At 38.7% G+C, this 72,089-nt stretch overlaps 4 protein-coding genes across 7 annotated transcripts; 1 reads left to right on the top strand and 3 right to left on the bottom strand.

Annotated features, from left to right (window-relative positions):
- Positions 1-9,167: 9,167 nt before the first annotated feature.
- Positions 9,168-11,516, bottom strand: LOC145087590 (zinc finger (C3HC4-type RING finger) family protein / BRCT domain-containing protein). 3 transcript variants are annotated; one of them, XM_079025573.1, is made up of 7 exons: positions 11,406-11,516; positions 11,139-11,276; positions 10,894-11,027; positions 10,488-10,659; positions 9,775-10,320; positions 9,507-9,686; positions 9,168-9,414 (listed from the first exon to the last, which is right to left on the bottom strand). In XM_079025573.1, exons 2-7 carry the CDS (start codon positions 11,259-11,261, stop codon positions 9,238-9,240), a joined length of 1,332 nt encoding a protein of 443 aa, XP_078881699.1. In that variant the 5' UTR covers positions 11,262-11,276; positions 11,406-11,516; the 3' UTR covers positions 9,168-9,237. The 3 variants fall into 3 exon arrangements, with proteins under 3 accessions (XP_078881699.1, XP_078881700.1, XP_078881698.1); XM_079025574.1 differs by having other exon boundaries at positions 11,139-11,288; XM_079025572.1 differs by having other exon boundaries at positions 11,139-11,325.
- A 5,498-nt stretch (positions 11,517-17,014) lies between these two features.
- Positions 17,015-19,006, bottom strand: LOC145087591 (sarcolemmal membrane-associated protein). Of its 2 annotated transcripts, XM_079025576.1 has the most exons (3): positions 18,783-19,006; positions 17,636-18,370; positions 17,015-17,561 (listed from the first exon to the last, which is right to left on the bottom strand). In XM_079025576.1, exons 2-3 carry the CDS (start codon positions 18,342-18,344, stop codon positions 17,122-17,124), a joined length of 1,149 nt encoding a protein of 382 aa, XP_078881702.1. In that variant the 5' UTR covers positions 18,345-18,370; positions 18,783-19,006; the 3' UTR covers positions 17,015-17,121. The 2 variants fall into 2 exon arrangements, with proteins under 2 accessions (XP_078881702.1, XP_078881701.1); XM_079025575.1 differs by having other exon boundaries at positions 17,636-19,006.
- A 13,004-nt stretch (positions 19,007-32,010) lies between these two features.
- Positions 32,011-33,054, top strand: LOC145090624 (uncharacterized protein At2g29880-like). The gene is made up of 2 exons (XM_079028761.1): positions 32,011-32,352; positions 32,440-33,054. Exons 1-2 carry the CDS (start codon positions 32,011-32,013, stop codon positions 33,052-33,054), a joined length of 957 nt encoding a protein of 318 aa, XP_078884887.1.
- Positions 33,055-70,345: 37,291 nt separating this feature from the next.
- Positions 70,346-70,861, bottom strand: LOC145089835 (uncharacterized). Its single transcript, XM_079028227.1, has one exon. The coding sequence runs from the start codon at positions 70,859-70,861 to the stop codon at positions 70,346-70,348; it is 516 nt and encodes a 171-aa protein (XP_078884353.1).
- Between the last annotated feature and the right edge of the window lie 1,228 nt (positions 70,862-72,089).

Consider the following 72,089-nt stretch of genomic DNA (forward strand, 5'->3'; position numbering starts at 1 on the left):
AAAAATGCATATATCAAGGCGGCTCCAATGGGTATCCAGCGGGTAACAGTTCCGTAAATATAAGAACCGGAACCGGTTCCAATCGGTTCCATATTTTGCGAACCGAAACCGGAACCACTTAGGCGGTTCCAGTTTTGGAACCGACGGTTCTTAGACGGTTTTGGTTCCAAAGGCGGGTAACCGGTTTTGCTGCTCACCCCTAGCACATAACTAACATATATTGGCATATACAGACATCAAATATATATATATATATATATATATATATATATATATATATATATATATATATATATATATATATATATCTTACTGATCATCAATCATAGAAATCCTTCATAACTAGAGCACCGACCCAGCAAGCCACTAACATACCAATCCCTAAGGATCATAAAAACATAACATACTGTCTATCCTGATTCCGATCTATCAGATCATAATCTCATACATATCATATCATAACCATAACAACTAAAGGGTCGGCCTTGGTGCCTTAGACCCTTTTGATACAGTGAGGATAACTCACCTTGCAGACGTCGACTCGGTAGATGAACTCCAACTCTCGAATCACTGCCAAAAACTCCACCACCTATTACAACAATACAATCATACCCATCAGTTCTCAACCTTTCAAGGTACTCCATAAACAAACTAGTCAACCCTTGGTCAAAGTCAAAGTCCTTAGTCATGGTCAACAGTCCATATTGACCCTTACTCGACGAGTACCCTCGGCTACTCGCCGAGTTTCTTGAAGTACTTGCCCACTCGCCGAGTCACCGGAGTGACTCGTCGAGTTCCTTTGGTTTACGATTGAACTCTAAGGCCACTCGTCGAGTTTCCTTCTTGCCACTTGTGACATCCCCATTTTCACGGCCAGAAAAGACCGATTTGTTTATGCTTTGTTTTTAAAATCAGAGTAATCGTTTAAAGAAAACGGTTGCGGAATTTGTTCCCAAAACAAGATATGATAATAACTTATCAAAACATTTCTCAAAGAGAATGTATTTTCATTTAATAATAAAACCTCAGGATGTCATGTTCCGATACAGACATATAAGCATAAACAGAACATACATTCATTTACTCTAGTGATTTACATCTCCTTTAATCTCTCAGTGCAAAGCAGCTTCGTATCGATACCTGTGATACAATTAAACTGAGTGGGTCAGGCTTGGGAGCCTGGTGAGCATATAGGGTTTTCAACCCACAATAATATAATTATTATATTCAATCATCAAACAATCAACCCAATTACCATCCTCATTATCTTCGTTTATCTCTTAAGTACCTTCCCTAAGGGATTATCCTAAGGGTCATCTCCTACATCGTATTTACCTCTCATCTCCTTACATCACATTTCCTTATATGTTTATTCCTAAGGATCATCGCATGAATACGTAGTCACAACATCGCCTGGACTAGTAATTCATAGTAAGGGTTAGACTATCGTCGCATGAATACGCAGCCACAACATCGTCTGGACTCGTAATTCATCACCTAGGGGTTAGAGTATCATCGCATGAATACGTAGACACAACATCGCCTGGACTCGTAATTCATCACCTACAGGTTATGAGCATGCTGGTGTTTCCACGGGGTCATCTAGAATAGTCCATGGTCGCCATCTATACTCTGGTAGATGACTACATCGCCAAATTTCCTCATCGTCGGTCAAGGTTATGGTATCTCCTCTCATATCACATCACCTATTTATCATCATCTATCTATCATCACCTATCTCTCATCACCTAATTATCATCACCTAATTATCATCACCTATTTCTCATCACCTAATTATCATCACCTATTTCTCATCACCTAATTATCATCACACATCATCTAATTCATCTACCCATGTTCTACCCAACATATTTGTAGATATAAAATACATATATAGATTAACTCATTTAACACCTATGTAAAACATCCATTCCACACTCATCTCAAATAAACAACAATATATAAACACATAACATGTATTTCATAGCAAATACTTCATATATTTATGTTAGAAGAAAATAACCACACACTCACACATATAAACAACAATATATATACACATAGCATGTATTTTATAAAATACTTCATATCTATGTGTAAGATGAAAGTAACTACACACTCACCCAAACATATACTTAATACATTCAAACAATATTTGTATTATACTCGTGTTTATGAAAGGGAGTATACACCCACACATATAAACAACTTTATATTATACACATAGCACGTATTTCATAGCAAATACTTAATATTTATGTGTTAGAAGAAAGTGACTACACACTCACTTGATTAGAAGATAATCGGACAGCACTACGGCTTGTAGAAGTAGTATTCTTCGGCAGATCTGGAATATCTTCACAAAAACCGGACTCCTCGCGGGCAGAGCTTCGGCTCGGGAATTGCACTTCTCGGGATCTTCGGGGTCTCGGGACTTGCTTCGGGGCTCGGGAATGATACCGGCGCTTTGGGATAATTCTTGCACGAAAAACGATGCAAAAACGCGAGAGAAAGGGAAGAAATGAGCAAAAGAATCGGCTGCCATCGACGTCCTTTTATAGGGGCTGGAAGGTCGAATTACGCTGGGCGTAACGACGATAAGATCGCTGACTCCCCCCCCCCCCCCCCCCCTTCGGATAATATCGGAATATATATATATAATATCCAAAATATTTAATAAACTTCAAAAATTCATATCTTCCTCATACGAACTCCGTTTTCGACGTTCTTTATATCCACGCGTAGGTGAGACTACGATCTACAACTTTCATTTGGACTCCGTTGGCTAATTTTGACTTTATTTTTATTATTTATTTTTAGTAGGCCGGGACAGGAAAATTCCGTTATAAATTCATAACTTCTTCATCCGACGTCTGTTTTCGCCTATCTTTTTATAGTTTTACTCCTATTAAAGAGACCTTCGATTATCATTTAGATTGTTTCGGCTAAAAACCGCTCGGTCTCAAATCGAGTATTCGGGCTGCATACCGCTAAGTCGAAACTTCAAAAAATCATAACTTCCTCATACGAAGTCAAATTTGGGCGTTCTTTTTATGCACGCTCACGGTTTAACGTATTCTATGACTTTCATTTAGATTGCTAAGGCTAAATATCGCTCTAACTTAAATTCACTTTTTACGTCGCGCTGTGTCGTGTCGGTTCTGTCGCGAAACTTCGACAGGTCATAACTTCTTCGTTATAACTCGGATTTCGGCGTTCTTTATATGTACGGAATCCTTGTAACATATACTACAACTTAGTTTAGATTATTCATTCTAAATAATCTTTCATCAAAAATTCATTTTTGACGCCTATCGTCTCTAAATTGACTAGCCCTGATCTACGGGCGTTACACTACTCGACGGTTACACATGCATACATAAATTGGGGAAACCTCAACCGACTCGCCAAGTTGTTCATACAACTCGTCGAGTTCTATGGCAATCTTCATCGGACTCGTCAAGTTGTTCATCCAACTCGTCAGGTCCAGACCTATCTTCATATGACTCGTCGAGTCGACCTTGCGACTCATCGAGTTCCTTCAGTCCTTAAGCCATACAGGCTCTTTTAAGCCATGCAATGGCTCCAAATTACAGATCCAAGCTCTTAAGGCATGCTTTTCACGTAAAGTTGCAAACTTTACGTGCATGCATAGCTAAAAAGGCTCTAAATGTCAAATCCAAGCTCACAGTGGGGTTTCATACTCAAGGAAAGCTTCATACATGGTCAAACTCGAAGCTTTATGACTCTAGGACCCAAGAAGGGTCCTGATCTGAAGTTACAACTTCAGATCTAGCTCATATCCCACAATATCATCACAATCAAACCATAAAAACCCTAGATCTCAACCAAATGAGGTCTAGAAAGAAAAATGAGGTAAAGGTGGCGACTTGATACCTCCAAATGATGCTAACTGAGGTAGATTATTGATTCCCACACCTTCCTTGCTCCTAGTCTCTTGCCCTCCAAGCTCTTCCTTTCCAAAAACATTCTTTCTAAAGCTCAAGACACATAAGAATGAAGCACCACACGAATTAGGGTTTCTATGAGCTCTCAAGGACTACAAAGAGGCCAAAGGAAGCTTAAGCCTCTTTAAATAGGGTGCAAACCTCAAGGATTTAGGGTTTCATCTGCCAGCTCCTACTCGTCGAGTCCTTTCATGGACTAGGCGAGTAGGTCACTAAACATGTGATCCCACCCTGCTGCTACTCGACGAGTAGTGCAACCAACTCGTCAAGCAGGACTTAAAACCAAAGAAATTCTTATTTACATCAATACCTAAAAATCAGGGCGTTATATATAGTTGAGTGACTCCGACATAACTAGCATCATGAGTGAGTCGGTTAAGGCGTGGGACATATGAACATGAGGTGTCTAGGGTTTGAACATTATCTTTAATAGTATTTTGTTATTGTGAGACGAAAGATCTTGTGTAAAGTGAATCTTTCTTCTTTTGCCTTAGTGTATGATATGGAACAAGTAGTAGCTTCTTTTTGTTTATTTGTGCCTCACAAATGGTGTTAGATGCGATTATCTTGACGGATTGGTGGTATTTATGGAATATTTTATTAAGTGTGTTTTTGATAGTTGTTGACCGAAAAAGGATAGGCTTATGGGTGATATTATTGCGAGTTCTTTTTGTTGGGTTGTACATAGAAACAAAATTTTCATACAGACTAGAACTTATCGCTTCAAAACCCAAATTTAAACACTTTGATATAACGTTTTCTTTATCATAGCTTTTTGTTAATGCCTTTTTATTTTATATATTTAGTCGTTCAAAAAAGGTGATACAAAACCAAAGCATGTTGTTTAAATCTAGTACTTATGTGAAGACATTAATCAAATTTATAAGACATAAGATCCCATGTTTACTATCTACCATGGAGAGCTCAAATATTGATCAGGGAATTTATAAATAAGAGAGCACTTCCTCATCATGTAAACAAAATAAGTAGGTCAACATAATGAGTTGCATACTAACTTTCTTGTACTAATTATGGATTCAAATCATTATCACATTCACTAAAACAACAAACAAACAATATAACACTCACACATATGCCAAAAACATGAATGTTGATATGACCTTATTTAACTATATATTTTAAGCTATTTTCTTAATATATTTGATTAAAATGTTATATGATATATGATACTTAATATGCTTTAAAATGTTCAACTACAGTTACAATCAGAGTTAAGATGCAAAAGGAAGAGAACGGAGCTAAAAGGTACAAAAAAAACGAAGAAATCCGGAAAAGAACTGATAGACGCACCGCGCCCTTAAGAAAATTCCAAAACTTCTCGAATAATGCCCGTCTCGATATATGTGTTCATGTGCAACAAGGAAGCCCGACACCGCGAAGTGGTGAGACCTTTACCACGCCGTGGCATCATAATTTTATAAATTTATAGGTTTTGCAACCCTAATTCGAATGCCAACTTATACTAACTTGGGAAGCAAGTTATTAGATGATTACAACCGTTTTTTAGAGATGAAGAACACCATTGAAGTGTGTATTTGAAGATCAAGAGAGAATTCATCGATTTTATCGTTTCGGTTTGTGTTATATCATGCATCCCAATTTCGAATTCGTTAAGTTTTGTATTTTAGTTATGATGCAAGGCTAAATATCTTACTACTTTCACTAGATGTAGATGAATCCTAGTTAATATGTTTTGATTTTGTTAGTAGGATTATGTGAGTTGGATTTAAACTTGTGTTCGATGGATTTAAACTTGTGTTCGATTGACTGTTTATCTTTCATGTTAAAGTTATGGTTTTTATTACCTACATGTGAGTTATGTGTAGTTTAAATGATCAATCTAGTTACATTAGTTTGATTCTTAACTCTTTATGATCATTAAATTGTTAAGAGTAGATATTTATTTAATCCTAAAGTTAGGTAATATAAATTATTAATTTTGATTGTGTTATAGAATAATAGATATCCACACTATGCTTGATTTATTTATGATAATTGATAAGAAATCGTTAGATCATAACGTTCATAGTTGAATTTATTTAAATGATTTTGTGTCCACTAATTGCTTGATCATTGGGATTAGATGTTCATTAATCATTGATACTAGGAATTCCGACCAAGATAATTAGTCATAAAATTCGGTAACAAACTCATTGATCCATTACATACTAACGAGTCAAACATAAAAAACTAAGGGATTCGTATTCTAGTGGAAATATTTCAAATCTGAACTAGTTTTTTGTTTTTGTTTGCTTAATTTGAGTGTTTAAAACAAGTTTATAATTTAAACAAAAACCTCCCTCTTTACTTTTATGTCTTTAGTTTAACTATTATCTTATTTGTTTGAATGAAAATCATAACCGTTCCTTACGAGTTCGACAACCATTCTTACCTTAAACTATATTACTTTACGACTAAGTACATTGTCTATTTGTGATTTTAAAAGTAATTGAGATTCGATAAGACTTTACAAATTTAAAACTACTAATGTATAAATAACATATCAAATGTTGATTTTGTGAATGATGGATTAGGATGGCAGGGAGGGAGGGAAGGGGTTTTCACTTTTTGGTTTACAAGTGAACAGGAAGGAGATAGGAAAGGTGTGGTGGGATATGGTAAGTTTTGGTGGGCCCATGTATTTAATTTTCTTTTATAATTAATTTAGATAACTAATATCAATAAATATAATCCAACAAAGTATGATTTAAAGCGTATTTGGCACAGAGCGTTTAGAGTTTCTAGCTTCTAGTGTTTGACAAAACGCTCCGTTTTGAACAAAAGGTCTCGTTTGGCACTACAAGCTTCTAGCGTTTAGTTTAAACGAAACGCTCGAAATTCAAGTGATATTTCACGTAGCGTTTAACAAAACTCTACCAGCTAAAAATTATCCACTACAAGCTACCTGCTACCAGCTATTTTTGCCGAACACGCCCTTAATCACTTTACGCTGGCCTTGGACCAAAATCATTAAAAAGCCCAAAATTATAGACAAAATTTTGACCAAAAAATGTTTTGGATTGAGAAAGCATTTTTTGACAACCACATTGTCCAATTTTCTCGGGAGTTATCTAATGGACAAATCAAATTAACCATACAAAACTATAACTTCATTGAAATGTGGTTACCGGTTTGAAAATCACAGTTTAATATTAAACATATCGGTGATTTTAATGTCTCTTAAACATTTAAGCAGTTAGAATTTATACGAATGTTAAAAGGACTTAGACTGTGATAAAATACAAGTTAGGCGACATATATTGTATATTTGTATATGGATAACTTGGTTACGAAGAATTTCGGACCATGGGTGTCGTGAGATTTGATGAACAACTTAGGGGTAAATTAAATCAGTTTGGTCAACTTGGGGTTGACTTTGTTCAACTTATAGATGTGGCTACATTTGGTCGCATCAAAGGCTACATATAATGTATAGGATAGTTCTATTACAAGTGTAATTTGGTATTATATTTACGTTTTACACACATTAATTTCTTTCTGTAATTTTTTAAGTAGCCATATATAGTTTTAGAGATAGATCTAATAATGCTCAAAGTCTATATATCCATATATATTTTATAATTGATGACATTAAATCATTATAGTTTAAAATAAATATTTATCTTTTACAATATTAATTTGATTTTTTTACTAATAGACTAGGCACCGATAGACACCAACTAAAATTTACGAAATCAACCAAAAATGATGGTTCTTGGAATGTAGGAATCACACGTAGTTCTTTGGATTTTAGAACCGGTGATAAAATAGATGAGAAACAACTACAATAAATTTACATGTTTTAAATCATTTGAATTAATTATTAGTTAAACAATGGGAAACAAGAAAAAGACAAACAAAATGGGAAAAGACAAAATATATATATATATATATATATATATATATATATATATATATATATATATATATATATATATATATATATATATATATATATATATATATATATAACAAATAGAAATAGAGGACAAACTTTAAAAACTTAAGGTTAGAAGTGTCTTTTAATTTTAAAAGCTTTTTTTTATATATTGTGCAAAAAGAAGACAAAATATATGTTTTTATTCCGAAAAACAAACAAGTTTTGATAAGAGAAATAAATTATGCTTCCATTTTTTTTATCCATCATCTTTCCATTTTTTTTATCCATCATCTTATCATTTTTAAATGTTGACAAATATAATAAAATGTTATTAATTTGATTAAATATTACAGATGTCATAATCGTAAATGCATAGCAAGATAATAGAAAAAATAGGCCCAAAAAATATATATAACAATATTTGATTTCCTTTTAATATAAATGTTTCCGCCCACAGAAAAAGATTTTTTTTAAGAAAATAAACACCGCCTAAGTGGGCAACCTGGAAGATCTTTAGACGTAACTTCCCCTTGCCCACCGGTGAGTGAATGTGAGTCGGTGTATCATATGCACAAAGCGGAAAGACTGTAGCCTTTCTTACCATATTAATTAATAACATAACGAGAAAATAAGCGGATGGGTTTATAACAACTTGTCTCTCTCATATAAACAAAGCAAAATATATAAATAAGTAGAGGACAACTTGGTTTTAATTTATTCCAAATATTATTTAGCCAAATCTGTAATTTTGGACTTGAGATCGTACTAAAATAATATCAGAACAATAGTGCCTTAAGATGCGACGTTAGCTTAAGCATTTTGATTTTTGTGTATATAAATAAATAAATAGAGGACTTATTGCATATTACACTTTTAAATTTTCTGAATATAAAAATGTGGATAAAGATTGTATAGTTATAAAAAATAACCTATAATATCTGACATGTGAATCTCATGCCCAAATGTTGTATAATAAAGTATTAAAAACATGTGAATATAGCATAATTTTATCGTCTCAAAAAAGCAAAAGGTTAAATTGACGATTACTCCTTTGGATTCGAATTTTCTGAGTTTAAAACACGTCATTGAAAATTAATTACTACTATATATATCATAATAATAGGTGGATTCGGTTTTATATATAGCATATTAAATATACTTCAAATGATTGATTACATATATAGCTATCTTTTAAATATGTAGAAAACTTCAAAGTTACCCCATTACAGCTTCGTTTTTTTAAAAACAAGTATCCCCACCACCTTTCTTTAACAAGAGAAAGACTTAAACGAATCGTATAAAAACAGAGAACCCACTTTGCTTTCTTTATGTTTTGACTTTCAATTTAAAAGTAACAATTCCTAAAATTTAACGGAAATATCGCATACGAAGATCCTTACACTGAATGCATACCCATGGAAATTGTGGAGGATCCAAGCAATAAGAATGAACACAACGTATCTGACAACTATTACATCTCACTAGAAGCTCCTCAGGTTCAACACAACCACACTGGTAGCAAACTGGTGTTGATGGTATTGATCCCTGTTCAACAAAAATTAAAAACAAAAAACCAAATTCAATAATGAACAAGACTTTATAAATAATATGACCTGAATTTTATGATGAAGATTTACCAAGGTATGAAATGTGGATGCTTCTGCATGCTGAAGAATGTATACATCCATGGAGGCATTCTCATTAGGAACTGTTTGAGAGTATATTTTCTGATCAGAAGATAAAGCATCTTCCATCTTCTTTATGCTGTAAAAACTGGCCTTACACAAAGGACATGTGGAAACCTTTTTCATAGAAGCCTGTAAGCAATAAGTTTGGAGTGAGTGAATAACTGAATATAAACATAATTTATGTAAAATATGGTAAAAAGGATAAAATTATAGATACCATATGATCTGCCCAATTCTGAATGCATGAAAAACAGAAGCGATGTCCACATGGAAGAACTCCTCTAGTTGAACTAAAATCTGTCCAGCATATAACACATGATAACTGATGTGGTGTCGTAGATAATTTCCTTCCATTACATTTATCATCATCAACTTCTGAAGAGTTATTTACAGGATTCCTTGTGTTAGAGTCTGGATCTTGAAGATTACAACAAGTCCCTAAATCTTCAATCTTTTCAAGATCCTCCAAGATTAAAGGTCTTTTCTCATGATCTTGAAAGCTTTTTCTGAAAAGTCTTCTGCTTTTTTGCCTCCCAGAAGAATTAGAAGGCTCGCCAATGTCAACAACATTGTGGTGAATTTCTGTGTGTTGGGAATTTTCCTCTGAATCTGAACAAGACTTGAGCTCGTTACATATATTCTTAAGAATCAGCCTATGACCTCCTTTGGAGGATTCAGAACAGTCCTTATTTTGTCTGTTAGTACATTTTCTCTTTAATCTATTGGAACGGATCTTATTTTGTCTCACATCAGGAAGCAGATTCTACATAGAAAACAACATGCAGAAAGTGTTAGCCACATGATGGCAGAAAGTAGGAAAGACAAGATAAGATGCATATCCTAGTAAAAAGTTTCATGACTTAAAACACCATATGAGGTAATTAAGCTTTGGCAATAGATTCATAGTGAGTATAAGAGATCACATCTAACCTCTTTCAACAACCAAGAATCTTTCCAATCATCATCGCCACTTTCACCATCTTCAATGTTAATCACAGGATTTTCCGAGAAGTTGCTGGTGGTAGGTACCTCTCCAAATACACTTCTTACTTCATTAGCAACAACTGGGGCCTCCAACAGCAAGGGCCCCACCTCAAACCCACTGCAAAATTATGAAATCAGATGAAGGACAAGTGGGATTACACATTTCATTTTCATTGAGGGTATAACTTATGAGTTGCACATTAGTAAAGTGGATGATGAGCTTGTTCTACCCAAGGTTACACTGGTGAAACTAGAATTAGGAACACACTCTATTAGTGCAATCAAACAATTAAACTTCTTTTACAAGCTTCACAACAGAAGAAAAAAAGGCTTTGGTAAATGGCAATCATACCAGTGTTTCATATAGGGACGCTCAGAAACTCGCCTGCCTTGGTTTATACAGTCCTCAATCCATCGATGATTCACCACGATTATCTTAAATTTCCTGGCAAGTTCATATTTCTTCCCCTCAAATTTGCGACACACCTAAACAAGCAACCGGAAATATACAATCTTTTAGGTTTAGTATCACTATGATTACATGAATTACTAAAAATGATCTAAAAATATGCAAAGCTTCGAAAAGGAAAAACATACCAAATGCGTGGTAGAGGGATTCATTGCTCCAACATAACTTGCACCAGATTGAGATACTAATTTGATAAGTTTAAATCGCTCAGATCCGTGGTATCCACTAACCGTAGCGACAACTGAATCCATAATTCGAACAAAGACCTAGACGCAGCCCTAAAATTAGAGGTTTAGGGCTAGAAAAGTGCACAGCCTAATACAATGCATTGTTTATAAATCAAAAGGACATTCCAAAGTCTAAGTCACACTTAGTTAAGAGAGAGATAGAGAGACCTTTTAGGATTACCGCCGAGCAAAGATCGTCTGTGTAGCTGCCGATGACGGTGGCGCAGAGGCTTAGCGGGAAGGTTGAAAATTTGAATCTTGTAATGTCCCCTGAACGTTTCCGATAAAAGATTTCTTTATAAATTTACCTTAACGTGTGCATAAAAATATTGTTGGAAAAATAACATAAAAATCTTTTACATAATTTTATTGGTTTTAGTAAGGTTTTTTTTTTTATCTCGTAATTTCGGTTCTACTTTCTAGTTTTATCATTTTTTTTTTTTATTTCTTTATCCGTTTTTAGGTTTACTCTAAAAAATTCCTCCCATTTTTATTAGTTTTTTTCTTTTTTTAACAGGACTATAAAGAGAAATTAAAAGAATGCTAACAAGCGGGTTCGAACTCATGACCTATCATATGTAATAGATATTAGGTCATCCGTTATATCCACCACTAACCACTATAGTGGTGGGTGCCACCTCATCACCACATTCAACCACTAAACCTATGGGATACCCACCACTATATGCTTCTTATTTTTTTATTTTTAAATTAAAAATATATTTTTTTTAATTAATTAAAATGTAGAGAGAGGTAGAGAGAGATAGAGAGACATGGAGAGAGAAAAAAATTGATTGGATGTTGTTGTCTGTTCTCCCCACCACATTTGACCACGAATTTTTCCACCACTAGCCACCACTAAGAGTATGCGATGGTGTTCACATTTTTTGTTCGTGGCCACATAGACCACGAACATGCTCGTTATAAGTATACCATAAGGCCTTAGGGATGAGAATTTGGCTCGGAAACCTGAACCGAACCGAAACCCAACCCGAACTGAATTAGGCTCGAATAAGCAATTCGATTCGAGTTTTATGTATCTATATTATGCTTATTATATTCGGGTTACCCAAATAAGAGCTTATTCGGTTGTAAATACCTGACCCGAATAAGCATTTCTCGTCCCCTTTCTCTTATCGACATAAATCAATATCACGATTCACACTTTAGTCGTCGTCGTTCATAAATAGAAAAAAACCCTACGCTCGTTCTCGTCATTTCAAAATCGACCAATATTCTCAACTATTTCGAAACTCGAAAAACTTCTGTCGTTCCTAATTCTTGTTTTGGACTTTCAAAATTCGACCATTCCTATTGTCTCTAAGGATTCATGAATTCCTATTTTATCTAGTCATTGAAAATTAGGCTCCAACTCAAGAAACTCAAGTAAGAAATTAAGTATCATCTTAATCTACTATGTAAATGTCATTATTTCAATGTGTTATTGTGTTATGATAGTCTTTGAATGTTTTACCTAATTACCTTGATGTATAAAAGTACATTGTTATTCTATTATTCGGGTTATAGAATCCTAATACGGTTTATTCGTTTTTTTTTTTCGCTTATGTTAGGTCCTTGATCATCTTGTACATGTTATTCGGCTTATTTGGGTGATAACCGAACCGAACCGATTAATACTCGAACCGACCCGAACCCGTATTGGTTAATCGGTTCGGTTTTCGGTTCATACAATTACCCTTATTCGGTTTTCGGGTTACTCGGGTTCGGGTCAGTTCGGTTCGGTTCCGACCCGAATAACATCTCTGCATATGCCTTGCTAGAGAACCAAATAACGTTTTTGTAGTTAGAGGTACTATAATTACAATAATGAGGTTTTTCTATAATTTTATAAGTTTTTTTTTTGGAATAGCAATCCAAAAAAATTATTGATATTGAATTCAACTTGAACAAATTAATATCTATTATGATGCCTAATACATGAATAAACATAAGAGTAAGCATCCATATAATTTCATACATATCTTTTAAGTGTTTCAATGTGATTATCATAGTCATCTTTAAAAGAATTAGTAACGTGATGTTTTTTTTCTAAAAACAAAAACATTTTCAGACTATTTTTTGTTGCGTGACGTAGCATTTGCCCTTTCGCAGCAATTTGTTTTTCTAGAAGACTTCAGAGTACAAAACTTTTGCGCGTGTTCTGCGCGGCGCAACACTTGACTTGTCAATTCAAACATCTTCAACTTTCATTTTTTTTAAGTGAATTTTTTCAGAGTTTTGGTATAACCTTTTTTTACTTTGATATTTTTTTTTTAACTTTGATTTATGGATTTGATACATTTTCTTTTTATAGTTTCCACACTTTTTTTATAACTTGATTTTTTTTATCGTTTATGTTAATAATATTTTCAATTCCGGTTGTATCTTTTTTAACATGTGTATTTTTTTTACGAACTTTGTTGACATCGTTTGCAATATGTTCTTAATTTTTTTATTATTTTCTTCTTTTATGTTTTTTTTTAAATTATTTTTTTTTTAAATAAAACTGATAGCTTCTTTTACATTTTTTATATTTTTTTCGAAATTTTATATTTTTGTTTTTTTACATGTTCTTTTTAGTATTCTTTCAATGTTTTAAGACTAAAATTATTAACAATTCGATGTTGAGAACTATTTTCAGTTTATAAAATTAGTTTAGTTCAGTTTTAGTTTACTGCAGATGTTAAAAAACAAACATGTTTTTATTACAGGCTGCAGCCGTTTGATCCACATATTCTACTTCAGAGGGTTGCAGAGGTGATCCGCATGCTTCATAAATTTTCACTTCGAAAAAAAAACAACACCAAGTGAATCCCAATAGATATACTAGTAACAACAACTATATTTTGTTAAAAAATATCCAATCAACATGAATAAAAAAAAATCAATAAAATCAACAAGTTGTATAAAAATTATGGAATAAAAGAAAAAAAAAACATCAAGTGAGTTTCGTAGATCACTTTGTGATTAAATAATCACAAGTGCATTATTAATATTATTTTTATTTTTATTTTAAATAATCTATTCTAATAAATGAAGGTTTGTTTGTCATATATCATACTTTCATTTAATTTGTCAAATGTCATTTTATGGTTATTTTGAATTAATTTTTCTTTCACATGTCATTTTATAGGTTTCCTATTTTAATGAATTTCGTATAACATTTTAATGTAATAATTACAATAAATATAGTAATAAATAAATATCAATTTCATTAATTGACTTACCTTTTTATTTCGAAATTTTCAAATTAAAGCACATTAGTTTATTTTGTTTATTTATTTAAATTTAAAAGATAAAAAAATCAATTTTAATAATTTATTATTTTTTTTATTTTCTTATAAATTCAAAGTTTTTAAATATTTAGACGACAAAATTGCAAAAATGGTCCCTGTTGTATGTATTTTTTTGGGGGTTTAGTCCAAACCCCGAGTTTTTTGGATTGATGATCCTTTTGAGTTATTTTGCTCGCAGTTTTGGTTTCTGTCCAAACTAAAAAGACAATTATATCATTAATGAATTTATTTTTCATTTTTCTTTCACTTTTTAATAATATTATTATTATTAAATATAAAAGTGAGCCCACTTATCCACCCATCTCTCTCTCTCTCTCTCTCTCTCTCTCTCTCTCTCTCTCTCTCTCTCTCTCTCTCTCTCTCTCTCTCTCTCTCTCTCAGTGTGTGTATTCTACTGTTATGAAAAATATTTTCCCATTTCTTCATCTTCTTGATTCCAATCATCCACCAACACTGATGGCATGGCTACCCAACCTTCCCTCTTTGCATTCGTAATCCCCAATCAAACCTCCCCATGGAAATAATCGCAACTCACCTCCTTCAACAACGTCAAACCATCCAAACCCACCACCCGTTTCACCACCATCATGGTTGCGGTGACAGGGGAGGTCCCCACCAAAGAAGCTCCGATGGGATTTATCCCACCTGAACTCGACCCCAACACCTCATCTCCAATCTTCGCTGGAATACCCCACCGGAACAGCTCCCTCCGGCACTCCCTGTTGCCATGGTAAAAACCCACCACTACTGTGTTTATTTTGCTTAGTACAGGAGCCCCAAACATCCCCGACCCTTACTCCTTCCTCCCCTCGTATCTCACATGTCAATTTCTCCCCCCTTATCGGCCACCAGAGCAGTTCCCTACAACAACCCCTCTAGATTTCTTCCCCCTTTATCGTCTCACCCCTTTTTCACCGAACTAGAATAAGCTTTAGGGATTTCAAAAGATGAGGCGGTTCATAACATCTTATTCACAGTTTTGTTTCAATGCTTTTGGGGGATCAAGATTTTGTTTCCCAATATACTGAAATGGCTCGGCCGTGCCGGAACTAATTTACATACCCAGTTAGCGGAGGAGATCATAGGTGCGATCAAAACCCACGATGGTGGGAAGGTGACGATGGCGGCAATGGAGCAGATGCCCTTGATGAAATCTGTGGTCTACGAGTCTCTTCGAATCGAATCACCTATAGTCTTACAATCGAATCACATGACGCCATTTTCAAAGTGAAAGAAGGGAATATGTTATTCAGATACCAGCCATTTGCGACCAAGGATCCCAAAGTGTGTGACCGTGCGGAAGAACTTGTTCTGAATCAGTTTGTGGGTGACGGCGAGAAGCTTTTGAATTATGTGTCGTGGTCAAACGCCTTGAACGAGCTTGAAGAATGATTGAGCTATGTCTAAACCTTCTTGATCCAAGGTTGAAGATGATGCGGTTTTCTGCATTTTATACCACTTTGACAGAGACGGTGGTTTGGGTTTTTTGGAGAGAGAGATGTGGGCCAAATTAGTTAATTAATTTATTTTTCATTTAAATTAAATAGAAAACACATAAAAAAATATATCAGAAGGGCATAATAGTCTTTTCAGTTTAGCGGGGGACCAAAAACGCAACGAAATTATATCAAAAGGACCACCAATCCAAAAAAGTCGTGGTTTAGACTAAAACCCCAAAAAATGTATACCACAGGGACCATTTTTGCAATTTTGTCTATTTAGACCTTCATATTTATTTTTTTTAATCAACCTATGTAATATATAGGTCTTACACCTTGTAATTCTAATATACTCTTACCAACATCATCTATGTTACAAACTAGGTGTGAGACCCGTGTATTGCACGGGTTGATTTAAAAAAAAAAAATTAAACATTAAATTAAAGTGTAAATAGAAAATATTTTTAATGTATAACTTTAAAATAAGAAATGAATAAACGTATTTATTGCAATTTAATATCATATATATGATATTTAATACTTTACATGTATAGTATATGACTTTAATAATAAAAATTGAAACAAACCAAAAATTGACAAGTGGATAATATTTATTTCAAAAATACCACAAAATGATAAGTGTCAAAACTCATGAGAGATTGACATGTGGCAAAAAAAAATTTCATTTATTAAAGAGGATGAAACTTTAATCATCAATCTTATAAAGAAATAAAATGAAGGAAATACATACATTATTTAAGGCAATTTAGTAATTTTAATTTATAAATTAAATAAGGCAATTTAGTAAATTTAATTTCGGAAGGGACAAAATACATAAAGAAATATGCTGAAAAAGACTATTTTACAAATGTCATAAGGTTTGGACTGAATACTGGAAAAAATACAAACCATAGGGACCATTTTTGCAGTTTTGTCAAAAATACATTATAACCATTATATATCTTTATTTATTTCCATTAGTATTTTCGTCCCCCATATAACTGCTCGAAAAAATAAAGTTATGTAGTATTTGCCAAATAACTTCCAAGAAAGCAACCTCATCACTGTAACTTTCAAATCAACCAAGAATATCACATCAAATAAAAAAAACAAAATCAAGATTAGTTCATTTTCCAAACACACGCTACTCTATCTCCGGGCAGGGTGGTTACCATCCACCACTGGCGGCGGTGGCGGCTGTATTCCCTGAAACCCACTTCCACCATGACCAGTCACCGCCACTGAACCATACGAAACATTAGCCGCATCTTGTGCATCAGAATTAGATCCTCTCCGTGCATCATAACCGGACCCACGTTGCATATCATAACCAGGTCCTCTGTACAAATCATAACCAGGTCCTACTCTATGCGGATCATATCTCTGTGGCTCATACCCTGGTCCTCTTTGTGGTTCATAAGGTGGTGCACCAGGACCCGGTCCTTTATGAAGACCATAACCTGGAACCACTGGTCCAGGTCCATAACCTGGACCAGCACCCGCAACACCATAGGCTGATTCAAAAGTGTGTTGTCCTACAGGATTATGTCCAGAAGCTTCTTTCTCATTGTAACCAGCATAGGGCCCACCTGCAATGTAATTTGGAAGTAAAAAAAAAATCAACAAATTTAAAAGCAGAAATATTATATCACAAATGACGTACCCGCCCTCCTGTCGTTTTCAGCGTGTTTCTTTAATTCAGCTCGAAGCTTTTCCACTTCGCTTGCCATTGTCATATAGTTCTTTTCCATCACCTGAAGAGACTCTAAATGATCGTTGTAAACTTTCTTCTCATACTCATAAGTTGCCCTACAATGCTGATACTCTTGTCTAAGCATATCAAGTTCTGACATCAAAGCAGGAACCTGTTGCAAATCCATGTGAACTCTCTGATGATCTTCTGTTAGTTTCTGTACTCTTGTAACGAGTTCTTCCCTAGCTGAAACCAAGCTCTGTGCCTCTGTTCGTGCCTGATGCAGTTCTAGTTTAAGTGGCTCTGCACCTTGGAGATCTGCTTCCATTTTCCCGATTTTGTCTAAGATCCCCATTATTTGATGTTCTCTTTCTGATTTTACACCTCCTATGTGGTTATGTAACATTTGTAGCTCATGTTGTATGGCTGCAACATCATGCCTCAAGGTTCCATGAGTAGCAGCTAACCTTTGGTTTTCTGTTGCAAGTTTCTGCATTTCCATGTGCTGTGCAGCAAGCTTTTGTTCCATGATTTCTGGATGTGGTAACATATCATATGGAGGAAAACGACCATGTTGAGGATGGATTTCGGGAGGAATGGAATCATGATGTCCGATTCCAGGGCCAGGTAGTGGACGCCTTAAATGATGAGGAGGAGGAAGTCTACCTTTGCTTCCCATGGTGATAAATGGTAAAATAGATGAAACTGAGAGGAGACCAAAATGAATAATCAGTATCAGTGCAGTAATTATCTACACTTCCATACAGAAGATCTTCCAGGAATCACATGTGCTTGCAAACAGGCTGATGATTAAGTCTCTTAACCATGTTTTAATTCATCAAACATATATAACCTGATAGTTAATTAACTCCATTTTCACGGTCTTCCTAAAACACAATCAACAACTCGTTTTCCTCCGAACTCAACAATTTACAGACCTTAACAGATGCAACTTTAGGGCAATAATGATATTGGAGATGAGAAATAAGTTTACACTGCTTCACTCGGTAACAAGATGGCTTAAATGCAAAATGGGGGAAATCGAATTTCTCAGAGAAGTCAAATTATGTTGGAAAACCACAGTTGGATTGAAACCCTAGAAGGAAGTGGAATTTACCTTTAGGTTAATTTAATCAAGACGATCCGTGAAGGAGCTACGAGGCCGATTTGATGGTGATGACCGACGATGCATAAATTTCATGCCCTAATCTTCAAACGTAGTTTTCATTTCCATGTACAGAAAAATCTGATTTTGCAAAAATGAAATTTGGGCCGTAGTTATCGAAGTTTCACGTCTGTACAGGAAGGTAGGAACCAGTGGGGCGTTTCATTTCATTCTATTCTAATTCTAACAACTTTGATAAGTTCTAATGTTTTATATTGTATTTAAATATTAACTAGGATTTTAAAACAACATTTAAGAATAAAAGTGATATTTAAAAATATATATATAGAGGTAGAATAAGCCATATTTTGAAAGCTCGAAATTAAACAGATAAAAATAACATTTTACAAAGTATAAAGGTGAAAAAATATTATTTTTAGACTAATAGGAGTGGGGGTCGCCACCGGGTTTGCTACACTCGCCAGCAATCAAGGAACACCGCTCCTTAGCTCTCGCTAGGAGCGTCGCCACCGGAATGGCTCAGAATGGACTTGGGAGCCGGTGGATGAGATGATGGAGCATTACCCATAGCTTTTCCAGGAACGAGCAGCAGACTTCGAGAATGAAGTCTAAAATAAGTAGGGAAGATTTGCAGCATCTGGTTCCTGGTATGTATTCTATTTAAGTATTTTGAATTTTTGGCATAGGACTCGGCGAGTTGAAGGCCCAACTCTTCGAGTTGAAGCGGATTTGATACAGGATTAAATGACGGACTCGTCGAGTCGGCTCCCAGACTCGACAAGTAGACTATGACTGGACAAAACCTAACCTAAGGTTTGCACCCTATTTAAGCATCTCATCCAACCACCCCTTCGTCCCTATTGCTTCCAGAAACCCCCCATAGCAAACCCTAACCGTTTATTTAAAAAGCTAAGGCATTTGTGGTGCTTTTTGGTGGTTTTGAACTCAAAGAAGAAGGAAAAGCCTATAGGAATCAAGAGAAGACCAAGGGAGTTCAAGCTTGTGCGCCATTTGCAGTTCCCATAAGGTATAAAGTCGACACTTTGCTTCTTCATTTGCTAGATCCCTTTTTGGGGAGATTTATGGCTTTTATTAGCCATTCTTGGTAACCAACCATGATTACACGCATGGTTGGGGGTTGAGGCTTCGGATCTAGGTCCATGAAGGAGTTACAAGGCAGAAAAGGAATGCTTTTGCACCCATGGAAGCCCCCATGCAACTTAAGAGTCTCTTTTAGAGCCTTTTAGGCTCTAAGTCCCATGCATGCACGTAAAGTTTGTAACTTTCTGTGCTAGATCGAGTTTAGGGACCTAGATCTATCATTTGGACAAGAGTTGTACACCAAAAATCGAAGAAATAGACTTGGACAGTATCGACTCGGCGAGTCGTTCTTGGGACTCGGCGAGTCCGAGGTTAGACTTCCCTTTTCTGTTATGGGTCAAAGAGACCCAGTGGAGTGCTGGAAAGGTTTTAGAGGGTCTCGAGGAGTGACCCAACGTATTGGGATAAGCCATAGTCCTAGAGTTCGTTGGACCCGGCGAGTGCATGAGCAGACTCGGCGAGTCCAAGGCAATCTCCCAACTCTTGAAGATGAACTAAACGAGTTGTTCATATAACTCGGCGAGTCGAGGGCAGGACTTGTTCATAGGATGGAGATGAACTCGACGAGTTGTTCATAAAACTCGGCAAGTCGGATGAAGGTTCATTCGAGGTTGTTTTAGAAGGAGAACTCGTCGAGTCGTTGCCAAACTCGACGAGTAGAGGCGTGAAGAAGGACAGATGAAAGGATAGGAACTCGACGAGTTAGCGACCCAACTCAACGAGTCGGGTCAACTGGAAGTTGACTTTGACTTTGACTTGGACTTGGTCAGGGGTAAAATAGTCATTTTACCCTAAGAGTAGATATCAGGTTCTGACTGAGTGTTTTGTGGGGATTATAGCCGGATGATTTCCGGAGCAGCCGCAGACAAAGATTTCCCGCGCAGGTTATCAGCAGCTACTCGTTCGAGGTGAGTTACCTTCTAGTAGCAGTGGGTCTACGGCCACAATGCCGACCCATTAGTATGAGTTGTATGTTAGATGATTGTCTTTTTGATATTCATCTAGGTTTGCTACTACCTGATACGTTATGTGTCAGTATGAGATGATGTTATATGCCAGTAGCAGTAGGGGAGATAGTCCCCAAGATTTCCGATCGATAGGGCCAAAGAGGGGTAGTCATACCCAGTCATACTAGATAAAATATGATTATGTGATTCATGTTATGTGGTAGTAGTAGAGGGGTGAAATAGTCCCCAGTATCCGGTCGATAGGACCGAAGGGGTAGGCCAGCACCCATATATGCTAGGCAGTATCCGGTTGACAGGACCGAAGGGGAGGCCAGCACCCATATATGTTAGGCAGTATCCAGTCGACAGGACCGAAGGGGTAGGTCGGGCACCCAGATATGCCTGACAGTATATGTATGTTATGTGATTGTATGTCATGTGGTACGATGGGGGAACTCACTAAGCTTCGTGCTTACAGTTTACAGTTTTGGTTTCAGGTACCTCTTCAGCGAAGGGGAAGGAGTTGGCGCGGTAGCAACACATCATACACACACGCATTGATTTTCCGCACTTGTGATATTCTGGGATTGTACTCTGACATATTGCTATCTTATGATTTGGGATTTCATGCATGATATGTTGATTTATGAAATGATATATTTCTACTTAGTTTTCTTATGAATGTTTTTATACTCAGTTAATTAAAATGAAATTTTTGGACTCGAAATTTGGGATGTTACACGTTGGTATCAGAGCCCTGGTTTGAGGGATTCAGACACGCCCTCGGGGGTGTCTGGACTCAAATCGAGGGATCAAAATATTTGTTTTCAAGGAAATGGTTTTCAAAAAGATAAGTTAAAAGAGTTTTGGAAAAAGAACAAAGTGTGTGATGTGCGCGACCGGCCGAGATCAAGTACGTATTCCCCAAAGTACCCATACAAGTTTATGTTATGTTTATCAGCTTCAGTAGAACAACATGCTAGAATAGGATTAAGGATCTAGGAATGATGCCTTATGTGCATGTTTTATGTGTTTCAGCTTATGAGAATTACATGCTAGTATTGAGTAGACAATAGTAGGATAGCCTATTTAGGTTATGCCTGATAGTATGAGCTTAGTATTGGATACTAGTACTGTAACGACCAAATTTTCAAGACCAAAATTTTCTTTTTAATTAACTGACTCATAAAAACATTCATAAGAAAATACTGTGAAATCACATCATCCCATAAAACAATGTATCATGTCTGAAAACCCAAGTCATAAAATAAGAACATGTCAGAGTACAATCCCAGAATATCCATAGTACGGAAACCAAAGAGTGTGTGCATGATGTGCCGCTACCGCGCCAGCTCCTTCCCCTTCCCTGAAGAGGTACCTGAAACCAAAACTGTAAACTGTAAGCATGAAGCTTAGTGAGTTCCCCCATTATACCACATACCATACAATCACATAGCATACATACTGTCGGGAAATTATGGGGTGCCCGACCTACCCGGTACGACCATTCTGGGGTGCCGACCTACCCATGCGGCCATTCTAGGGTGCCGTCCTACCCATGTCAAACCATTTCGGGGTGCTGACCTACCCATGTCAAGCCATTCTGGGGTGCTGACCTACCCTTCGGTCCTAACAATCGAACTCGGGGACTATTCCCCTCCTACTACCACTATCACATATAACATATCATGCCAGCATATAAACATATCGGCACATATTATCAGACATATCTGGGGTGTCTGACCTACCCTTTGGTCCTAAAAACCGAACTCTACTACTATCGCATATCATGCCGACATATAACATATCAGGTAGTAGCAAACCTAGATGATATCACAAAGACAATCATCTAACATACAACTCCTACTGGTGGGCCGGAATTATGGCCGTAGACCCACCTCTACTGGAAGGTAACTCACCTCGAGCAAGTAGCTGCTGATAATTCGTGTGGGAAGTCTCTGTCTGCTGCTGCTCCAGAAATCCTCCGGCTACAATCCCCACAAAACACTTAGTCAGAAACTGACATCTACTCTTAGGGTAAAATGACTATTTTACCTCCAATCCAGGCCAAGTCAAAGTCAACTTCAAGTTGACCCGACTCGCCGAGTTGATCCGTCAACTCGTCGAGTCCCTAATCCTTATCCATGAATCGACTCGTCGAGTTTGGCGATGACTCGACGAGTTCCTCTTCTATAAGAACATCGAATGTTCCTTCATCCGATCGCCGATTTATATGAACAACTCGTCGAGTTCACCTTCATCCGATGAACAAGTCTTACCTTGACTCGCCGAGTTGTATGAACAACTCGCCGAGTTCATCTTCAATCTTAAGGAGATTGCCTTGGACTCGTCGAGTCTGTTATAGCAGTCGTCGAGTCCCATGAATTCCAGGTCTAAAACTAAGTCCAATGCGTTGGGTCACTCTTTTTTTCCTGCTACAACCCTTCTAACACCCAACTGGGTTCTTTTGACCCTCAACAGATATGGGACTCAAAGCCTTGGACTCGTCGAGTCCCAGGAACGGACTCGCCGAGTCGGTCATGTCCACACTCTAAATCCTCGATTTTTGATGTACAACCTTTGATCAAAAGGCAGATCCAAGCCCCTAGACTCGATCTAGCACGTAAAGTTACAAACTTTACGTGTATGCATGGAAGAATGAGCCCAAATGGCTCAAAAAGGAACTCCCAACATGCATGAGGCTTTCCATGGGTTCTAAAACAGTTGCTTTCTGCCTTAGGGTCCCTCAAGAACCTTGGATCCAAAACCCTAGCCCTCAACCATGCTTGAAATCATGGTTGGTAGCTAAAATGACTCTTAGAAGCCCTAACTTCCTTCAAGAATAGATATATAATAATAATGAGCAAGGTATAAGCTTTATACCTCAAACGCACTGAGGAAGATGCTCAAACTCGGATCCCTCTAACCTCTTCTTGTTTCTTCAAGCTTTTCCTTCCTTTCTTAGATCACAAAAGCACCAAAATCACTCAAAAGGCCTTAGATCTTCACTCACACGATTGGGTTTCGCTATGGGGGTCTTGTGGGAGCAAATGGGGCGATGGGTGACTGAATGAGATGTTTAAATAGGGTGCAAACCCTCAGATTAGGGTTTTTGTCCAGCCAGGGCCTACTCGTCGAGTCCGGGACCCGACTCGCCGAGTCCATCACTTAAGTCCCGCGTTCCGTCCCGCTTCTACTCGACGAGTTGGTCCTTCAACTCGCCGAGTCCAAGGCCAAAAATGCAAAACACTTAGACAAAAATAAAAAGAAAGGCGTACCAACAACCAGGTGCTACAAATCTCCCCCACTTATTTTAGACTTCGTCCTCAAAGTCTGCTACTTGTTCCTGAAACAGCTCTGGGTAATGCTCCATCATCTCGTCCACCGACTCCCAAGTCTATTTCGAGCCCTTCTGGTGCTGCCATTGCACCTTCACGAGCTCCACCCTCTTGTTCCTCAGATCCTTCGTCTTCCGGTCGAGGATCGCCACAGGTCTCTGGATGTAATTCAGGCTTTCATCAACCTAAATGTCCTCCAAGGGCACCACTGCTGAGTCGTCCACCAGGCACTTTCGCAACTGGGAAACGTGGAAAGTGTTGTGGATCTGACTGAGTTCGGCTGCCAAATCCAGCCTATACGCCACCTTGCCCACCCGGGCTATAACCCTGAACGGTCTAATGTACCTGGGGCCCAGTTTTCCCCGTTTCCTGTATCGGATAACGACCTTCCATGGCGACACCTTCAGGAGAACCATATCCCCGACCTGGAACTCCAGGTCTGATCGACGGGTATCGACATAACTTTTCTGCCGACTCTAAGCAATCTGAAGCCTACTCCGGACCTGCTGAATCCTCTCTGTCGTCTTACGTGCTACTTCAGTGCTCCCAATTACCCTCTGTCCAACCTCGCCCCAACATATCGGGGTCTTGCACCTCCTCCCATACAGCATCTCGAAAAGAGGGCAGTCAATGCTTGCATGATAACTATTGTTATAGGAGAACTCTGCCAATGGAAGGTAGGTATCCCAACTACCTCCGAAGTCTAACACGCATGCTTGCAGCATATCCTAAAGAGTCTGGATGGTCCGCTCGCTCTGACCATCCGTCTGCGGGTGAAAGACGGTGCTAAAGTGCAGACGAGTACCTAGCTCATCATGAAACTTCTTCCAAAACCTGGAAGTAAACCGCACACCCATGTCTAAAATCACCGAAACCGGCACCCCGTGTCGCGCCACCACCACCCTGATATAGATGTTGGCCAACTTTTCGGCTGAAATGCTCTCCTGAATCGGGATAAAATGGTCACTCTTGGTCAATCGATCGACGATGACCCAAATCGAATCCACTCCCCGCGCGGTCCTAGGAAGATTTGTGATAAAATTCATTGTAATGTCTTCCCATTTCCACATCATAATATCCAACGGATGCATCTTGCCGTGAGGTCTCTGATGCTCGGCCTTGACCTTCCTGCAGGTCAAGCACCGCTCCACGTACCATGCAACATCCCGCTTCATGCATGGCCACCAATAGTTGAGACGAAGGTCCCTATACATCTTTGTCGCCCTGGGATGAATGGAAAATCGATATTTGTGCGCCTCCTCCATCAGAACCTGGCGCACACCCCCGTGGTACGGTACCCACACCTTACGGTGTAGTGTCAGTAATCCTCGGCTGTCATAGTCGAAGGAGGAGACCTGCCCCGCTATCCGCTCGCTCTTCAGATGTTCCTCCTTCATAGCCTCCTGCTGGGCCTCCTAAATCCGCTCCAACAACGGAGTCACCACTGTCATCCTCTGACAAATATCCCCAATCGTCGCTGCCTTGCGGCTAAGCGCGTCGGCCACCACATTGGCCTTCCCCGGATGGTAAAGGATCTCGCAATCGTAATCCTTCACCACGTCCAACCACCGACACTGCCTCATGTTTAGATTCGGCTGATCCATGAGGTACCTCAAACTCTTGTGGTCTGTATAGATGGTACACCGAACCCCATAGAGGTAATGACGCCAAATCTTGAGGGCGAATACAACAGCCCCCAGCTCAAAATCATGCGTCGGGTAATTCGCCTCGTGAGGCTTCAACTGCCCCGATTCGTAGGCGATGACATGCCCTCTCTGCATCAGTACTGCGCCCAAACCTGAGATGGACACATCGCAGTACACCACAAAATCCACCATGCGCTCCGGCAGGGCTAAGATTGGTGCCTCACACAATCTCTGTCTCAGTGTCTTGAATGTGGCCTACTGCTCAGGCCCCCAACGAAAGACCACGACCTTCCTTGTTAGCCTGGTCAGGGGTACGGCTATCTTGCAGAAATCCTGGATGAATCTTCGATAGTAGCCGGCTAATCCTAGGAAAATCCGAATCTCAGATGGAGACTTCAGAACCTCCCATCTCATCTAGGGATGGCAAAAAAACCCGAACCCGACGGGGAAACCCGAAACCCGATCATTTCGGGTCGGGTAACGGGTCGTTATCGGGTTTTTTATCGGGTTCGGGGCAGGGAGTGGGTTATCCTCGCCCCGACCCGCCCCGATTATATATATATATATATATATATATATATATATATGTTCAAAAAAATTTGTTGTTAATTGTACGCGTTCAAATATAAAATACTTATCGTGGACAATTTTTTTAGTTATTAACAATCTGGTGTTAATGATCATTTTTACGTGTTTTGACGTATTAAAAAAAACTTAAATCAAATAATTTTTAATATAACGTCCAATTTATTTTATTAAAGTGATGCATCATGTTTTTAATTTAAAAGAGTTGCTAGAACATGTATATTTTATAAGACATTGGGGTACCCTAAAAGAGAATAAAGATTTCCTTATCAATTGTTGTAAACCCGATAAGATACCCGAAACCCGACGGGGAAACCCGAAACCCAATGGGGCGCCCCGATAAGATACCCGAAAGTTATCGGGGCGGGTTTGGGAATCCATGCCCCGCCCCGTTGCCATTCCTAAATTCTCATCACGGCCTTCACTTTGTCCGGGTCCATCGAAATCTCGTTCTGGTTGACGAGGTGTCCAAGGAATTGCACCTCGCGCAACCAGAACTCACACTTGGAGAACTTAGCATACAAGTTCTCCCTCCTCAAAGTCTCTATCACCTCTCGCAGATGTTCCTCACGTTCCACATGCGTCTTGGAATAAACCAAGATATCATCAATAAACACTATCATAGACCGGTCTAACATCGGTCTACACACGCAATTCATGAGGTCCATGAACGCGACATGAGCATTGGTGGGCCCGAAGGGCATCACCACAAACTCATAATGGTCATAGCGTGTCCGGAACGCTGTCTTCTGTACATCCCTCTCTCTGACCCTCATGTGATGATACCCTGAACGCAGATCAATCTTGGAGAACCAAGATGCTCCCTGTAGCTGGTCAAAGATGTCATCAATCCTCGGGAGTGGGTAACGGTTCTTCACCGTTACCTTATTCAGTTCCTAATAATCTATACACATCCGATGCGACCTGTCCTTCTTCTTCACAAACAAAATTGGGGCTCCCCAGGGTGAACTACTCGGTCTAATGAATCCCTTGTCTAACAGCTCTTGCAGCTGTGTAGACAACTGCATCTCAGGAGGAGCCAACCGATATGGTGCCTTGGCTATTAGAGTCGCACCAGGGACTAGGTCGATCCTGAAATCCACCTATTGCTCCGGAGGTATTCCAGGCAACTCCTCGGGGAATACGTCCGCAAAATCTCATTTGTCACACCGCCGACCGAGGCGGCGGAATACGTTGGGTTGTGCGACTTAGTCATGGATCACAAGCAAATTAAATATACATCACAAGTTACAACAATAACAATGTTGGGATGAAAACCCTAATTGAGATTTGATGAACAAGATACGAAAAATATGAACAAACACAAATATGAAGATTAGGTCGAATGATCACTCGATTTATTCAAACAAGAGGAATAAGTTACACTTTCAACATAGACTAAAGAATCTAACACTACATAAGAAACCTCACGTGGCGGCTACATTTTGCCTCACTCTTAACCCTAATAATGAATAATACATTACTATTTATAGGGAAAAGACAAGTCTTGGGCTTTTAACCTACAGTTTATCAAAGGGGCCCATTGCGATCATCCATGGAGTGCTTTGAAACCTTACAATCTCCCCCTCAAAGTATGGAATGGATGACAATGCTTTAACTTCCAAAGTATGGAATGGATGACAAGGGAGTGCTTTGAAACCTTACAATCTCCCCCTCAAAGTATGGAATGGATGGCAATGCTTTAACTTCCAAAACAAGCATCTAGCAAATAAAAAGATCTTGCAACAAGGAATAGATGAAACAATCCACGAATCTTGATTCTTCAATAGTCTTCAAACACGGGCGCTAGGATATATAAATCAAGCACTGAAGTAATGTCTTTAAACTTCATTTTCGAATGTAATCCCAAATAAAATCTTCATGAAAACCAAGCCCGCCATAAAAACCCATTTCAGAACAAAGAAACCGAATCACTTCTTGTCTTTGAAGAGCTTCCCCTCCAAGTCACAATGATCTTCAAATAAGCTAATGATATAATCCATCAAAAAATATCATGTAACAACCCAAACTTTAAGATTCGTAATGCCACTTGATCGAGAAAATACTAGAAGTCGGAGATATAACAAGTCCTTAGCAGAGCTTGATAAAGAACTTCCGCTGTAAAGGATACTTCTCTGTAAAAGCTTTAGCAGAGCTCGATGAAGAACTTCCACTGTAAAAGCTACCTTCATAATTTTACCACAAGCTTTATCAAAAAAGTTCAACTTTGAAAAGTCACAAATCCAATTTCGAATGGCCATACCAAATTCTCCCCCGATTTATAATCGAAAACCTGATTATAAAGTCTTCTTATGGTCATGAGAATGATCTTGAATGGATAAAAATTACTGTGCTCCCCCGCGACAAAATGATATATACAATGAAGTATAAAACCCGAAAAAGTCATGGAAATTTGTCGTTATCACGAAAAACGACTTTCCGAACCGCCAAGACTTGATGGAATCCATAATTTTCTATTCACAACAAAATATGAGCGTTGAAAAATCCAAAACTGTTCACCAGCCTTCAAATTTGCAAATTTTTTGAAAAATGGGTTGAAACTGTCACACTGCTGAAAGTCGGGGACTGAAAATGTAACTCTACATCAATTCCCCTTTTAATTATATCAATTTCTGGAATGGACCAAAATAGCCAAGTTGTGAAAACAACAGGGATCAAAGGTATGAAATCATTGAAGTTGCAGGGACCAAAAATGTAACATTGTGTCTTCTTCCCTATATATCGTCTGATTAACACCCTGCTCCTGAGTATCACTTAATGAAAGAAGAGAACGGAATTGAGAGGATTTGGAAGGAAAGAAGAGAAGTTTGGGTGCTCCCTAGTATTTTTTTTTTTTGAAGAGAAAAGATGAAGAGAGCAGATTTGGGAGGATTTGTATCGTTCCAAACTTTCCTCCTAAAATGGGCGGAATTGGAGAGAAAGAAAACGGCTGGAAGATAAAAAGGTAGATTATGACGAAAAGACCCTTTAGCCTAACAATAAAAAGATATGCTCACTGATTCTACTAATCGATTAGCTTCTGCCTCGTCTTCTTCTCTGTTACAAACACCAGGTACCCAATTTCTTCTTCAACTGTTTTTTTTTTTTTTTTTTTGATATCCTTCTGTGTTCTACCTGATTAGGCTTCTGCCTTATGTTTGTTGCCCAATTTCTTCTTATTTGTGTTACGGATTCTGCTTCTGTTATGACTTCTGCCATTTTTTTTGGTTAGACTATGTATATGTGTTGTATTATAGCACTAATTAATCCCATCAAACTGCTTACAAATTTTTTTTATCAATGGGACAAAAAATTGTAATATTTTGTCCCTCCTAAAAATTGTAATATTTTGTCCATCTTTTGTTTATAATAGCAGAGAATTTTACCTGTAACAGGTAATATCCTTAACTTGAAATGTTCAAACTGCTTAAAGATAATATAGAGTTAATAGGTTATAAACTAACCCATCTGTAGGGACATTTGCAATACTCAGTTTCACAGAATATAAAGGATGCCCCATGGTTACCCAGAATCTGCATATAAAGTTTTTAAAAAATTAAACAAAATTTTAAACAGAAGATGAATTATATAGTTTGTATATATTACATGGATTTTAAGAAAAAAATATATATAATTTTATGGAGTAAACTTATGGATCTACATGTCCAAGTCTACAAATTTCACAAGCAATATGCTGCCACAGGTTGCATTTTTTTATCTTCACACAAAGATGAAAAAGTGAAATTTTCAAGATTATTAACATATAGAGATTCTCGTTTTAGAAAAGAAAGAAAAATTGTTTTTTGAAGCTAATTACATGTTATTTTTTTTGAAGCTAATTACATGTTATTTTTATCAAAATGACTGTTTTGTCCCTAGATTACATTTAACTTTTATAACAAAAAAAGTTTATTAATTATAATTAATAAATCAACTCTTTATAATTACATGTTATTTTTATCAAAATGACTGTTTTGCCCCTAGATTACATTTAACTTTTATAACAAAAAAGGTTTATTAATTATAAATAATAAATCAACTCTGTATAATTACATGTTATTTTTATCAATGTTGTTTAAATTTAACTCAAACTATTTGATCATGTATCAGAAAAAGGGATTAGTTCATATTTAGTCCTTATGGATACTCCGGTACTCAACCCTGCTCATGCTTTAAGAGCCCGACAATTGCAAGTCGTTAACTTGATTTGCTTGTTGTTGACTTTTATTACACAACGTAATATGGCCAACAAAAATCGGGTTAGGTTACCCACTAGAAAAGTTATTTTAGAAAGACAAGTTGTACGGGAAGAGTTGCTACACAATCTTTTAGAAGGTGGTCAATGTCGTGACCTTATTCGTATGAGTGAAAATGCTTTTAGGAGATTGTGTGAAATCTTACAAACTGTAGGTGGTTTACGACGTACGCAACGCATGTCCGTTGAGGAACATGTTGCTAGATTTTTGCATATTGTAAGTAATGATTTGCGAACTCGGTTTACCTCGTGGATGTATCGTCGCTCTAGATCAACAACGAGTAGGTGCTTCCATAGAGTATTACGATCGATTATAGCAATAGAAGGTCTTTATATTCAGCAACCTACATGTGATGTTGTCCCAAGAGAAATTCAAGAAAATAGGATATTTTATCCTTTTTTCAAGGATTGTATAGGGGCAATAGATGGAACACATGTTCGTGTCCATGTGCCTAACTGAGATGCCCCTAGATACCGTGGTCGTAAGGGATACCCGACAATAAATGTATTAGCTTCTTGCACATTTGATTTGAAGTTTACGTATGTGTTAACGGGTTGGGAGGGTACTGCATCAGACTCGAGAATAATAAAGAACGCATTTACTAGAGATGATAAACTACTAATTCCATCAGGTAATTTATTAAACCAATGTAATTTCAATATCTAATATTTTTCAATAATATTGATTAAGCTCTTTATAGGTAGATATTGTTTAGTAGATGGGGGTTTGCCTCATACGAATAAACTAATGGCGTCATATAGAGGTGTTAGATATCATTTAAAAGAGTACTCCATGCGTGGTCCACAAAATTCTAAAGAGTTGTTTAATCTTCGTCATGCTTCGTTACGTAACGCCATTGAACGAGCTTTTGGTGTCCTTAAAAGAAGGTTTCCTATCATTCGAAGTACAACGGAACCATTTTACTCTTGTGAAACACAATCTGCCATATTTTTGGCATGTTGTATTCTACACAACTTTTTACTAGATGAAGACCGCGACATAAATCTTGAAGATGAGGTGATCCAGGAGATCTTAAACGAACCACAAGAGCAAGATCGTCGTAATTCAACAGAAACAGATGAGGATAATAGTAGGGCAGATCAACTAAGGAATTCAATTGCAAATGAAATGTGGGTAAATTATTTGGCACATTCAAACAATTAAATTAATATTTAAAACTAGTTTCTTATTGATGCATTTTGTTTTCAATTTCACATTTTATTGAGGATTGGTTTTTGAGATTAATTATGTGTTTTACCCTTCATATTTTTCATTAGTATTATGCTTTGTATTGTGGTCTAACAATGTATGATTCTTTAATTTTTATTCCTATGTGCAAAGTCATCATGAGCAAACAGGAAGCTAGTGGTAGTGAAAAGGAACAAGTTAAATGGTCAGATAAGATGGATTATGCGTACATCAAAGCGATGATTAAACAACAAGAGATAGGAAATAGGGTGAATGGTAGTTTCACACCAACTGCATATGCTCAAATGGTTGAGGAGTTGAACATAGAGCATCAAATGGATATTACCAAAAGTCATTTGAAGAATCGCTACAAAACCTTAAAAAAACATTTTTCGCAATGGTACGATTTGTTTAGGGGAATTTCATTGAGCGGGTTCGCTTGGAATTCAACTACTCAACTAATAGAAGCAGAGGAAGAAGTATGGGATAATTTAATAAATGTAAGTGTTTCTTTTATGTATATGTTATTTTTTTAAATATTTTATGTTATCGTTTGCAATATTAATTATTTTTGTGTTGTTAAACAGTCAAAACCTGAGGCTGCGTTGTTAAGGACAAAAAAGATTGCAAACTTCGATGATATGTTGATATTATTTGCAAGGGATAGGGCATCTGGTGCACATGCTGAAACGGCGAAAGAAAGAAATGACCGATTAAATAAAAATGTAAAAATTCAAGTTGAAACAATTAAAGAAGTTGACGACTTGTTAGCTAACAATGGAATTCATTTGGAGAACGAATATGTTGATCTTGATGATGACATTCAGGGTGTTATTCCAACTCCGTTTTCACAAGGGCAGTCTTCAGGTGCAAAGAAGTGTAAGAGTAAAAAGAGGAAATTTGAAGAAGAAGAAGAAGAAGAAGAAGAAGAAGAAGATTTTAACTCAAAGATAATGAAATCGGTTGATAATGTGGCTGGTGCTATCAGGGAGGGTAATGTAATATTTGATAGAGCTTATCCTCGGGAGTATACAGGGGACGAAATTTATAGAGAATTGGAGTTGGTGGGTTTGGAACCCCATGAATTACCGAGGGCTCTAAATTTTTTGGCAGCAAATCAAGCAAAAGCTAGGACATTGTTCAGTTGTCCCCTTCAGATATGGATGGGTGTCCTCAAAGATATGATGGGTGCACGTGATTGAATAACCTTGAGTGATTGTTACTGGATTGATCTTATGCGTTTATGATTTTGGTTTTTTTTTTTTAAAGTTGTTTGTGGTTTTTGTTTTGCATCTTGAAAACAATTGAATAACATGCGGTTTTGAATAACATGCGGTTTTCCTTTTTCAAAAAAGGTTTTGTTAATGTTTTAACTAGATGGGGAGGAGGGGAGAGTTGGTTATTTTTTTTTGGGGGGGGGGGGGGTGTTAGAATGGATGTGGGGTTGTAAACACTTAAAATATTTACTTAATAACATGAAGGGTATAATTGTCTTTTTTTTATTTTCTTTTCTTTTCCTTTCAACTCGGGAACACCTAAAATGAATACTTTCTTTTCCTTTCTTTTGAACTCGGGAGCATGGAATACTTTATCCTTTTCATTCCCTTTCTTTTCTTTTCCCTACTTGTTCTTCCTTTCTTTTCTTTTCTTTCCTTTAATGAACTCAGGAGCAGCGTGTAAAAGAATCAACACCCAAAGCGACTGGCATGGCGACTTCAAACAGATGGAACCACAAATCCTATTCCGATCAAACCTTTCGTTCACATTTCTTATGTTTGTGGGAGTTAGGAATCCAGGCCAATTCCAATTCCAAACCTATTTGAAGCTAGATGCGAATCATTGTCAACCGGAAGCGAACCTTAGGTTCGCTTCAAATGTTCGCGTCTGTGACCTTTGCTTCTATGAGTTTCGCTTGTGATTGTAAGGTTCGTTTCATGTTGATTACACACCCAAAAAGCAAACCCAACTGAACGTTTGGTTCCATTCGGTTCCAAGCATAATCATGCGAACCCAAGTTCGTTCCAGGTTCGTTCCAAGTCCATCGATTATAAACCTGATGCAAATCCACGTCGACGAACGTTATGTGTGCGAGCCTAGAAAAAACGAGCTTCGATCATTTGCAGGTTAGATGTTCCTTCATAGTTCACCCCAAATCACAGTCAATTTTGACTTTTTAATTGACTACCACGTTCGAACAGATACACACCTATTTCAACCGAGTTCCAATCAAGAATGCGAGCCATACTCCCAATTACCTTCGCAGGTGAGACCATTCTTTACGATTTTGACCATTAAAGTCGAAACACAATTGACCATAACCCAAACAATCGCAGGTAACAAGCATGCAAGCCCAGATTTCCAATCACTGAAACTAAGATCATTCGCAGGTAAAGTCTTTCAAAGAAATTTTGACATTCAGGTATGACTCTTCATTCACCGTATCACACTTCCGATTACAAAGATTGATTCAGTGTAGGATCCGACTAATTCTTTCTATTTCAATCAATACCAAACAGGATTCAAGATCTGATTTTGACCCCGATTTTTGTTCAACAAAGTGATTTTGTAGTTCCGTTTTAAACCTTTCGATCTGATTTTGACTTCCAAGGTTAACCATCCAAATTGATTATCGACAAATACCAATATCAGCATTTCTCATATCGATTTCAGGATCAAATGATTTTTCTAATTAAATTCATCACTATCTTCATCTGTTCTTGGCTTCACAGAATGATATAAAATCGATATTCGATATAGAAACATGAATGAACAGATTGATTTAGTTTAAACACAAAATCAATTAATAAGATTGGAATCGTTTTTGATGACAGATGATTCGATTAGCGATGAACGATTTCATGGAATGATAAGATCAATGAACAGAAATCGATATTGGTTGGTCCAAAAACGCACGAACAGCAATCGAAACAATGGGTTTAGGGAATGGATCATGAATAGCAACAGACCAATTATTTGGGCCAGATTAAAACCGTAGAATCGTTGTTGATATTGGACGAATTAACAAACGGATACGAATAGATTAAAAAAAATACCAGATGAATAGTGAACACTGTAAATCTCCATGAACAGTGGAAAAAAAAACTTTGATTCCAAACCGTCAAAACACCAATATCTTCAATAACTTGTGCAGAAAATCACCAAATTAAGAACCGATACTTCAAAAATCAATAGATCTTCAAAGACCCGCTCTGATACCACTTGTTGGGATGAAAACCCTAATTAAGATTTGATGAACAAGATGCGGAAAATAAGAAAAAACACAAATATGAAGATTAGGTCGAATGATCACTCGATTTATTCAAACAAGAGGAATAAATTACACTTTCAACATAGACTAAAGAATCTAACAATACATAAGAAACCTCACGTGGCGACTACATTTTGCCTTACTCTTAACCCTAATAATGAATATTACATGACTATTTATAGGGAAAAGACAAGTGTTGGGCTTTTAACCTACAATTCATCAAAGGGACCCATTGCTATCATCCATGGAGTGCTTTGAAACCCTACAAACAAAATAGCAATTACATTACTCTTTAAGGTTTGAATACAAAGTTCATAATAAGAAATTCATAAAGTTCCCTTAACGGATAGGCCGATTTAACAAAAGCTAGATAAATCTAGGTCGCCTGAAATCCATGACTGATCTTCTGACTGAAAGCTCGTTTAGTGATACTCTAAGAATACATGAAATTTTGAGGGTCAACACAAGGTTGGTGAAAGTTTACAGGTTTTCTGCTAACCGCAGTAATGATACTTTAAAATATTAAAAAGTATTCCATTTATAGTTTAAGCCATGTTTGAAAATGTTTGATAAAATAGAAATTTATAATTAAATCCATGCACAAAATGTTTAGTAATCAGAAAGTTAATCCATACTCAAAATGTTTGGTACTCAAAGAATCGTGAATAAATCCATACTCAAAATGTTTAGTAATCAGAGAAACTGTGAGTAATTCCATACTCAAAATGTTTGGTGCTCAAAGAAAACCGTGAGTAAATCCATACTCAAAATGTTTGATAACCAGAGAAACCAGATCTGTGGTTTCTAGATTATGAGATCTAGTTAATGCTTATAGTGAGTCCTATAACCGAGCTACGTGACTGTACCTACCCCTACGACGCTTCATTGGACGTCGTAAAACTGTTTTAGATATTTATCACCCGCTTCGATTGATCGGTCGAGGTTGTAGCTAGCAACCACGAGTGGGGATGTCTACTCGTATAGATCTATACATACGTATCTCAGCTCCGAAGATTAACGGTTATAGTGGTGTGGGTCTTCTAAGTGTTTGTTTGTACTTAGGGTAATGAATAATGTCTCACTCATAAGGCCCTTAACTAGAGTTTGTCATGAAAAACCTGTTATACTTGATAAGAAAATCCATAAAAATGTGTAATGCTCATTCAAACAAGTGGTAAATCTCATGGTAGTGTACACAGTACATAAATGATTTCAAGATAATAGTTTGATAACTCGTATATGTATGTTTGGTATGCGTAATGCTCGTTCAAATAAGTGGTAAATATCAGGATTGACCTAGTCGCTGGTGTAGCTCTGATAGCCAAGGCACCGTATCGGTTGGCTCCTCCCGAGATGCAGGAGTTGTCTATACAGCTGTAGGAGCTGCTAGACAAGAGATTTATCAGGCCGAGTAGCTCGCCTTGGGGAGCCCTTGATTGTGTTTGTCATGAAGAACGACGGGTCGCATCGCATGTGCATAGACTGCCGGGAGCTGAACAAGGTAACAGTGAAGAACCATTACCCACTCCCGAGGATTGACGACCTCTTCGACCAGCTACAGAGAGCATCTTGGTTCTCCAAGATCGATTTGAGTTCATGTTATCATCAGATGAGGGTCCGAGAGGAGGATGTGCAGAAGACTGCGTTTCGGAATCGCTATGGCTACTACGAGTTCGTGGTGATGCCCTTCGGACTCACCAATGCTCCTGCCGCGTTCATGGATCTCATGAACCGCGTATGTAGATCGATGCTGGATCGATTCGTGATAGTTTTCATCAATGATATCTTGGTTTACTTCAAGACGCAGGAGCAGCATGAGGAGCACCCGCGAGAGGTTCTAGAGACTTTGAGGAGGGAGAACTTGTATGCTAAGTTCTTCAAGTGTGAGTTATGGTTACGCGAGGTGCAGTTTCTTGGGCACCTTGTCAACCAAAACGTGATATCGGTTGATCCGGCCAAAGTGGAGGCCGTGATGAGATGGGAGGTTCCGAGGTCTCTATCTGAGATTCAGAGTTTCCTAGGATTAGCCGACTATTATCGGAGATTCAACTAGGATTTCTCTAAGATAGCCGTACCCCTGACCAGGCTGACGAGGAAAGTCATGGTCTTTAGCTGGGGGCCTGAGCAGCAAGCTGCTTTTAAGGCTTTGAGACAAAGATTATGCAAGGCGCCAATTTTAGCTCTGCCAGAGGGCATGGAGGATTTTTTTCGTATATTGTGATGCGTCCATCTCGGTTTTGGGCGCAGTTTTGATGCAGATAGGACATGTTATTGCTTACGCTTCGAGGTAGCTGAAACCTCACAAGGCGAACTACCCGACACATGATTTGGAGCTGGGGGCGGTGGTTTTCGCCCTCATGATTTGACGTCATTACCTCTATGGGGTTTGTTGTACCATTTTCAAGGACCACAAGAGCCTGAGGTATCTCATGGACCAGCCAAATCTGAACATGAGGCAGCGTCGGTGGTTGGACGTGGTGAAGGATTATGATTGTGAGATTCTTTACCACCCGGGGAAGGCCAATGTAGTGGCCGACGCGTTTAGCCGCAAGGCAGCGCCGATCAGGGATATCCGCATGCGGATGACCGTGGTGACTCCGCTGTTGGAGCAGATCCGAGAGGCCCAGCAGGAAGCTATGAAGGAGGAACATCAGAAGAATGAGCGTATTGTAGATCAGGTTTCCTCCTTCGACTATGATAGCCGAGGATTGTTGACCCTTCACCATAGGGTGTGGGTCCCCTTTCATGGAGGCGTGCATCAGACATTGATGGAGGGGGCGCACAAGTCCAGGTTTTCTATCCATCCCGGGGCGACGAAGATGTATAGGGATCTTCGTCTCAACTATTGGTGGCCCTGCATGAAGCAGGATGTGGCATGGTACTTGGAGTGGTGCTTGACCTGCAGGAAGGTCAAGGCCGAGCATTAGAGACCACACGACAAGATGCAGTCGTTAGATATTCCCATGTGGAAGTGGATTCTATATGGGTCATCGTGGATTTCATCACCAAACTTCCCAGGACCACGCGGGGAGTCGTGGATCGATTGACCAAGAGTGCTCATTTCATACCGATCCAAGAGAGTATATCGGCCGAGAAGCTGGCCGACATCTACATTCGGGAGGAGGTGGCTAGGCATGTAGTGCCAGTCTCCGTGATTTACTGACAGAGATGTGCGGTTTATTTCCAGATTTTGGAAGATATTCCACGACGATTTGGGAACTCGTCTACACTTTAGCACCGCTTTTCACCCGCAGACGGATGGGCAGAGCGAGCGGAGCATCCATCACTTGTGCGGGCGTGCGTGTTGGACTTCGGTGGTAGTTGAGATACTTACCTCCCATTGGCTGAGTTCTCGTACAACAGCTACTACGCGAGTATTGACCGTCCTCCCTTCGAGATGTTATACGGGAGGAAGTGTAGGACCCCGATATGTTGGGGTGAGGTTGGAAAGAGGGTCATGGGGAGCACCAAAGTGGTGCTCAAGATGACAGAGAGGATTCAGCAGGTCTGGAGCAGGCTTCAAACTGCTCAGATTCGGCAGACAAGTTATGCTGACAAGCGCCGATCAGACCTGGAGTTCCCGGTCGGAGATATGGTTCTCCTGACGGTGTCGCCATGGAAGGGCGTCATCCGATTTAGGAAACGGGAAAAGTTGGGTCCCAGGTATATCATACCCTTCAAGGTTATATCCCGGGTGGGCAAAGTGGCGTATAGGCTGGACTTGCCAGCCGAACTCAGTCAGATTCATAGCACTTTTCACGTCTCCTAGGTATGGAAATGTTTGGTGGACGATTCGGCAGTGGTACCTTTAAAGGATATTCAGGTCGATGACAACCTGAATTACATTAAGCGGCCTGTGGCGATCCTTGACCAAAAATCGAAGGATCTGAGGAACAAGAGGGTCGAGATGGTGAAGGTGCAATGGCAGCATCGGAAGAGCTCAAAATGGACTTGGGAGCCGGTGGATGAGATGATGGAGCATTACCCATAGCTTTTTCCAGGAACGAGCAGCAGACTTCGAGGATGAAGTCTAAAATAAGTGGGGGAGATTTGTAGCACCTGGTTCCTGGTATGTATTCTATTTAAGTATTTTGAATTTTTGGCATGGGACTCGGCGAGTTGAAGCGGATTTGATACGGGATTTAAATGACGGACTCGTCGAGTCGGCTCCCAGACTCGACGAGTAGACTCTGACTGGACAAAACCTAACCTAAGGGTTTGCACCCTATTTAAGCATCTCACCCAGCCACCCCTTCGTCCATATTGCTTCCAGAAACCCGCCCATAGCAAACCCTAACCGTTTGTGTAAAAAGCTAAGGCATTTGTGGTGCTTTTTGGTGGTTTTGAACTCAAAGAAGAAGGAAAAGCCTAGAGGAATCAAGAGAAGACCAAGGGAGTTCAAGTTTGTTCGCCATTTGCCGTTCCCATAAGGTATAAAGTCGACACCTTGCTTCTTCATTTGCTAGATCCCTTTTGGGGAGATTTATGGCTTTTATAAGCCATTCTTGGTAACCAACCATGATTGCACGCATGGTTGGGGGTTGAGGCTTCGGATCTAGGTCCATGAAGGAGTTACAAGGCAGAAAAGGGATGCTTTTGCACCCATGGAAGCCCCCATGCAACTTAAGAGTCTCTTTTAGAGCATTTTAGGCTCTAAGTTCCATGCATGCACGTAAAGTTCGTAACTTTATGTGCTAGATCAAGTTTAGGGACCTAGATCTATCATTTGGACAAGAGTTGTACCCCAAAAATCGAAGAAATAGACTTGGACAGTGTCGACTCGGCGAGTCGTTCTTGGGACTCGACGAGTCCGAGGTTAGACTTCCCTTTTCTGTTATGGGTCAAAGAGACCCAGTGGAGTGCTGGAAAGGTTTTAGAGGGTCCTGAGGAGTGACCCAACATATTGGGATAAGCCATAGTCCTAGAGTTCGTTGGACCCGGCGAGTGCATGAGCAGACTCGGCGAGTCCAAGGCAATCTCCCAACTCTAGAAGATGAACTAGACGAGTTGTTCATACAACTTGACGAGTCGAGGGCAGGACTTGTTCATAGGATGGAGATGAACTCGACGAGTTGTTCATACAACTCGGCGAGTCGGATGAAGTTTCATTCGGGGTTGTTTTAGAAGGAGAACTCGTCGAGTCGTTGCCAAACTCGACGAGTAGAGGCGTGAAGAAGGACAGATGAAAGGATATGGACTCGACGATTTGGCGGCCCAACTCGACGAGTCGGGTCACCTGGAAGTTGACTTTGACTTGGTCAGGGGTAAAATAGTCATTTTACCCTAAGAGTATATATTAGGTTCTGACTAAGTGTTTTGTGGGGATTATAGCCGGAGGATTTTCGGAGCAGCCGCAGACAGAGATTTCCCGCGCAGGTTATCAGCAGCTACTCATTCAAGGTGAGTTACCTTCCAGTAGCAGTGGGTCTACGGCCACAATGTCGGCCCACTAGTATGAGTTGTATGTTAGATGATTGTCTTTGTGATATTCATCTAGGTTTGCTACTACATGATACGTTATGTGTCAGTATGAGATGATGTTATATGCCAGTAGCAGTAGGGGAGATAGTCCCTAAGATTTTCGGTCGATAGGGCCAAAGAGGGGTAGTCATACCCAGTCATACTAGATAAAATATGATTATGTGATTCATGTTATGTGGTAGTAGTAGAGGGGTGAAATAGTCCCTAGTATCCGGTCGACAGGACTGAAGGGGTAGGCCAGCACCCATATGTGCTAGGCAGTATCCTGGTTGACATGACCGAAGGGGAGGCCAACACCCAGATATGCTAGGCAGTATCCGGTCGACATGACCGAAGGGGTAGGTCGGGCACCCAGATATGCCTAAAAGTATATGTATGTTATGTGATTGTATGTTATGTGGTACGATGGGGGAACCCACTAAGCTTAGTGCTTACAGTTTACAGTTTTGGTTTCAGGTACCTCTTCAGCGAAGGGGAAGGAGCTGGCGCGGTAGCAGCACATCATACACACACGCACTGATTTTCCGCACTTGTGATATTCTGGGATTATACTCTAACATATTGCTATCTTATGATTTGGGTTTTCAGACATGATATGTTGATTTATGAAAGGATATATTTCTACGTAGTTTTCTTATGAATGTTTTTATACTCAGTTAATTAAAATGAAATTTTGGACTCGAAATTTGGGATGTTACAGTTAGGGTCTGTTAATTGTTCGTTGGTGTGAATTATTAAATCGTGTTTGTCGGTGTTCAGTATTTTAAGTTTTAATTTATTGTTACTTTTTTAATTTAATATGAAATATTTTTTTTAGAAAATATAATTGATATTATATTAATTGTTTATGGTTTCAAAAATAAAATTTGTTTAATATTTATGCACAAAAAGTTTCTATATTAAAACAAAGTAATTAAATTAAATTAGAAAAAAAATAAAAAAATGGAGTGCTAGAAGTGTTACCACTCCCCTTTGGCATAGGGAAATTGAGTAAACTAATCGTTTTTTGTGTGTTTTTAAAAATATAACTCATTTTTTTTTTGCAAAATAACCACATTCTGCCGAATGGGCTGTTTCGGAACCTATTTCGGATGTGTCGGCCCATTTCGTTGCCTTCGGAATGCTCATTCCGGAATTTTCGTATGTGTTCCGGATCAGAAATTTGAATTTCAAAATTCAAAATATATTTTGAAAAAATCTAGACCCTTGACTTCATTTTGGATCTTGCTCCGACTTTCCAACGCCATTCCGATCTCCAACATAGAAGACGAACACTACGACCCAGTAATTTTACGGGTACGTTCTTCACTCAAAAAACTTAGTTTACTTTTTTGTATAACGAAAGATGCATTCCTAAGAACCATTGGATTTTCCCCAAATCCAAAAGAATCTCGGTCTTTAAACCAACCGCAGAAGAGTTTCAAGAGTTCTTGAACCAAATCGGGTTCAAAGGGGCTTACAAATCCAAGGGAGTTCAAGAAATCTGCAGTTCTTGAGATATGGACAATTTTGATGCACTTCGTCATGAAGGGTTTATTAGGAAAACATGGAGGCTCAGATTGTTGGATTAGGTGTATAAGCCCTTAACTATGATTGGTATGTACTTGACCCGATATAAGCATGGTCTATTTGGGTTGCAACTCTATGGAGCAATTTAGTAGGATGGATATTTGAGAAAGTGGTTATCTATGATTTATTAAAATATTATAAGTATAATATATTAATTGAGAAATCATACTATTTAATTATTATTGATCAAGAATTAACTGGAATTAATTTAGTGATCAAAAGAGACTAATTAAATTAACGGAGACTGATTATATGTGTAAATCAGTGATACATATGGTTTGGGCTATTGATCCATGATGGACAAAGCTTATGTGAAATTCCATGAAATATTAGTCCATATGAATTATGGAACATAAGCCTAAGTGTAAGAATTAGGTTTTGCTTATGACTCTTGGAATTCTACACTATATATGTATTCCTCTAAAGTAAAAAATTGTGCACTATGTGTTCCTAGAAGCCCTAAACGATTTTTGTGTCTCTGAACCTCTCTCTCAAGTTCCTCCTCTTGTTCTTGGTTTGTTGTAAGACATTTGAGGCATCACACTTGAGGTGTTAGGATCTTGAAAAACTAATATCTACAAGCTATAATTAATAGGTATTCTTCTAACTTACTTTTATGATTCATATGTCAAATTGTATCCTAGATGTAGGCTTCATGCTTTGGAATTTTTTTTTGCATGTATAACTAGAGAAAACTTAGATCCAAAAGTTATTAGGGTTGTATGTGCACCATAGGAGTGTTATGGTACATAAATCCTAACAGTAGTATCAAAGCCATGGGTGTCTTCTATTATATTGATGCATTGGTTAATTATTCAAAGCAAGAAAAATCGTACAAGTGCGTGCCATGCCTGACCAAGTGCGCGTCGTACATAGGCTTGGTCGGCACTCCTCCCCTCAGAGTGTGACACATGTTGATCATTGGCTGGGTCGGCATGGTGCTTCTAGAAGGTGTGCGCGCCGCCCTTTTACGTGCACATACGAATTTCCAAATCTTTAAAAATTCATATCTTCTTCATACGAACTTTGTTTTTGACGTTCTCTATATCCCTGGAAAGCTCTCGACGAGATCTACAACTTTCCTTTAGACTTCTTCGGCTAATTCCAACTTTGTTTTTTAATTTATATTTTTAACGGGCTTAGATGGTTAATATCCGTTAAGAATTCATAACTATCTCATCTGATGACCATTCTCGGCTGTCTTTATATCAGTGGAATCCTAACAACGATATCTTCAACTTTTGTTTAGATCACTTGGGGCTAATAAGTAACCTATATCCAACTCACTATTTACGACATATATTATAACTCGGTTAAGATTATTTATCCTAAATAATCTATTGTTTAAAAGTCATTATTATGGCTTATAATAACTTTATTGCCTGGCCTGAATTTATGGGTGTTACAATCTCATTTGGTCCTATTAGCCTAATGAAGTCGTCAAGAAAGTATTAGGGTTAGCAACAAGATCAAATCAAGAAGGCTATTGAAGAAGGTATACGAATTCAAGCTCAAAATGGTTCTCTAAATCCTTTTCCTGGAATCTCACCACTTTATCCAAAATGAATCTTACATGAACATCACATGGTTTCATGTATGAGTTATGATCTTCCTGTTTTGGACTCTGATCAAATCGACTTGCCAACATATCCTTATGCAAGGTTTTATGTTAAGTGTACTCAACTGAATCTGAACGATGATCAAGAGATTGTCATCAGAATAGAAAGAGAACATTTAAGTACCTTCTACACCACCAATGCTCTTCCTAAAAACCAAGTGTGGTCAAAACAAAGAATCACACAAATCTGTGGTGAAAAGCCTCTAGATCAATCAATTTATCAAACAATAACAGTAAATAAGAATAAGAAGAATTCATGAAGAAAAACTTTCACTAAGAAAGATAATCTCACAAAGAGATTATCGTGTGCACAAAGCAGCGATTAGGGTTTGTGAAAGGCGTAACCTTTCACAAACCGATACAAAAGATTATATACTGCTATTCTAGACAATCCCTACAAATCAAGGATATGTCAGCTAACTAATTTACGCTAACTATGGAAACAAGATAAATACAAAATCTGTTACAATGCACTGACTAAACTAAACAAGCTAAGCTGCTGAAACGTTGATGCTGATACTGAGATATGCGCTGATGCTGAGATTTATTTCAAACATCATCATATTTCAAGGTTTGACCTTACAATCTCCCCCAATATGATGATGTTCAAAACCAACTAAATTAGAACACCTCTGGACAAGAACTCTTCATACTCAGCTTCAGCTTCTATTTTTACTGGCCAGTAAGGACTATCCAGCAACTCCTGTCTTCTATTCAGCAGCTCCATAGCAATAAGGATGTGAAACTCTCCGGAGAGATCTTGATGACTCATGCACATTTGCCTTAAGCCAACGAGATGAGTGGTTGGAGCCTTTGGGATCTCAGCAGTTCGCTGAAAACACATCTTTCTGTTTTTATCGAGATAGAACATCCCGTGTTCAGGAACTGAGATAAATTTATGTTGAACTGGGTCAACACTGATAGGAAGAGAATTATTTATCCCACCAGCACCAAAGTACAGAACCAACACGTCTTCACAATCAACTTGAAATTTGGTTCTTCGAGTTCTAGGAACAGATGACCTTTGGACTTGATGCTGAGGTCGTTCTTTAGGAACAAGGTCCAAACGCTGAAGTTTCTTTATCACCAGATGAAGAGCACATGTCAGTTCAGAGGAGTGAGCTGAGGTTTGCTTGGAAACTAATTCGAGTAATTCCATCCATTCAGAATATCCATATTTGATCAGCTCATCCCTCTTGACAACTTCAGTGTATGAATGATGTGGACCTTGACGAGTGATCAGCAACGTAAGAATTTCCTCATTGCGTGGTTTGGAAGCTTTAACTTTGATGATCTTATCACCACACACTCGTCGTTTAAGAACATCTTCAAACCTCTTTCGATCAATCCTGTCTAGAACACTGTCAGTCTTCGGCTTACTGCTGCTACGAGGAGGCTGAGAAGATTGAGATTTGGACTGAAATTCCAAGAATTCCTGCATCTGAGCTTCAAAAGATCCTTTGGCCTGAAGTTTATGCCGAATGAGAGATTCATCAGCTTGAGCAATGTTCTTTAGAAGCTGAGCTTGATTGGCTTCATCAAGAATTTGCTTAACTTTATCAGAAGACATATTCCATTCAGCCGCCAAATTTGATATACTGACTATGGACTTGGGCTTCTTGCAAGACAAAGAAGTATCAGTGTGTGAATGAGCCAAGTCAGTATCTGCTACCTTTCGCTTGCGAGATAACGGATGAGAATCTGTACTAGCAACGTCTGAATCTTCTCCTTGGACCGGAATAATGGGATCAACAGTGGGATCAACGACTTTCATGTCTGGCCTTTGCGATTCATTATCAAGATCATCTGAATATTCTTCTTGAACTGGAATAAAGGGATCAATGAAGTTCATATCCAGTATTTGACATTCATCATCTTGTTCATCATCATGTTCACTGTCTTCAACAAGCTTTTCAGTATCTGCTGGGCTATTAGGCTTCACAAAGTCAGACTCGGGCATCTGCTTTGGTGGCTCAGTCTGAACTAAGGAGTTGTCAACATGTTCGGTGTCTTTCTCTTTTGGATTTTCATCATCATTATCATGATCAGCATTATCATCAGCATCATCATCAGTATCAGTATCTCCCCCTTTTTGAGCATCATCAGATTGAGGGCTGGAGGAAGGAGTATGCAAGAGAACTTCCTTAAGCTGATGAACATCAGCCTCAATGCGTAGAAGACGCTGACTCATGTCCCGAGTCAGTGTCAGAAGTTCATTAAATGCTGAGGCCGAAATTTGAACGAATGAAGTACCTGGAGCTGCGTGTGAGTGTGGTGGCATCCCCGGAGAAGAGTGGTCTCCTTGGGGTGGATTCTCCCCCTGTGAGGGATGCTCCCCCTGAGATTGTTGCTCCCCCTGAAATTGTTGCTTCCCCTGAATCAGTGAATCCTTTTGAGCTGAGGGAACTTTCTCAGTAACAGAGATGATATGATGAGAAAGTTGAGGAGAGAAATGACCACCATCATGTGGTTCATCCTCTTGACCAGTAGGATCTTCATTGTTACCATCAGCTCCTCCTTCATCAGTATCAGCGGTGAGTGAAGGAATAGTGTATGGGTTTGCAATCCATTCCCTCATCCTATCAGATATTCTGATGTCAGTATCCAGCGGATCATCTTGATACATTCGAATTGACATGCGAGGGCATTGAATAAGATTTCCAGGGTGCGAGAAGTAATCTGCAGCAAAAAATTTATCGAGCACAAGAGCAATCCAGCGTGGGAAGGGAACGTGATCAACGCGTACATTTGCATGAAGAAGCTGAACAAGTTGATCAAAGAATAAGGCCCCATAATCAAGTCTTTTGTTGAGAAGTAGTGAGCAGACGACTTGTTGCTCATAGGTGCTCAGTTGATCACCACTTCGAGACTTGTGACCCACACATTTGCACAGAGCACTGATGAAGAACTTCCATCCTGGGGTCATACATTGGCGCAGAACAAGAGCTGATCGAGCACCAGCCTTTAAGTGATCATATCCCAGTTGATCGAATAGACGTCGACAGCGTTCAATAGAAGGAAGTTCAGAGAATGGTTCAAAGATAGGTAACCTGAGTGCATCACTGAGAAGTTCTGCGGTAATAAAGACAGAGTGTCTTCCACGGCCAATGGTCCCGGTGATGACATTGTTTTCATTATTGACTGTTGCGGTGTAGTAGAACTCACAGACTTGTTCAGGGAAGAACTCTGATGGAATGTCACTGATAGCGTATCGTAGGCGGCAGGAGGCTAAAAAATTAACAAAATCATCGAGTCCAAGACCTCGATGAACATCTGGAATATCAGGGTTGAAAACAACGTTGGTGGCTTTGATGTATATTGGAAGAGGAGGAGAGTTTGGGGCAAGGACTACCCTTCGTGAAGTAGAGGAGAAAGTGAACAGAGATGTCGCCATTAGAGAGTTTTTAGGGTTCTAGGGTTTTGAATATAAGTGAAGGAAGTATAAATTGTGGAAGGAAAGTTTGAAATAAGGGTGGAAAGAGGTTTAAATATGGAATGAAATGGGCCTTTAAAAAGGTAATGATTATCTTCTTCAAAAATAACGGCGTATCGTAACAACCTGTCAGATCAGAAAAATAGCCGTTGGGTAAAAGAGCCGTTGACTGAAGATGAAATGTCAATCAGTGTTTGCGGAAGCGCTGAGATCAGTGTCACAAAAGTTACATGTTGAGGATGATCCTCCGTCAATTCAAGGTACAACTTGCTTGATTGGGGCTACCAAGGAGATTGGTGCGTGTGATAGATACTAGTTGTATTATCTAACCATCGGCACAGAGTGTTGTACCTTTATCAGTGAGTGGTTTATCTTACTGAATCATTAGACACTAAATGAGAAGAAGGTAAGGAAAGGATTGTTGCGTGTGGTAAACCTTGGTGTTTTGGTCTAACCATCGGCAAAGATTTTTAGATTCTCATCAATGTGTGTTTTGTCACACTGAATCACGGAATCAGTGTAAGATTGGTAAGAAGAGATAGTTGTGTGTGATAGATCTGATGGGATTTTGAGCATTCTAACACTTCCTAAGTGTACATGCAACCCTAATAACCTTGGATCTATGTTTGTCTAATTATCATGCAAAGTTGAATTTCCAAGGTTATATTCCTATCTAGCATACATGGGGAACAATTTTAACTTGAATGAAAGATAGAATAACTTACCTTGTTGTTGCTTATGTTCCTTGAAACCTTGTGAGCCTAGCACCCCAAGTGTGATGCCTCAAATGCTTCACACAAAATCAAATGCTCTTGGAAAGACCTTTGAGATAATACACACTTCTTAAAATAGGCCAAGCCCTCTAGTTTCTTATGTCTAGCCGATTTTGGTGGAGAATGGGATCCTTATATTGTGTTGACACATCTAGGGTTACACCATGTAAACCCTAATGTGTCATGACTCTTCATTTCCATGACCCATGGGTTTGTAACTCCCATGGAGCATCCATGGAGCATCCTATGGGTAGAACCCAACTTGATAATCCATGGAGCCTCTTAGCCCACTATACAAGATATGAATGATTTACATAATCAACCCATATATTTAATTAGTTATCCTTTGATCACTTAATTAATTCCAAATTAATTCTTTGATCAAACTAATCAAATAATATTATTAATATATTAGAACTTATAATATATTAATAATCTCCAAGTGTTATTTCTCTCATTTAGTCTATCCAATTGCATGGTGCCATGCAACCCAAATGGACCATGCCGGGTCGGGTCAAGTACACACCCGAAATAGTTATGGACTTAGACACCTTATCCAACAGTCTCCCACTTGGATAAGTCTAATAACTATATCTCTAGTACTTCAGGAACCGACCGGCAATCGTAGCTCTTTCAAGGTCTCTCGGAACTGAGAAGATGATGGTACGCCATTTAAGATAAGGGATCATATAATCCTCCGTTCTAGATATCAGCCGGACAAATACATGGAACAATGTCTTACTTATTGTCCAGCAGTTTGTTTCTCGATTTCCGATTTATTTGACAAAGAACTTAATTGAACATATCAACTTAGTTCTGACCGGGCCCGGTACATAGGTCAAAACAAAATCATCGAGGGGCCCAGATATCAGCTTCTAATCCAAGAAGGAACAGATAAACTTTGACTCATATGTTTGTTCTACCACTCATTGAATTACACACAAAAGCACGTTTTATAACATCGAGTTACCAATGCGTTTTCGTACAATCAATGCATAACCAACTTGTAAGTAACAAATCATATCTCTAGGTTTGAAGACTTATATGATATTACCGTCTCACGATCACTCGAGATAGAATTCCATGAAGTGATTCCAGTGAGCGTGGGTTGAGTCCAATACTCAGAACTTATGAGCACTCATGATTGTTGTAGCCTTGTCCAACACCTTAGACCTCTACAACCCATCATGACAGTCTTGATTCATACCTACTTCTGACATATGACTGACTGTGGAGGTTTGAATAATATGTTATACCAAACAAAATTATTCTGGAAGTCAAAACATGCAAAAGAAATATAGTAAACGATCGACAAGAGATAGCAACACTTTACTCATAAATAAAACACCTTTTATTCATCATCTAATGTCAATTACACTTTACAAATTTATGGGTTATCTAACTACTAAATCTAATATCATCCTTCAGCCCTATGCTCTGAGCATGCTGGAGATGCTTAACCCGAGTCAGTCCCTTCGTGAGGGGATCTGCTGGGTTCTCATCCGATGATACCCTCTTCGCCACAAGGAGTCCTTCTTCTATCCGATGTCTGATAAAATGGTATTTTCTGTCGATGTGTCTGGATCTCCCGTGATCCCTTGGTTCCGTGGCTAAGGCAACAGCACTTTCACTAGCACAAAAAATCTCCATTGGCTCTTTGATAGCTGGTACAACTCCAAGGTCTCCAATGAAGTTCTTCAGCCATATCGCCTCCTTTTCCGCCTCGCTAGCTGCAATATACTCTGATTCACAAGTTGAATCAGCCACTGTCTCTTGCTTGGAACTCTTCCAAGAAATTGCTCCTTCATTTAGGGTAAAGACCCAGCCCGACTGAGAGCGGAAATTATCCCTATCAGTCTGGAAGCTAGCATCACTATACCCTACAACTCTCAAGTCATCACTCCCACCGAGGGTAAGGACCCAGTCCTTAGTCCTCCGTAGGTACTTAAGGATATTCTTTACCGCAGTCCAGTGTGCCTTGCCAGGGTTCGCCTGATACCTGCTAACCATGCTCAAGGCAAAAGCTACATCGGGTTGAGTACACGTCATAACATACATGATCGATCCTACAGCCGAAGCATAAGGTGTTCGACTCATTTCTGCTATCTCAGCCTCAGTGCTAGGGCTTTGTGTCTTACTCAATCTGGTGTTACTCTGGATGGGTAACTCTCCTTTCTTGGACTCCTGCATGCTGAATCTCTTCAGCACCTTATCCAAGTAGGTACTCTGACTAAGTCTAATTAGTCTTTTACTCCGATCTCTCAAGATCCTTATCCCTAGAATATAGGTAGCTTCTCTTAGGTCCTTCATAGAGAAACATTTCCTAAGCCAGGACTTAACTTCCTGCAGAGTTGGGATGTCATTTCCTATGAGTAGTATGTCATCCACATACAACACCAAAAAGCTAACTATACTCCCACTAGCCTTGACATACACGCAAGACTCATCTTCACTCCTAGAAAAGCCAAATTCCTTGACCTTTTCATCAAAGCAAAGATTCCATCTGCGAGGTGCTTGCTTCAATCCATAAATGGATTTCTCAAGCTTACACACTCTATTAGGGTACTCGTTGCTGACAAAACCCTCTGGCTGACTCATGTAAACATCTTCAACCAATTTTCCATTAAGGAACGCGGTTTTGACATCCATTTGCCATATTTCATAGTCATGAAATGCAGCTATGGCCAATAGAACCCGAATAGACTTAATCTTGGCTACTGGAGAAAAGGTCTCATCATAGTCCACTCCAAGAATTTGAGAGAAACCCTTTGCAACCAGTTTAGCCTTATATGTGTGTACATTTCCATCCATGTCAGTCTTCTTCTTGAAGACCCATTTGCACCCTACTGTCTTACGACCTGGTACATTCTCAACCAAGTTCCAAACTTGATTGTCATACATGGACTGTATTTCACTGTCCATTGCCTCTTTCCACTTGGCTGACTCAGGGCCTGCCATGGCTTCCGCGTAACTGTTAGGTTCATCTAGACCTATCAGTGTCTCATCACTGATAAGTGTATCTCCTTCTGCAGTAATATGGAATCCATAGTAAAGCTCAGGAGCATTCCTAACCCTTGTGGAACGCCTCAGAGGTACAGACTTGTCAATTGGCTCAACAGGAGTTTCCTCCTCAAGTTGAGTGCTAGGGTTTGAAGTTCCTTCACCGCTTGACTCTTGAATTTCTTCAAGATCAACTTGCCTCCCACTGTTTCCTTAGCTTATGAACTCTCTTTCTCTAAAGAAAGCCCTCCTAGCTACAAAGACCACATTTTCACTAGGTCTGTAGAAGAGGTAACCAAAGGACTGTTGTGGGTAGCCAATGAAAATACACCTCTCGCTTCGGGGTTCGAGCTTATCATGAGTCTCGCGTCTCACGAAAGCCTCACAACCCCAAATCTTGATGTGGTCTAGTTTGGGTACTTTACCAGTCCACATCTCGTGAGGAGTTTTGGCAACTTTTTTTTGTAGGGACTAGATTAAGGATATGGGCGGCAGTCTCTAAGGCATACCCCCATAATGAGATTGGTAGAGAAGCTCGACTCATCATGGAACGAACCAATTCTAACAAGGTTCGATTACGCCTCTCAGCCACACCATTCAACTGTGGTGTCCTGGGAGGTGTCAATTGTGAGACTATCCCACATTCCCTTAGATAGTCAAGGAACTCTGAACTAAGATACTCACCACCACGATCGGATCGAAGCATCTTAATGTTCCTGCCCAATTGATTCTCGACTTCCTGTTTAAATTCCTTAAACCTTTCGAAAGTCTCTGACTTATGCTTGATCAAGTAGACATATCCATATCTACTATAATCATCAGTAAAAGTCAAATAATAACGATTAGCATCCCTTGTGGCATGTTTGAATGGTCCACACACATCCGTGTGTACAAGGTCCAACAAACCTTCACCCCTCTCACACGAACCTGTGAAGGGTGACTTTGTCATTTTTCCAAGTAAGCATGATTCGCAACTATCATCTGACTTTAGGTCAAATGACTCCAAGACTCCATCCTTTTGGAGTTGGCCTATGCGTTTCTTGCTTATATGTCCAAGACGACAATGCCATAATGATGCTTTGTCCAAGTTATTATTATTAATAGAATCAATACACAAAACATTATTTCCTAAGTTATCTACAACAGATACAGCTTCATACACACCATCACAAGGTAATGCTTTAAAATAAAGAACATTATTAAAGAAAGCATCAATAGAACCAACTTCATTATTAAATGAAAAGGTAAACCCTTGTTTGTACAAAGCATGAAAGGAAATAATATTTCTTGCCATTCCTGGCGAGTAACAACATTTATTCAAATCTAAATTAAACCCACTACTTAGCGATAAAGTATAAACTCCAATCTTGGTAACAGGTAAAGCTTTCCTATTCCCCATGATCAAGTTTATTCTTCCTTGCTCCACATTCTCACTTCTTCTTAGTCCCTGCAAGTCACAACAAATATGAATACCACAACCGGTATCAAGGACCCAAGATTTAGAATGGGGTGAGTTATTAGAAATGATAGTGTAAATACCTGCATGGTTGGGTTTAACTTTCCCATCCTTCACATCTTGCTGGTATTTTGGGCAGTTCCGCTTCCAATGTGATTTTTCATGGCAATAGAAGCATTCAGCCTCTTTTGGGTCAGAAGAAGGAGTGATGAAACCTTTCTTGGTTCCACTTGAAGAAGAGCCATCAAGGGTCCGAGCCTTGGTACCCTTAGAAGAGCTCTTTTTCTTCTTCCCTCGACTTTTCCCGATTGACAAAACCGGAGTAGAGTTTTGAGTAGGAGTGTTAACAACTGACTTCCCCTTAAGACCTGTTTCTGCGGTCTTGAGAAGTCCCTGAAGTTTGCTGAGTGTGACCTCTTCCTTATTCATGTGATATGTCATGCGGAATTGATCATAGCACGATGGTAAGGAGTGCAAAATGATATCTATTGCAAGATCCTCAGGGAAGTTCACATTGAGCTTCAGCAAACGATCCACATACCTTTGCATTTTCTGCATGTGGCTCGTGACGGATTCCCCGTCCTTCATCATGGTTGTTATCATGGAGCAGATGATTTCATACCTCTCTTGTCGTGCACTTTGATGGTATCTTTCCATCAAATCTTGGTGCATTTCATAAGGGTAGAAATCCTCATAAGACTTTTGGAGTTCCGCTGTCATCGTGTCCATCATGATGCAAGCCACTTTCGTAGCATCCCTTTCATGTGCCTGAAAGTCAGCGATCTCCTGAGGAGTTGCAGTGGTCTCATCAATCTCCTTAAGCTCCTTGTCAAGGACATATTCTTTGTCCTCGTAGCGGGTAATCATCCTGATGTTTCTGATCCACTCATTGAAGTTGGATCCATCAAAGGTGACTTTCCCACACAAGTTCATAAGGGTAAAGGAGCCATTAGGATTAGAGCCAGAAGCAGCATTGTTTAAAGACATCTGAAAGAAGAGGACAAGATTAGTTTAGATATTAGCAGATTCCTTAATAGAACACCCAAATGTAATATTAAGGCTAGGATCCAATCACAATATATTATAAGTTGGAAGAGGTATGCCGTAATCCAAGCTATAACATATTTGAAAGGTAGGTGAATGACGATTCACCAATTTCCACCACGAAAAACGAAATATTAAATATTAGGTTTTGATTGGTTCTTAGAAATTCCTAGATTCTTTGAGATTCAATGAACTTTTCAAAGGCATGTTTCAATCTCGAGTGTGCCCTCCAAGTTTTGTGACTGGGATACCGAGGATCACAAAACGAGGTGTGAAGTAACCATGAAAATCACTTGGTACCCTTAAAGTTTATCACTCAATCGATGTGCCGGTAAACCACACACGCTCCATCGATACTATAATAAACCTTAAGTCACCCTTTACCTACCTTGTTAAGTCCAAGTTAGTGTGTCGGTTAACCACACACGCTCCACCAACGACTTAAACAAAGTGTAAAGTGTAATTTCATGGATTAGCACCTTATTCACATTTTTCCTAAAGTAACTAAGATTGGGAATTTAATAAAACATTTAGTTACTTTATAATATTCATCATACTTTTAATGAGAATTTATAAGTCCTTGTCTTACCCGTTCGGCTTACGACCCTCCACCGATCAAGCAAGCGGTGGGTGAGAGTGGACACCCATTAAGTTGCCATTTTATAGGCAACAACCTTATACCCACCTTATAGACCGGTTTCGTGAATGAGGCGTACTAGCGGTAAGACGACTTTGTTCTTATACATATATATATATATATATATATATATATATATATATATATATATATATATATAATTATTAAATCATAATAATATAAGTATAAGGGTTGAATTTTAACTTTAAAATTCTAAGGGTTGGAACTAAAGTTTTAACTTAACTTTACTTGTTCCAAAACTTGAGGGCAAGTTTTGTAAGCTTTCAAAACTTTTCATTTCTTGTAACTTATGAGTTTAATAGAGTAATAAAATGAAGACTCTTCATTTTTCTAACTCTTGTGTTCTTTTAATGGTTTTTTAACTCAAGTGACTTTTGGTTTTCCATAACTTGAGGACAAGTTATGGACTCCATTAAAACACATTATGATCAAGAATTAAACTACCACATAGGTTACAAATAATTCCTATGATCATCTAAACATCATAAGATCAAGAACATGAACATAAGCATTTTCATGAATCAAAACTACATTTAAAACTTTTTCTAATTTTGATAACTAGTTGTTGTAAATGAATTAGCAAGACATTACACCATCTTAAACAAGTTTTCAAGTACCAAAACAGTTTAGGGTAATGTTTCTAATCCATTTCCAGCAACTCAAGTCGAAAATCTGCACTCTGTCAACCCTACTCACCGAGTGCATGAACCTACTCGCCGAGTAGGTTGAAGATACAAGTGAACTCGACGAGTCCCCCCATGGACTCGTCGAGTCCAGCAGTCAGACAGCAAGTTTTTCGACTTTCTTCAACTTTTAAGCACAAATAACAAACAAACAAGCCTAGGCTCTGATACCACTGATGGAATTTTGAGCATTCTAACACTTCCTAAGTGTACATGCAACCCTAATAACCTTGGATCTATGTTTGTCTAATTATCATGCAAAATTGAATTTCCAAGGTTATATTCCTATCTAGCATACATGGGGAACAATTTTAACTTGAATGAAAGATAGAATAACTTACCTTGTTGTTGCTTATGTTCCTTGAAACCTTGTGAGCCTAGCACCCCAAGTGTGATGCCTCAAATGCTTCACACAACACCAAATGCTCTTGGAAAGACCTTTGAGATAATACACACTTCTTAAAATCGGCCAAGCCCTCTAGTTTCTTATGTCTAGCCGATTTTGGTGGAGAATGGGATCCTTATATAGTGTTGACACATCTAGGGTTACACCATGTAAACCCTAATGTGTCATGACTCTTCATTTCCATGACCCATGGGTTTGTAACTCCCATGGAGCATCCATGGAGCATCCTATGGGTAGAACCCAACTTGATAATCCATGGAGCCTCTTAGCCCACTATACAAGATATGAATGATTTACATAATCAACCCATATATTTAATTAGTTATCCTTTGATCACTTAATTAATTCCAAATTAATTCTTTGATCAAACTAATCAAATAATATTATTAATATATTAGAACTTATAATATATTAATAATCTCCAAGTGTTATTTCTCTCATTTAGTCTATCCAATTGCATGGTGCCATGCAACCCAAATGGACCATGCCGGGTCGGGTCAAGTACACACCCGAAATAGTTATGGACTTAGACACCTTATCCAACAAGATCTTGGTGTTTTGATCTAACCATCGGCAAAGATTTTTTGATTCTCATCAGCGTGTGTTTTGTCACACTGAATCATGAAATCAGTGTGAGATTGGTAAGAAGGGATAGTTGCGTGTGATAGATCTTGGTGTTTTGATCTAACCATCGGCAAAGAGTTTCAAGTTGTTATCAGTGTATGGTTTAATACAGTGAATCATTCAACTTTAGTTTTAGAAGAGTTGAAGAAGAGAGAAAGATAGGAGATCAAACCAAGTACTCAGTATGCAAATATCACCAGCATGTCATCATCAGCACAATGTACATCAGCTTATAAGGCAATACCAAACATTAACAAAATTAATCAGCAAAATTAATTACAAAGTAATCATTCCAAGTTCTCCAATAATGTAAGTAGTTGTTTGAGAATCCAGTGCCTTAGTGAAGATATCAGCAAGTTGCTCTGAAGTCTTGACATGCTCAAGAACAACCTTTCCCTTCTCAACATTATCTCTGATGAAATGATGTCTGATTTCGATATGCTTCGTCTTTGAGTGCTGAACAGGGTTCTGTGTGATTTGAATGACACTGGTGTTATTACAATATATGGGAGTCTTTGAGAACTTGATCCCATAGTCTAGAAGCTGATTTTGAATCCATAAGAGCTGAGCACAACATCTCCCAGCTGCAACATACTCAGCTTCTGCAGTCGAGATGGCTACTGATGTTTGCTTCTTTCTAGACCAGCTGATGAGACGATTTCCAAGGAAGTGACATCCACCAGACGTACTCTTTTTGTCTAAATTGCATCATGCATAGTCTGAATCAGTGTATCCAAAAAGTTCAAATGCTGAGTCGCGAGGATACCACAGTGCTAGGTTTTGAGTCCCTTTCAAGTATCGAAAGATACGTTTGACGGCCATGAGATGGGATTCCTTGGGATTAGCTTGGAATCGAGCACAGAGAATGGTTCCAAACATGATATCAGGACGACTTGCCGTGAGATATAAAAGAGATCCAATCATTCCTCGATACAGAGAGTGATTGACATCAGTTCCAGTTGGATCAGCGTGAATCTTATCAGTCTTGGATACTGGAGTAGAGGCTGGTTTGCAATCACTGAGAGAATACTTAACAAGCAAGTCAAAAATATATTTACTTTGGCAAATAGAAATACCTGACTTTTGAGAGGATACCTGACTTTTGTTTCTCATTTGGAGAGCCAAAAATGATGTCATCGACATAGATTTGAACAAGAACCATGTCTGAGCCTTTGTTTTTGATGAAGAGAGTATTGTCGATTGCTCCTCGTCTGTATCCATTTTCAAGAAGATACGATGTCAGCATCTCATACCAAGCCCTGGGTGCTTGCTTCAGTCCATAAACAGCTTTGTCTAATCAGTACACATAATCAGGGTGATCTTTGTCAACAAAGCCTGGGGGCTGATTGAGGAAAACTTCTTCTTCTAACACACCATGAAGAAAGGTTGTTTTCACATCCATCTGATAGAAAATGAAATTCATGTAGGATGCGTATGCAAGAAACAGTCTGATTGCTTCAATGCGAGCAACTGGAGCAAAGGTTTCCCCGTAGTCGATGGATTCAATTTGAGTAAACCCTTGAGCGACAAGCCTTTCCTTGTTGTGAGTAATGATTCCATCTTTATCAACCTTGTTGCGATAGACCCAGCGAGTTCCGGTGATGGTCTTTCCTGATGTCTTGGGACAAGAGTCCAAACTTTGTGCCTTTCAAACTCATTCAGCTCTTCGTGCATGGCTTTAATCCAGTCAGCATCTTGAAGAGCTGTGTGTATCTTGTCAGGTAAGATCATTGAAACGAAATTAACATACATGCAAAAGTTATTAGATACACGAGATCTGGTTCGGACACCATCATGAATATTCCCAATAATTTGATCAATAGGATGATGTCGATGTTTAGAAACTGATGCTGATTCCGGAGAGTTTGACACTGACATGTTATTAGTTGTAGGAGAATCTTCAACTTCAAGGGTTTCATCAGCACCTGACGAATTGTTTGATGATCTGGCTGCAGTATCTTGATTCAAGGAACATGGAACTGGAACGATAGAATCAGAAATATCAGCTTCATCTCCAGCAAGAGGAACTTCGTCAAATGGGCAAGAGAGAAGCTCTTGAAAAATATAGGAAGAATGAGTGACTTTTTCATCAGTGTATGATTCTTCATCACACTTCACATGAATGGATTCTTCAATGCATTGCCTGTTCACATGAAAAACACGAAAAGCCTTTGAAATAGATGAGTATCCAACAAAAATACCTTTGTCAGCCTTAGGTTCAAATTGAGATCTTGGGTCACGCTGATTTAGAATATAACAAATACATCCGAACATGTGAAAGAAGGATACGTCTGGCTTTCGACTTTTCAGCATTTCATATGGTGTCTTCTTATGAATCCTGTGAATTAAAGATCGATTCTGAGTAAAGCACGTTGTATTGACAGCTTCAGCCCAAAACGACATAGGAAGACCAGCATGAATCATTAGGGTCCTTCCTGCCTCAATCAGTGTTCTATTTCTTCGTTCAGCAACTCCATTTTGTTGAGGAGTAAGAGGAGCTGAGAAGTTTTGCCGAATGCCTTTATGATCACAAAATTCTTCAAGAGTTGAATTTCGGAACTCAGTACCATGATCACTTCTTAGTTGCTTAACTTTGAGACCTGTCAGTGTCTCATTTTTACGAATCAGTGAGATAATTTCCTGTGCAGCATGACTTTTCTTCTTCAGGAAGACCACCCTTGTAAATCGAGTGAACTCATCCACAACCACTAGAGTATACTTATTTCCACCCAGAGAACGGACAGGAATAGGTCCAAACAAGTCCATGTGGAGTAAATGAAGAGGGACTGATATACTGGAACATGACTTGGGTTTGAAAGAGGACTTGGTTTGTTTTCCTTGTTCACAAGTTGAGCACATCTTGTCTTTCACAATGCTGAATTTTGGGAGCCCTCTAACTAGATCTTGATTGAATATTTTGGATAGGTTCTTGAAGTTCAGATAAGAGAACCTTTTGTGCCAAATCCAGCTAAGATTGGTCTGAGACTTTGTAAAGAAGCATTGCATCAGCACCTTGTCACTTGAGAACATATCAAGAACTTCATAGTCAGCATCACACAATTGGCTGATGGAGATAAGGTTGTGTTTGAGACCCTTTACATATGAAACATTTTGAAAAACCACGTTATTGCATTTGATATTTCCATATCCTTTAGTGAACCCCTTTCCATTGTCTCCATAAGTTACTGCAGGACCAGTTTTCTTGACATAATCTTCTAGGAGAGACTTTGATCCTGTCATATGTCTTGAGCAACCACTATATAAGTACCAAAGATGCTCCTGACTCTGCAGTGCTGAGAAACTAGTTAGAACACATTGACCCATTCGAGGATGGGTCATTCACAAAGTTATTTGATAATAGATTATAACACTCCTTAGGAAGACAGTTTAAAGAATTTGACTTAAGAGTCCATTTTTCATTTCTAACTTTAATATTATCAGATCTTAAAGATGATTTATCAAATGAACATTCACTAATCTTATGAGAAGTATCACCACATCTGTAACAAACTCTAGTACCAAAGTTCCTCTTGGTGAACAATTTTTTGGACTTAACACATTTCGACTTGTAAGATTCACCAAGAGAGCTTTGTGTCCTTTTGTTAATTATTGAATCACAACTGAATTTAGTGTCAGACAAATTATGATCAGTGATAGACGATGAGCTATCATCAATGTCTGATTTGGACTTATTCACAATTGCATTGCAATCAGGAAAATGCTTAAGTTGTTCATGAACAGCATGAAACACTCCATTTGAGATAGGAAAGGCAATAATATTCTCAGAGAGAGGAGTTGGTCTTACAAGATGTGCAGGGTAAGAGGTTGGATCAATTCTGGTAATTTCAACATTACACTCAGTAACACCATTAGAGTTAGTAACACAGTATTCATCAATTAAACTCTGATTAATAAAAGAGTTACTGACAAACTTATTTTTGAAATTGTTTTTCATCTCATTCATGGAATAAAATTCAGATTCTTTTTCTTGTGATTTAAAAACTTTTTCAGCTTCTACAAAATTACCCCCAAGAATTTTCTCACATGAATGTGGAATTTGAGCAGAAATAATATAATTGGCATTTTTGTGAGATTTTGCCCAAGTATGAAGCACAGTTTGTTCTTTGATCAAAAGATCTTTAACATTATCAATTTCAGCAGACAAAGATGAGTTTGACAAACTAGTGATTCTAAGATTTTCCTGAGTGGAATCAATAAGGTTATTTTTCATGGATATTTCAGTTTTAAGAAGATCAAGTTGATTTTGCAAATCCCTTATTGTTTGATTCTTCTTAGAATTAATAACACCCAAATACTCAAACATTTTGATTTTTTCATTCATTGAATAGGAAACAAAGTTTTTGACCTGATACATTAAAGGAGAGTCAGTGTTGTGCTTCTTGGATTTTTCAACTACATCAGACATATCAGCATCAAATGTACTTGTGCCTTTTTCAGGAACATCCGTGTCTTCTATCTTTACCATTAGACACTTGACTTCATCATCAGATGACTCCTCATCAGTCTTCCAATTTTCTTCTTCAGCAACAAGAACTTTATGTTCCAAGTTTTCTGCTTTCAGTTTCTCAATCAGCTTGTTGTACTTCTACTTCCAGTATTCATCCGAGCCTTGTTTTTTTTGTTTACATTCCTTTGCAAAATGATCAGTGCTCCCACAGTTAAAGCACTGAGTCTTCCCTTTCTTATCAGCACCATGCTTTTTATCAACATCTGATCTTTTTGAAAACTTTCCTCTCATCTTCTTCTGAAACTTTGAGAAGCTTCGGCCTGATTTCTCAAAAGTCTTTACAATCAAAGCTGCACTAGCCACAACCTTTTCAAGATCATCAGTGTCAGTTTTAGAGGAATCAGTATCTGAATCTGACACTAGCTTTTTGTTTGAGAACAAAGCTACAGATGATTCACGCTGAGAATCCTTCATCGGCTCCTTTCTTTGAAGCTTGGATTCCTCATAGTATCGAAGATTTCCATAGAGACTTTGTAAGTCCATAATGTTGATCTTCTCACTATTTTTTAGCACATCAACATGGTTCTCCCAACCTGCACCCAGAGAATCCAAAAACTTCTGCACTAGAACAGTTTTATGCTTCAACTGATCTAATCTCCGTAAATCATTAACAAGAGTATTGAATCTGTTAAAGGTTTGAGTCAAAGTTTCACCTTTCTTTGCAAAAAAATGTTCATACCTTCTGTTAAGATCATTTATTTGAGTAGCCTTGACTTCTTCAGTGCCTTCAAAAGATACAGTCAGAGTATCCATCATCTCTTTTGTTGAGATGCAATTCTGAACCAATCTAAAGATATTATATGGAAGAGCGTAGCTGATTGCAGCACGAGCATGAGCATCTAGACCATGTTTTCTTTTGTCATCTGCCGTCCAGTTTTCTTTAGGTGTTTTCTTCATAGCACCATCAGGAACGTTGTTTTTCAGAGGCTGATACATCGGGACGTATGGACCATTTTCGACGATGTCCAACATGTCTTCATCTACTGACTCTAAAGCATATAGAGCCTTTATTTTCCACATGGCAAAATTTGTTTCATCAAAAGAAGAAGCCTTTAGATCAATCAATTTTAGCGGAAGGATGATTTGATGAGTTCGACGAAGAAGAAGATGAAGCCATTTGTTTGATAAAAGAAACCTTCTCTGATACCAATTGAAAAGCCTTTAGATCAATCAATTTATCAAACAATAACATTAAATAAGAATAAGAAGAATTCACGAAGAAAAACTTTCACTAAGAAAGATAATCTCACAAAGAGATTATCGTGTGCACAAAGCAGCGATTAGGGTTTGTGAAAGGCGTAACCTTTCACAAACCGATACAAAAGATTATATACTGCTATTCTAGACAATCCCTACAAATCGGGGATATGCCAGCTAACTAATTTACGCTAACTATGGAAACAAGATAAATACAAAATCTGTTACAATGCACTGACTAAACTAAACAAGCTAAGCTGCTGAAACGCTGATGCTGATACTGAGATATGCGCTGATGCTGAGATTTATTTCAAACATCATCATATTTCAAGGTTTGACCTTACATGTGGTTGTGGAATGAAAGTACTAAGTAAGTTTGGACAAGATTCCCTTCTCTACAACTACTACATCATTCAGAACTCCCAAAAGAAGTTTACAATCTTGGATGATAACTTCCCAACAATCAACCCAAATGATGTACTTATGATTATGGCTCATCTCAAAGACAAACAAGACAGTGAAACAAGCATTGGAGCTTATATTGCAGCACTAAACTTCCTAAAGGATTATATTGCTAAATTTGGTCGCTCGGATGTTGAATTTGCTCCCTTGTTTAAGACCGAGAATTTCCTTGCTCTAGTTGACACAAAGATGGAAAAGATTGATCTGCTAAACAAATGTCTTTTTCCAGAACCTGAGCTCGGATACATCTACAAGAGGAAGAACTCAGAAAAGAAAAAATTATTCAGGGATAGACAAAAGCACTTGGTTCACACTAGTGTGTTTCAGAAAATCTTTCCCAAAACTGCCAAGTCTCATGCTTTCGAACAAATCAAGGAACGGTTAATCAAACAACTCAGTTGGTGGACTGAGGTTAGACATTGGCTGCAAATTGCTTACCTGTTTGTCTTTGGAGATCAAGTGTAAAAGCTCAATGATTGCCAAGATCACTTGGGGGGATATTTTTAATTCAAAAACAAGTGCTCCCTTGTCAATCCAAAATTCTATAATCCGAGCTATCAATTGTTTCCGATGAGATGTAGAGTGAAGAAATCTAAGATTGATATTTTTCTGAAGCTGTTTGTATTTCGATGTTTGTAGATTGAGTGATTTTGTTTTTTTACTATTTTATCTTCACGTAAATTTTATTTTGTTCGGTAGAGCATGTATGACACAACAACCAACCACATCGATGTTTCAAGTGGTTGATATGTTATAAGATTTGTAACATCCCGAAATCAGGTATATCTCCTTGGCCCTTCTTCTTTCCTTAAGTTGTTAGTTTTAGCCCGAGTGTAGTTTGTGTGATAATCGAGTATGTTGGGCGTAATAGGGAGTACGTCGCGCGTACTCGTTAGCGTATTCATGACGGGGAGGTTGCCTGGTACGCGGGGGGTACCAGGTCCAGAATGAAACCTTAATTCTAAATGAGCCCCCTTGTTAGGGGTGTCAGACCCAACAAATAATAGGGGTACGAGATACTCGTGAGTAACACTACTCTATTGCACTAAAAAGTAGTACAAGGCAAGTAGGGTGGATCCACAGAGACACGGGACAATCAGTCCATACCCTTTTTGCGTAAGGTACTTGTTCACAAAAAAATGAAAGAAAAAGGGGGGTTTGATTGCAATGATTAGACAAATAAAGTAAAATCACAAGTAATTGGCTGAATGAGTAAATTAAATTCAGATATTATAAAGACTCCAACTTCATGTATGATAGTTCAACAATGTGAATCCAAGATGACAAGACTTTTGTTTCATTCTATCTAAATTGGTACTTGAAAGTGTTAACAAGCTCTAACACTTTCCATTCACCACAATAATTAACCAAAACAAGCTCTTTGATTAATCCTAACATTACTGACCTAATCTAAAAAAGCTGTTAGAATTAGATTGAAAGATTGCAAAAAGCTTTATGTGAATGTTCCTAACAACACCCAATACTTCTCATAAGCTCGGAAGTGTAAAAGTGTATGAATAAGATTTACACTAAATTCATTCAATAGAGATCAATTTAATGCTTGTTACTTGTTCAATTTCACAAAACAATTACGGATTTTGTAAAAGAGATAACTGGAGTGACCTAACCCTAATTCAAATGGCCAATAAGAATCTCAATTAGAATCAAACATTCGACTGAAGCAAAATCAAATTCATTAGATAGAAATTAAGAACAAACATCAAGTCATATGATTAGATTCGCAACTAGAAAGTCAAAACATGAGTTGGAGAAATTAGGGTTCTAGCCACACATGACTAGAACAAAACTGGAATTCTAGAAGATGAAATCAAGAACTAAAGTGCTTACAAATATGAAATCAGAATGTTTCCAAATGTTTAACGGACAATCCTTGAAAAAACCTTCAATTCATTCTCTCCAAAAATGCTTTTCTCCGCTCTGCCTCCCCCCAAGAAGGACCTAATTCCCGTAATAAGAAAAGAGGAAAAACTGCCAAAAAGACAGTTTTTAAGTTGAACACGCCCCGTGTCGAAAAAGAGCAAATCAACACGGGTCGTGTTGAGTGTAAACCAACCCTTCAATTCTCGATTTCAAATTTGAAGTACGATGCTCAAAAATGCCCAGCTAGCCCAACACGCCCCGTGTCTATATAGGTTGAATGAACACGGGTCGTGTTCACTGAAGTCAAAATTGGTTGAACCATCAAACACGCCCCGTGTTGGATTCTAAGCCAAACCCAACACACCCCGTGTTGCCCTCTGGATGCTCATCCAAACTTGATTTTTCTAATTCTTCCGATTCTCGCCCAATCGTCCCGCAATCTTCACCAACGCTCCCTAGCACCTCCAAAAGCGCGCTCCAACCTCCGGTTCACCTGAAAAGGACACGAAGGAGTGCAAATAAAGTTGTTCAAGAAATTAACCTAGATATGCTAAAATGCAATAAAAACAATGAAATTATGCTAAGGACATACATAAAAAAAGGGCTAAAAGTTGTGCAAAAAGGTGCACAAAATGCACCTAACAGATCTCCCCAAGCTTAGACCTTTCTTGTCCTCAAGAAAGAACAAGAAACAAACAAAACAGGATGATTTCTAGATGACAAAAAGAATCTTAGAACGAAAAGGGGATGAAGGATCCTAAAGGTTAAGAATGAATGCATGCAATGTAATGCCATGAAAATTTAAGATATGTACAAAATGCACTTGAGAAACAAAATGAAGCAAAAGAAAAGAAGATTAAGAACAAACACAAAATAGCTACTTTTGTAACTAAATAAAGGTACGATCAGACTTTACATCAATAGGGCTCCGATCATTGATACGTTGGCAACCATCCTGTTTCCTTCCACATATCACAAACTCTCAATGTGAGGAAGACCCGAAGCGGTGTAACCCAATAATCCAACCAAAGTTTTATTCAATCTTCATTTTCGGAATTTCTTTAGATTTCTTCGTTTTTGCATTTGAAAATCTGATTAGGGTACTAGATATGACAGTTGTACCCTTCCTTCTTTCTTGACTGTGTGGATCTGATACTTAAGTTCTCTGTTACAGTGGGGGTAACGCGTGTCAACAAATAGGTTCGTATTTTGTGGGTTCAGAGTTGCCGATAAAGATTCTTTTTAAACATTCAAAAGCAAATCATCCTAAAGGTGTTATTATCTCCCAAAAAAACGTTTCAATATAAATTCTTTTTATTATCTAAGGCTAGGGTCTCGAATTACGGTGTTTGGGTCCCCTAGTTATGACAGCTGATTCTACGCTTCTGGTAACTATCCGGTTGCCTCGGAATTCTTCCCACTTCATGGAGCAATTGTATGTAAAGAGTGTCATCATCTCGTACATTTTTTTTGAAAAACAAATATAGAATGCAAGGAAAATGAAGATAAGAAAATAAAATAGAAAAGAGAAAATAAGAGAGAATAAAATAAAAATTTTGAAAATAAGAAAATGCATGCTTGAGTATGAATGAACCTAATATACAAGTCTACCCCTCCTCAATCTTAAAGATAAGCATCGTCCCGGATGCTTGGAGAGGGTGGAACAACCTAAAACGGAGGTGGAGGAGGAGGATAGTAGCTGGGGTTTTGGTTCCAAGCCTAGAAGTCCTCCTCATGTTTGTGTTGACGCTCTTGGTCCCGAGCGTACTGAGTGGTGAAGGTGGAAAATTTTTGGGTCAGGCTTGCAATATCTTGCTGGTAGGTATCGAGGCGGGTATGGATTGACTGGAATTCATCCATATACTGCTGATGATAAGACGGAGGTGCAACAAAATGGGATGAGCTGGCACCACCGGTGGGAGAAGAATGGTGGGGCTCCTCCTCCTCTTCATCATCATCATCACCATCTTCCTCGTTTCTTCACTTTGCTCATTTACCTCGGTGGAGTATGAGTGGGGGAAGATATATGGAATGATTTATCAATCGGTCATGTGAATGGGATTTTGGAAATCAAGAATGCCTTTATTTTCTGGTGTGATGAGGAGCTTTGGATCATGATTTTGACCCACGGTCCAATGGTGTGTGCCATCGCCTGCCAAACGGAAGAGTCGCATGGACTCAAGGACAGTAGTGGTGAGATAAGGCTCACTCAGCAGTGGATGATAGGGACCGGGGTATGTGTGACAACCCGATATTTCAACTCTTTGTAATGACCTAAAAGGTCAAGTATTGTAACCACTTTTGAGTTAATAAAATTAACTTTCATAATAAAATGTCCAAATAGTTCTATTTAAATTCCTTCTATATTTAAATGTCTTTAAACCATGATCGTACGTAAAAAGAACGCCCAAATCCGACTTCGTATATTGAAGTTATGATTTTTCCAAGTTCAGCTTAGCAACAGACAGCTAAAAACTCGAATCGGAGATCGAGTGACTTTTGGCCGGAATGACCTAAACGAGAATCGCAGGTCTCGACAATGGTATTTCAGCGGTAAAAAGTCTGGCAAAAACCGACGTCAGATAAAGAAGTTATGAATTTTTGAAGAAATTCCTTAAACACGATGAGTTATAAAATAAATAATAAAAATAATTTCGGAATTTGCCAACGGAGTCTAAACGAAAGTTGTAGAGCGTAGTCTCACCTACGCGTGGATATAAAGACCATCGAAAACGGAGTTCGTATGAAGAAGATATGATTTTTTTGAAGTTTATTAAATAAATTATATATTTATTTAATTCAAAAATCAAGCCTTATCCGAAGAGGAGTCAGCGTCCTCATCCGAGGTACGCGCTGCGTACCCCTGTACGCCCTGCGTACCCGAGGGACTTGGCCTCGGATCGTCCACGTTGCCCTATGCGAGGCTACCGACCCGTCCGACCCGCCCGTCCGACCGACCCGTCCGACCCGCCAGACTGATCCGTCCCATCCGAAGCCGAGGCAGTCAAGGCTTCGGTCATGCATGACATACGCGTACGCGCTGCGTACGAGCGTACGCCCCGCGTACGAGGCTTCTCAGACCCCCCTATAAATAGCATGCGAAGGCTTTCGAGAAAAATGCTCATTTCTCTCCTTTCTCTCACGATATTGCCTCGTTTTCCGTGCCCGTTCAAACCCGAAGCTCTGGTCTTTTTGCTCAAGTCCCGAGGGTCGATTTTACTCCCGAGATTCCCGAGAATCCCGAGGAAAATCCGTTTCCCGAGACGAAACTCTGCCCGGTTCTCCATCTCGCTATCTTCAAACTTTCAAGTGAGTTCATACCCCTTAATTTACCTTTTAAATGTTCTATAAATTCTTTTATATGCTTTCAAGAGGGGGATTACAAGTAAAACACACGAGTATTATCGTGTGTTACATAAAGAACTATTTTATATGCTTTTATATATATCCAAATCACATGCGATTTATAAACTATATAGGAAACTTTCATATAAATATAAAATATGTTATATTCCATCTTTAGAATTACAAATTGTTGTTAATGCACGTATAAACTAATCATTTTCTTAGATTATACGTATACTTGTCTATCTTAGACTCTACTCCAAAAATCTATGCTTTCATAACAAATGATTCCTTTTCTAGGTATTTCTAAACAAACGAGACACACATTTAGAAAACTATAATAGGTATAGTTTTACGAACAAATTTCTAACTCTTATGTACTAGAAACATGAATTTCAAGAAGTCACTTTTGTATACAAGAACAAACGTAACATTTTAACAAGTAGATCTGTTTTTATACCACGGTTTTGTGAGACACTAACTTCATGTACGTTCGAGTACACATTTCAAGTCCTGTATAGATCTATACGGGCTTGACAACCCGCGCCATGACTGTTAGCTGCAGTCCACCGTTTGGGGTGACAAACGTCATAACATTCCAACGCCTGAAGAACGTTGTGTATAGGCATTCCGAGTCAATAGTATGGTTATAAAACTCACATGGGGTATTAAAAATGCATTGATTTACAAGGTTTTCAAACACATTGGTTATTTTACACTTACATACATTTTAGAAACAAACATTGGTCTTGAGTGAAGGCTACTTTTATACTAGTAGAAAATATAGGATTTTCTAAACACAAACAAACAAAGACAAAACATTTCATTTCATACAAACATTGTCACTTAAATACTTATGAAACTCACCAGCTTAAATGCTGATCTACTCTTTCAAAATTACTTGTATGTCCCAGGAAATCAGTAATTTCAGGTATGCATTACGCTTTTGATGAAGGGATGCTGCGGCGCCAGTTTAATCTCGTATTTTTGACATCATATTGTAATTGGTTTTGAACATGTAACTTTTGATAAATGTAAACTTTCAATTATATATATGATGGTTGTATTGCTTTCTTTACTATGTATTCATTTGTTACGTTACCACATGAAGTCATCCACCCCCGAATGTTTCCGCCGTTCAGGTTTGGGGGTGTGACAGTATGGGGCTCCGATTTGGGCGCTCTTGGCGAGCATGCTGACAATACCCCCGCAAACAATCTTTCCCGATCGGGATGTGCTCAGGCGGATGAGCTTGTGGCACAGAAACCGACCATAATGAGGAATGAGGTTATTCTCGGGATGGGTCATTGCATAGAGGATTTTGAGTTCTAGCGCGTTGATGGTGCTTCGCTCCTCTCTAGGGGTGACGAGTGAAGCAATGATTCTATGGGCTACCTTCATCACGAGATGGATAAGTGATGAGGCTTTAGTAGCACTAGAGACATATGGGTGTAATTGGGTGAGTTGGGTCCACCATGTCAAGTCAAAGTATCCTTGAATTGGGTCAGTGGGGCCAAATGTGTTTTCCGTTGAGGCCCCCACAATGGCATTGATTTGATCCAAAGAGATCTCGTAGTATTGATTCATTAGATGGAAGGAGAGGATCCCATGGTCCAAATAAACTGAGGATAGAAACTCAGCTGTTGGGACTTTATAGCTCAATTCATGGACCCTCAACAAGCCGTGCCACCCTATGTTGCGAAACAAGGTTTTGACTTGATTGTAAACATGCAACTCTTTTAGGGATGGAACATGCGTGAATTTTTGGATGGCATGACCCCGTTTAAGGAATGACTCAAGTTTGCCCTGTTGAATTGGGCCAAGACATACGACACCACAATGAGACGGGTCGGCTAGGGGTGTTGGGGACCTAGGTGGAGGTGATGGGGATCTAGATGGAGGTGATGGGCTCCTAGGCTTCCGATGGCGGGCGGATGATTTGGTTTGTCTTGGTCTTTTGGAAGATGCAACTTCCATAGTCAAGTTTTGGGACAAATTAAAAGTCAATAGGTCAATATGTCAAAAAGTCAACTGTTGACGGGTCCAGTCATCTTCGAATTTGGCCACCAAAATTTCGCGGGAAATTTGGTTTTCAAAGATTTCCTACTAAGAATCAAGTCCAAATAGACCGCAATTTTCAAGTAATTTGACTCAAGAACACAAAATCCAAAAGCTAAGAGTTGGGAGGAACTTACCGAATCGTGTGTGGGATTGTGTTGTTATTGATGGAAAAGATCTTCCTTAACCTCCCCAAGCTTGCCCTTTTGAAGATTAAGACACTAAAACACCAAAATCACGTGAGATTTTCGGATCTAGGGTTTGTCAAAACCCCCAAATCCACCATTAAAATGCAAGAAAATGGTGTTTAAGATGGAAAAGATGAAGTGTAGATGATGAAAATCAAACCTTTTCGTAGATGGAATCCAAAATCTTGAAAAAATTGAAAGGTTTTGATGAAAATCGGACCTAAGGTTTTTGTTGGGAGAGAGAGGCTGTTAGGAAGTGAAAGTGAGGATAAATGAGGTCAAGTCCCGATTTTTTTTTCTTTAAAAAGCACCAGAACTGCTATGCGGACACAACCCGTGTCGCTGCAGGCTTAATAGACAGGCCCCGTGTTAGGGGGTTTTATGCTGAGTTAAGGATGAACACGACCCGTGTTGGGTCTAAGCCAAAACTAAACACGACCTGTGTTATGATATGGAGGAATTGGGGGTACTTTTTGCATGGACACGACCCGTGTTGATTAGAGGCCAAAACCAACACAACCCGTGTTGGTCTCTGGAAGAATTTGGGTCCTTTTTTACATGAACACGACCCATGTTCCATTAAGGCTAAGCGGGACATGACCCGTGTTGGTCTCTAGATGCTAATCCCCACTTTTTGAACTTGAAAATTTCCCTCTCTTTGAAATGAAATACTTTTGCATTCCTAGGTCCATTTGGTGATTTTAAATCATATTTAAATGCATTTGGAACATTGAAAAACCAAAAACTCAAAGAAATGGAAATTGTTTTTAAATAAAAGACAGAAATAACCCCGGGTTGCCTCCCGGTTAGCCACCCTTGTTTTAAGTCGTTGGCTCGACTTTTCCCCCAAGTGTGCTCCAGTCTTGGTATGTGGGGTTCTCCAACTCGTCAACCTCTTCATTCTTCACCTCAAATCCTTCATAAAACGGCTTCAGCCTATGACCATTGACTTTGAATGTTTTACCCGTTTGCTTGCTCGTGATTTCCACCGCACCATGGTCAAACATCCTTGTGACCACGAAAGGACCAACCCATCTCGATCTCAACTTTCCTAAAATTAGCTTGAATCTTGAGTGGTAAAGCAACACCTTTTGTCCTTGTATAAAAGTCTTTCGGGAGATCGCCCTGTCATGGTATGCTTTTGTTTTCTCCTTATAGATCATGTTGCTTTCGTATGCATCATTCCGAATCTCCTCTAGCTCGTGGATATCAAGTTTCCTTTTATTTCCCACCTCATCTTCACTCATGTTGAATTTCTTTACCGCCCAAAAAGCTTTATGCTCAAGCTCAACTGGAAGATGGCTTGCTTTACCAAACACAAGCCTATATGGGGACATACCAATGGGAGTTTTAAAGGCGGTACGGTATGCCCATAAGGCATCATCTAGCCTTAAGCTCTAATCTATGCGGTTTGGGTGGACCGTTTTCTCCAAGATGCTTTTGATTTGCCTGTTTGAGACTTCTGGTTGTCCATTGGTTTGGGGATGATAAGTTGTTGAGCCTTTGTATGTCACTCCATATCTCTTCAAAACAACTTCTAGCATCCGATTGCAGAAATGGGTCCCGCGGTCGCTTATGAGCGCCTTTGGTGTGCCAAACCGTGAGAAAATCTGTACCTTAAGGAAATCGACCACAACTTTGGAATCATTAGTACGGGTGGCCTTAGCCTCCACCCATTTGGACACATAGTCCACCACTAACAAAATATAAGAACAACCAAAAGAGGGCGGAAATGGTCCCATAAAGTCAATGCCCCATATATCAAAAATCTCACATACTAGAATAGGGGTAAGGGGCATTTTATTCCTAGAGCTTAAAGATCCGGATTTTTGGCACTTTTCACAATGTGCACAAAGCACATAGGAATCATGAAAAATAGAAGGCCAAAAGAATCCGTTATCTAAAACTTTCCTAGCTGTCCTTTGGGGTCCAAAGTGACCACCACAAGCATAAGAATGACAAAAATTAAGGATATATCGTACCTCTTTTTTCTCAACACACCTGCGAATTACTTGGTCCGTACAGTACTTCCAAAGGTAAGGCTCGTCCTATATGTATCATTTGGCTTCCTTCTTGATTTTGTCTCTTTGCCAACGGGATGAATCTGGGGGAAATTGACTTGTGACCAAGTAATTGACGATATCTGCATACCATGGTGCTTCTTTGGCTGCAAATAGATGCTCATCTGGAAATGTGTCACAGATTGGTATACCATCTTCGGGCGATACAATGCAACTTAGATGATCCGCAACCAGATTTTCCTTTCCACTCTTGTCTTTGATCTCAATATCGAACTCTTGCAAAAGCAGCATCCACCGTATTAACCTCGACTTTGAATCTTTCTTTGTAAGAAAGTGCTTTATGGCTGCATGGTCCGAATATATGATCACTTTAGTTCCAAGGAGGTATTGTCGGAACTTCTCTAGAGCAAAGACAATAGCAAGCAACTCTTTCTCCGTTGTGGTGTAGTTGCCTTGTGCACTATCAAGGGTCTTTGATGCATAGTAGATGACATGATGTGCTCGGTCAACCTTTTGTCCCAAAACCGCCCCAACCATGGTATTG

Source organism: Lactuca serriola, chromosome 2 (genome assembly GCF_051521515.1).
Source record: "Lactuca serriola cultivar US96UC23 chromosome 2, Lser_US96UC23_V15, whole genome shotgun sequence".
In the NCBI taxonomy this organism is placed as follows: Eukaryota; Viridiplantae; Streptophyta; class Magnoliopsida; order Asterales; family Asteraceae; genus Lactuca; species Lactuca serriola.

Coding starts and splice junctions, on each gene's coding strand:
- LOC145090624 (XM_079028761.1), top strand. CDS start 32,011: ATGAGCAAACAGGAAGCTAGTGGTAGTGAAAAGGAACAAGTTAAATGG. Junction 32,353..32,439: donor TATGGGATAATTTAATAAAT/GTAAGTGTTTCT, acceptor GTTGTTAAACAG/TCAAAACCTGAGGCTGCGTT.
- LOC145087590 (XM_079025573.1), bottom strand. CDS start 11,261: ATGGATTCAGTTGTCGCTACGGTTAGTGGATACCACGGATCTGAGCGA. Junction 11,028..11,138: donor ATCCCTCTACCACGCATTTG/GTATGTTTTTCC, acceptor TTGCTTGTTTAG/GTGTGTCGCAAATTTGAGGG. Junction 10,660..10,893: donor CGTCCCTATATGAAACACTG/GTATGATTGCCA, acceptor ATAATTTTGCAG/TGGGTTTGAGGTGGGGCCCT.
- LOC145089835 (XM_079028227.1), bottom strand. CDS start 70,861: ATGTCCCCATATAGGCTTGTGTTTGGTAAAGCAAGCCATCTTCCAGTT.
- LOC145087591 (XM_079025576.1), bottom strand. CDS start 18,344: ATGGGAAGCAAAGGTAGACTTCCTCCTCCTCATCATTTAAGGCGTCCA. Junction 17,562..17,635: donor TGAAAACGACAGGAGGGCGG/GTACGTCATTTG, acceptor ATTACATTGCAG/GTGGGCCCTATGCTGGTTAC.